The sequence below is a fragment of the Furipterus horrens genome, unplaced genomic scaffold, assembly GCF_987537825.1.
Source record: "Furipterus horrens unplaced genomic scaffold, mFurHor1.1.pri manual_scaffold_6, whole genome shotgun sequence".
NCBI classification, from domain to species: domain Eukaryota; kingdom Metazoa; phylum Chordata; class Mammalia; order Chiroptera; family Furipteridae; genus Furipterus; species Furipterus horrens.
In genome coordinates, this window is record NW_028327176.1 from 30,520,999 (window position 1) to 30,593,087 (window position 72,089).

General features: G+C 40.5%; 2 protein-coding genes across 2 annotated transcripts; both read right to left on the bottom strand.

Moving 5' to 3' along the window:
• Nucleotides 1–2,672: 2,672 nt before the first annotated feature.
• On the bottom strand, nucleotides 2,673–45,026 carry STPG4 (sperm-tail PG-rich repeat containing 4). The gene is made up of 6 exons (XM_090280243.1): nucleotides 44,946–45,026; nucleotides 42,466–42,525; nucleotides 41,123–41,380; nucleotides 24,492–24,556; nucleotides 23,998–24,052; nucleotides 2,673–2,936 (listed from the first exon to the last, which is right to left on the bottom strand). The coding sequence occupies exons 1-6, from the start codon at nucleotides 45,024–45,026 to the stop codon at nucleotides 2,820–2,822; spliced, it is 636 nt and encodes a 211-aa protein (XP_090136369.1). The 3' UTR covers nucleotides 2,673–2,819.
• A 4,305-nt stretch (nucleotides 45,027–49,331) lies between these two features.
• CALM2 (calmodulin 2) lies at nucleotides 49,332–63,792 on the bottom strand. The gene is made up of 6 exons (XM_090281259.1): nucleotides 63,710–63,792; nucleotides 57,896–57,926; nucleotides 51,369–51,512; nucleotides 51,179–51,285; nucleotides 50,697–50,832; nucleotides 49,332–49,966 (listed from the first exon to the last, which is right to left on the bottom strand). Exons 1-6 carry the CDS (start codon nucleotides 63,710–63,712, stop codon nucleotides 49,938–49,940), a joined length of 450 nt encoding a protein of 149 aa, XP_090137385.1. The 5' UTR covers nucleotides 63,713–63,792; the 3' UTR covers nucleotides 49,332–49,937.
• Nucleotides 63,793–72,089: the final 8,297 nt, after the last annotated feature.

Below are 72,089 nucleotides of genomic sequence, written 5' to 3' on the forward strand. Positions count from 1 at the left end.
TCTGGTCTCTTTGGGAAAGCCTCTCTCTGATGGTATAAAATACTATAAAAATATTAGAACATGCGAAAGAGAAGTAAAACATTCTCTTCTCACCACTTAGACTCTGCCAGCACCTGAGCTCATACCTAGGGCAGAGTCTCTGTCACATCCCCGAATCACAGACAAGGGTGAGGGCTGCATTATAACCAGATGGCAAGACTAATAAGGAAGACAGGGCCAAGGACCCCCTCCCCGCGCCCCCCAGCTCCAGAAAGACAGACGGTGTCATTGGAGCCAAAGGCAGAGCTTAGGAAATGGACCTCAAACACCAGGATGTCCAGACAGCCTACAGAGTTTTCTTCAGCAGTGTCACCTCCAGGTGAAGTCTCTGCAGGCCCTCAAGGCACCCTCCCCTCCTTAGTCTGCATGAGCCTTCATTCTCTCCTGGTGCACTGGGGAGTGGGGAGCTGCCCTCCACCCATTACACACACCGCACACAGCCGTACACAGCCGGGCTCCTGCAGCCTTGTCTGCATGGGGGTTCTAGGCCCTCCAGCCACAGCTTGAAGGGCCCAGCAGCGGAGTCCTGACCCAAGCTGGCCAACTGGATTCTCGCTCCCAGGAATCTGATGCTGGGACCAAGAGGGGCTGGTTGTATCCTTTTAGGATAAGGGCTCAGGAAGTGCCCCGAGGAGAGGCTGAGGTGGGTACATTAGACTCCACACATGAGAGAGGCCGCGAAGTCCGCCTGCTGCAGCAAGGGAAGCAAGCCTGAGAAACACACCGTATGCGGGCATTTTGTGCTGACACATCATGGGGGGGAGCGGGAGATTTTTTGAAACACTCGCGAATTTTGTCCTTACATAAAATCACTATAAATTGAAAACTACTTTGAATTTTCTTTATGAAACTTTGATTTTCTTACTTTAGAATGTATTTTTCATCATTATTATGAAAAGTAAAGGCAATCTATGCACAATTTGCAAAAAATGTAATTTTCCGTGTCCTGTGTACAATGTGGAAAGAGGCAGAGGGGAGACAGGGGAGAGAGAAGTGGTCCCTCCCAGCCCCTGGTTCACACTACCCTTCCCTACTGACGACACCACCTCCCTTCTCCCCGTGGTGTGTGAGGGCTCCTCCAAGACAGACAGGGTCGCCTCTCCCTAGAACCACTTTCCTGAGTACCAGGTGCAACCCAGAAAAAACACTCTCGGTCAGCTCTGCCAGCTGTACCTTTCTGATCCTGCAGGGGACTCTGGCCCACTTGGAAATGTCTACCTGCGGCCACCTTCTGATCAAAGCAGGACAAGAGCCACCGCCCACCCCACCCTCTCGAGACATCCCCCTGATCGTCACATGGCTGTTTTCAGCTCTGAAGGAATACAATGCAGGGAGTTCCTCCCACAAATGTGAAGCTTGAATGAGTTCAGTGAGAGGGGAGCCTTCCCCTCCTTGCCCCCAATACCCATTTTCTAAGGGCTTATGAGGCTAGCTTTTTTTTTTCTACTTTTAAAATATAACAACATATTATATAAGCATTTTAAAAAGTTCCTCCCAGTTATTTATTAGTGACTCTGGGGTCGCCCTCGCCTTTGTGAGACAGCGGCTATCACACATAGAATCTGTCCAGCTGGTGCTCCTTGAGCAGGACTGCAGGCCTGCATGGCTGCCTGTGGTCCCACCCCCTCCCATTCTCCCTCACACCCTCCACTCTAGCTGGCTTGGCCAGGCGAGGGCGAGGCTCCCTCTGTTCCCCTCCAGCAAATGTTTATTCTTGCCTTTTGTCCAAACAGGGCTCCTTGCTTTCCAACCTTCTTCCCTCTCCTCTCTCTGCCTCTCAGACTCTTGGTCCCTTGGGTGCCAGCCAGGCTTACCACCTGCATGCTGCCTTGTCCCCGCTCTGCCTGCCTGTGGTCTTCATTGTTGAAACTGTCACAGCTTTGAGACTAGGGCCTGTCTTGCCAGCGAGGACAGCCCTGAGCTCCCAACACCAGAAGGAGCTGCTTGGCACGGCTTTCAAAGCCTGCCTTGAGCCAAAGACTACCCCAAACCACCCTCCTGGCCTAGTCTCCCCTACCACCCGCCCCAGGCTCAGTCACATGCCTTATTCACCGTTCTTTTAAGCCCCCACTCTCCAGTGCCAACACTGCACCTGGCACAAGGCAGATACTCAAAATATTTTTGTTGACTTGAAACCACAAATACTCATCGGGTTGAATAAATATTGTCCTTTTCAAGGAACTGAGAGAGAGAAAGAGGTCCCTGTTGGGATCCTGTCAAGCTGTGCTATAGGCCTTGGTGGAACACACACACACACACACACACACACACACACACACACACACACACACACACACACACACCAAGGAAGTCTCCATGAGGCTGTGCGGTATGACAACGCTAGCGCACTTGGGACCCAGCTGGAGAGCCCAGGATGCACAGTGCACAGCGCACAGCACGCAGCCTGGTCACGTCAGGCCTTTTGGAGCTGCTGCAAGGGCAGCCCAGGGTACAGTCTCCAGGAAAACACCCTTTGACAATAAGCAGATTGATGGAGCTAGGTGGATGGGGCAAAGGGGGAAAAGGTGGGAAAAATTGTAATAGCATCAATAATAAAATATAACTTAAGAAATAAACAGATTAACATAAAATTTATTGTTCCAAATCAGGACACTCTTGAGAGTACACTGGAAATGATGCTGGAACTAGTCCAGATAAATAGGCTGGATGGTCACACTGGGCGATCTATTAGATTCTGTGCTCAAGAGTAGACAAAATAGTGTTTTCTGAACATAATAACTTGCTTAAAGAAAGTAGCTTAGGGCCAAGATGGCTTGATTTTAAAAGCCGATTGTGTTGTTGAAGAAGAGGCTATGTTCTCGCCCCATCTTGGCTATGGTCCGGGGCTGCCTGGGGAACTGTACTGAAGAGGTGTATGCTCCCGGGCCCGGGGTTTTCTGAAAACAGAACAAAAAAACAGGAACTGATGAGAGTGTGACGCCAAAACCCTGGAGCCTGGAGCCTGCTGGAGCCCGCTGGGCCTGGCCAGCAAATACCCATGGAGCGAGACAAGGGCCACACCTGCTGGGGCTGGGGCCTGAGGCACCCTTGCATTGGCATGTGTCCTTGGAGGCCAGACCAGCCTGTCAGCCGCTCTCCCCAAGGCTGCAGAGGCGCTGAGAGACAGCAGACAAGCAGTAATGGCCCAGACCCGTGGGGGAGGCAGCTCACATGCCACCTGCTCCCAAGGCACACTATCTCCCACAGGGCAACTTGTCCCTGGGAATGCCATCATTGTCCCCTCAGTCTAGTAGGAAGGGATTGGAGAGAATGTATTCTGAACTGGAGTGGTCGACCTCAAAAGCCCCAACTCATGTGTTTTCATAGCAGACCCAGAATGAGTAGTGGGGTACTTCTCTGCCACGGTCTGTGGACCTCAGGGTCAGAAGTATCTGCAAGGAATCTATGAGTTCTACTTTTTGAAAGTCATGTTTTCATTTTGATGAAATTCTTTAAAAAATTACCGCAACAATTGCTTAAACAAAGCTTCTCTTCTGTTGCAACAAAATGCAAATGACTGTCATTTTCACAGACTAAGACTCAGATTTCTAAGGTCAGTATTTTCCACGCTGGGGTGCATGCACATATTCTTGAAACCCAAAGCAACTTGACCTTCGGTTGTTGGAGAGACACCAGGGTCTCTGTGTGTGGTTAAGGGAAGAATGTTATTGTCAGATAGGCCTGGCTCAGTGTGACCTTGGCCCATGGGCTTCCCATGCCTCCCCCATCCAATGAGGCTCTGAGGCTCTGAGGCTCAAGGGAGGCCCTCCAGGAGAGATAGTGCCACACGGGGCTGGCCAGGTGCTCCACACACTAGCTCCCGCTGCTAGTATTATTCTCTGTTACCACCTTCTTGTCATTTTCTTCCTTCCTTGCAGCTTGTTATCTCTCCAGGAGACAGCGAGAGTAGAAATCGGATTACCCCTGTGAGTGGGACAGAGAGTCAGCCCAGCGTGGATAAGGTCAGCTGCCTGCAGAAGCTGCTTTAAATGACAGGATGTTTCCCTTGCCAAAAGCAGAGGAGCAGCCTGGAATCTCATCAGGTCCTGGCCGGATGTCAAAAAAGCTGAAGCCTTCGTTAGCGCTTTTCATGAGGAAGCGCCTGTGTGAGGAGTCCTGGAAGACGGGCCCGCAGGCAGGTTTGTGGGCCCGCCCCCACCTCCACAAGACCACCCCTCAGGAGGCTGCCGATGATGGTTCTCGGAGAACATCTGGCTCCATCCCCCGGCCCTGATTTCACTGTCACTAAGCAAACTTCTAGCTGTCCTCGGCTTCCATGAACAATTTCCACAGAGCAGCAGCCCCGAACACCAGCAGCCGCCTTGGTGGACACTTGAAAATTAATGCTACACTTTCTGGCTTCTCTATTAGTGTCCTGGAAATGTGGTTAGCATGACTCCAACTTCCTAAGGATGCTCAGCCCTGTGAGCTCCAACAAAAATCCCTGTCTGGGTCATGGTGATACACTAGGGGCTGAGGATCTGATTAAGGAAACCACCATCCTCCTGTTGGTGGTCTGTTTTTAATTTTACTAGCAGGGACTCCCCAGCATTCATACCTCCAGATAAAGACCACATTACCCCACACTGCAATTGGCAGCTCTGGAACAACATCCTGAAGGCAAGGGCCTGGCACAGCACAGGTGGGGGAGGGGAGGGGAGAGGACCTGCAGGCCAGAGAGCAACAGTACTAGCCTTCCCCTACCCCCTGCCCAGCTTCACCTCCCTTCCTTCATTCCCCAGGGTGGGCCCATTTCCTTACAGGCAGAATTTGTATTTCTGTCTCCCAACCATCTCAAATAAAGCTACACACCAGCAAATGTGATGGACTTGCAGACTGGGGAGCAGGCTGGAAACACCAAGGCCATGGGAATTAAAACTGTCTTATAGCACTTTTTTTTTTTAAGCCACTATTCATAAACTCCATGTTATGCTTTTGAGATCTTCCTTGGTCTCCCCTCAGCCTCTGAGGCTCTGGCACACTCCCAGATTCTACCTTCTTTATATCTCCAAGGACCTGAGACTCTTTCCTGTCTGTCCTGAGCCTTTAAGGGCAGGATAATTTGCTCATGCCTTACTGGTCTCCTTCAGTCCAATAATAATGTTTCTGCTCTCACTTTTTGCTCTCAGAAGCCACACACACAAAGAAAGGCAGTTCTGGATGGGTGGGGGCAGCCGCTGTCCACTGCCTGCCTCACTTCATAAAGGTGTTCCCCTACAAAGCGTCCAGGTCATTACACGGATGGCTGATCACTGCTGGCTGTTCTCAGCTGGACCCCTCATCCAGCTGCGTTCTCCAGGAGTCACTCTGTGCCTGAACCTGGCTGGAAGGCTTGCCAGGTATTTGAGCTCTAAACTCCTTGCTGCCTTGACAGCAATTATAGATATACTAGAATTGTATATAATACCCCCTATCCCACCTCCACTGCCCACTGACCCCCAGCACACAGCCACAAAACCTACAACCATAACCTACCTGTCTCTTAGAATACTTACTGAACAGGCGGGCAAGAATCGAGGTACTTTGGATTGAAAACAAGAAGTAATAGAACTTGCTGAAGGTTTTTTCAAGTTATAATGTCCTGGCCCTGGGCCTTCATGCTATAGAAAAAAAAATTTTAAGTGTTTCATAATTACTAATATTTGAGACATTTTAATGCCTTATTTGCCTCTACAAATGAACATATGAAGCAGTGTGATATGGTAGAAAACCTGGATTTGGGTTTGGAAGATCTTATTCATGTATGCCCTGGCCCAAGTCATAGTGAAGTGGGAAAAACACCTGCTTTATCTGCTTTACCTGCCTGGTGGATGGCTGTGAAGACTAAAGTTTAAGTAAGTGGAAGTTTCCCCTTGTCCCTACCTGGGCCCCCTTCCCACACTGGCATGCCTCACTCCATACTTGTCCCTCTGACTGTTAACAGTGATTTGCTGCTCCAAGCTGCTAGCTTTATAAAACGCATTTATTCTTTCATTAATTATCTAAGTCCAAACAAGTAGTCACAGCAATTCTTTGACATAAGTACAATGCTATGAAATTGGTATACATGGATGAAGACAATTTTAAGAAGACAAACATCCCAGAAAGAAAAACTAGCAAAAGGAAATTCACAAAGAGGAAATACAATTGTTCAGAGAAGAAATGATTGCGAGGCTTTAATCTTATTAATAAACAAATAAATTCTCATTAAAACAACAATGAGAGTCTTTTATGGGGAAGGTTAGAAAATAAATAAAGGTAAAAAGAAAGAAGGAAGAGAAGGGAGGGAGAGGGTGAGAGAGAGAGAAAGGAAGGAAAGAAAGAAAGAAGAAAGGAAGGGAGGGAGGGAGGGAAGGAGCCCTGATTGGGGTGACTCGGTAGGTTGGGCATCATCCCGCAAAGTGAAAGGTCACCAGTTCAATTTCCAGTCAGGACACATGCCTGGGTCGTGGGTTTGGTCCCCTGTCAGGGCACGTGTGAGAAGCAACCAATAGACGTTTCTCTCTCACATCGATGTTTCTCTTCCTCTCTTTCTCCCTCACTTCCCCTCTCTCTAAAGAATAAATAAAATTGGAAGAAAGAAAGAGAGAAAGAAAAAGAGAGAGAGAGAGAGAGAGAGAGAGAGAGAGAGAGAGAGAGAGAGAGAGAGAGAGAGAAAGAGAGAAAGAGAAAGAAAGAAAGAAAGAAAGAAAGAAAGAAAGAAAGAAAGAAAAAGAAAGAAAAAGAAAGAAAGAAAGAAAGAAAGAAAGAAAGAAAGAAAGAGAAAACAAAACTTCAACCACCAGCATGGGTACTCCTATTGATTCTGGTGGAAGTATAAATCTGATTTGCCTTTCTGGAGCACAATTTGGCGAACTATGAAATAGCTTAAAAACATATATACCTATCCAAAAGGAGAGAAAGTAGAAAGAGACTGGTTACAAGATTGTTGCAGAAATCCAGAAGACAAATGAGTCCTAAGCCCACAGATGGCAGGCAGGATGGAAACAGCTGAAACACCATAGTAGATAATGTAGACAAGATGTTAGCCTTTTATTTTATTTTCTAGTAATTCAAATACCTGTGCTATTAGACAAAAATGAGTCTTTCTGGCATGATGACATGGATCTGTTTCTCAGATATGCAGGAATGAGGGGAAGTGGGTGGAGGCAGAGATGTACCAGAAGCTGATCATTGCTGAATGTGCACGTGGGCTTTGATATAACATTCTGTCCACGTGGTATATATTTTTTTAAGTTTTTATAATACAAAGTTTAAAAATGTCTATTATTTTGACTCAGCAATTCCACTTTCAGGAATTCATCCTAAGGAACAACTGAGAATGTGTGCAAATATTTGGCCAGAAAGATATTCACTGTAACATCGTTTCTCAAAGTTGAAAATGAGAAATAAACTAAATGACCAATAATGTGTGCCTGGTTAAATATATTGTGATTCCTTCATCTAAGCATCCAGTGTTGATGAGTTTTTATGGACATAAAAGCTATTCCCAAATATTCTGAAGTGAAAAATAGAGGCTTAAAAAAATATGCTTGAAAAAAGCTGGGAAAGGAGTGTTCGCTGACAGTTTTCTCCAGGTGGTAGCATGTTGAGTAAAAAGAAACACTTTTACCTACCAGAATGGCCACCATCAATAAACCAACAAACAACAAGTGCTGGCGAGAATGTGGAAAAAGGGGCACCCTAGTCCACTGTTGGCGGGAATGCAGACTGGTGCAGCCAGTGTGGAAAACAGTATGGGATTTCCTCAAAAAATTAAAAATGGAACTGCTTTTTGTCCCAGTGATCCCACTTCTGGGGCTATACCCTAAGAATCCCAAAACACGAAGACAAAATATTAGATGCACCCCTATATTCACAACAGTGTTATTTACAATAGCCAAGATCTGGAAACAGCCCAAGTGCCCATCAGTGGATGAGTGGATTAAAAAGCTGTGGTACATTTACACAGTGGAACACTATGCAGCTATAAAAAAGGAGGAACTCTTACCCTTTGCAACAACATGGATGGACCTGGAGAACATTATGCTAAGTGAAATAAGCCAGTCAGAGAAAGATAAATACCATATAATCTCACTTCTATGTGGAATCTAATGAACAAAATAAACTAACAAACAAAATAGAACCAGAGGTATGGATACATGGAACAGACTGACAGATCTCAGAGGGTAGGGGGATTGGAGGGGACTAGATAAAAGGAGGTGAAGGGATTAGCCAAAGATCAAATATGCATAACCCATGGACACAAACAATAGTGTGGTAAAGGCCAGGGGAGGGGAAGGGCAGAGTTTGGTAGAGATGGGTAAATGTGGGGTGGAGAAGAAATGGGGGACATCTTTTTAAAAATGAAAACAAATGAAAAGCAAAATAAAGGTGTTCATCATCTGAAAAAAGAAGAAACCTTTTTTTTGTTGCTTACCAGCACTTTCTAATTTTTCTACACTGGCCTTGAGTGCTCTTAAAATATGAAAAACAACTTATACCTAATGTACAGATGAAAGAATATGGAAAAGGTGTAAAAGAGAAAAGAAGGTAATGAAAGAAAGATAAAATTAACAGAAAGTTAGGACAGAAAAATGTATCCCATGAGATCCTGGGCCACAAATCAGCCAATGGATTTGGCAGGACAGGCACCCAGCTGAGGCCCTCGGCAGGAGTCAGGAGCAGGGCTCCCCGTTCGCTCCCGCGGGTGGCACAGCAGTGTCATTAGGGCTCCATTCTCAATTACTCCACCATGAACAGAGTCTGTTATTAACAGCCGAGCACAAGTCTGATAATCAAGGGATGAATGTGCCACATAATTTTACACCTCGTGGCAGAGAGATGAAAACAGTAGTGTTTTCAACCCAGGGCACATGTGGAACGGAGACTGTTCTCTGTTAAGAGTGACCTCTGCACTCCCACTGGAGAAATCTGAGCCACCACAGAAAGGCATAGAAAGCCGAGGGATTCCAGACAGCAACAGTTGTGCCACGCCCCCCTGGACTGGCCGTAATAAGCACAGTACTCTCAAGCCAGAGTGGTAGCTGTGGTAAAAGATGTCATAGGATTCCATGCCTACGACAGCCCAGCTGTCTGCAGGATGGCCAAGAAATGCCACCACTTGCGCCCTTTCCCCCCACGCCTAACGTGGCTTTTGTTCCTAAGCTTCCAAGTAACGAGCTCCTTGGGAGTGCAGGTGCTGGGCCTAGCGAAACACTGATGTCTGCCTGTGTCACCCAGTAGCCTCCCTGCACGGTCTTAGTCAGCTGAAGCAAAAAGACTAAGACTTGGCCCTGGATCAATGACAGTCAGTTAGATGATCGTCCCGTGCACCAAGACGTTGCCAGCTCGATCCCTAGTTGGGGCACGTATGGGAGGCAGTAGGTTGATGTTTCTATCTCTCTCTCTCTCCCTCCCTTCTTCTCTCTCTAAAAATCTATAAAAACATATCCTCAGGTGAGGATTTTAAAAAATGACTAAGACTTGCGGCAGAAAGAAATGACTGAATGCTATTTGCCCCCCATGTGTCAAATAAGATCTTTTAAGTGGAACATTAGGGAAGTGGACACCAGCCCAAGTGCATATTCCAGCAGCCACAGGAATGCTGTTCTAAGTGGCAAGAAATGATTGGGCCAGGGTCCTGAGACGGGTGGGAAATAGCTCCAGCAGAGTCCTGGCTTCTGTCCCATCCAAGGACACGTAAGTGGGCAGAACAGGAATGGAGGGAAGAGGTCACTGGGTGGTCTTGAATGCATGCCAAGAAATGTACCTCATTCAGTAGAAGGGTGTTTAAAACAAGAAGAACTTTTGAACTGTGCCCTACTCTTCCTGGAGGTTGGGGACTCTGCTCCCTCATTTACTGGGGATCACTGGTCCACATTACGTGCGATGCATGGGTTGAAGGGCGGCACCCAGATTCAAGCAGAACTAAGCGCCTCTTGCACAAACCGAATGGGTCATTTCCTAAACCTTGCTATTGTCAGGGCCATGCTTTGGCAACTCTAAGTTTCCCAAAACTATAAACTTTTCAAAGGGCATTGATATTAGGTGCCAAGGGACAGCAGAATTGTCACCATCCTAGCATCTGCTGCCAAAAGAAATTACAGGAACCCTTTATAGTACCCATTCTTCTGCTTTGGGGCATGACTAAATCTCAACCCTCCTGGCAAGATGATAATCTCTCTCTCTCTCTCTCTCTCTCTCTCTCTCTCTCTCTTTCTCTCTTCCCTTTGAAAAAAAGCCTTATTTAATTGAGTTTCTATTTGAGGACCAACTTTAACCAACAGGAGCTGTAGGGATTACACAGCTGAATAAAATATTATCTTCAAGCTCAGAGTTTATAGGCCAGTGAGAGACACAGGCAAAACCAAAAAAAAACACCCCAAAAGAATAAACAAAGGTGTGAAGAGCTAGCTGCCTGGCTCCAAGATTCCAAACTAGGCCCTGTTTTAACTGGCCTGTGCCAGCCAGGTGTGACTTCAATGGGCCACAGGATATTATCAAGGACAGCAGCTTTCCACTCCTTGCAAAGGAATCGAATGCATAGGCCCCACTGACTTTTCCGGAGTGCTCCTGGGTTCCTGTCATAGCATGAAGAAACTTGACTTATTTGGTTACAACTACAATGGAAAATAATGCTCATTACCATTATAGGCCTATATGGTAAGCCCTGCCATCCCTGCCACTGAACACACTCCTTCAGGGCTGAGAGGAGGGAGCTGGCTTATCTACACAACACTGCTCAGGGATAAAAGGTACCAGGTGCCTCCGAAAGACTGTATGAGAGTAGATGAAATTAAGTTCGTATGTGTTGAATTATGTTCTTCCAAAATTCATCAATTCCATGAATTTTTGTTCTTTTGAATATTAGTGCCCCCTCCCCAAATTCCTAAGTCCTGTGACTTGTGAATTCCCAGTATCTCAGAATGGGACCTTTTTTGGAAATAGGGTTTTTCCAGATGCAATCGGTAAAGATGAGGTCATCAGGATGGGCCCTAATCCAGTATGAATGGTGTGATTTTAAAAAGGGGAAATTTTGGACACAGAGACACAGGGAAAAACCCCATGTGAAGATGAAGGCAGAGATCTTGCCAAAGGTTGCTAACAAACCACTAGGAGCTACGAGAAAGGGCGGGGAACAACTAGAAACCAACAGAACTGGCACCTTGATCTTGGACTTTTAGACTCTAGAATTGTGAAATAATACTTGTATATTTCTGTTGTTTAAGCCACTCAGTTGGTAGTACTTTGTTACAGAACCTCTAACAAATAAATACACACGTGTTCACCTCATTTCTTCATTCAACTGATAGTACAACATGCCACACAGTGTGCTGGGAGTTGGGAATGCAGCAGTATATAATTGCCCCCAATATCCTTTCTCTTATTCCTTGGTATTAAGACAATTTTTAACTGGGCACATGTCTATCCAGAATAAACACTAAGTTTCCGAACCTCCCTTGCAGGTAGGTGTGGCCACATGGCTAATTTCTGGCCAATAGGATGGAGGTGGAAGAGGTGCATGCACATTCTAAGGAGCCTCCTTAAGGAGAGGGCAGCTTGTCCATTTTCCCTGCCCTCCTGCCTGCCAGCTTGCCCCACGTTCTCGGCTCTCTGGGACCATGGACACAGAGGCCATGCTTAGCAGAGCAGCACACCCAAATCTGATGCTGTGGAATTGCCACACCAGCCCTAAACACCTACTGCAAGTCTTTTATACAAGAGAAACATATCTTCCTACCTTGTTTTTAATTGTTATTTGGAGTCTTTCTTACTGGCAGAACTCAGTCTTAATGGAAAAAGATATACATGTTTCCCACTCTCATGGGGCTTATATTTTAATAGGGAATACATACCTCACCAAAATATATACTGACAAATAGGTGGAGTATCACACAAAGAAACACATACGGCGCTATGGGAGAGAATATTAGAGGGTAAAGTGATCTGATCAGAGGGGCCTGAGAAGTTCCTGAAAAAAGTACGTACATTTGAGCAGAGAGCTAAAGAACAAGGAGGAGGAGGAGTTTGCAGGGGAAAAGGCTGAAGGAAGTTTGTGTGGGAAGCAGTAATAGGAAAGGTTAGGGAAGGCCGAAGTGGACAGGGCCTTCAGGACAGGCCTAGAGAGGAAGATGCTACTCATTTTAACCCTGTAGGGACAAATTCACTGCATCACAAAAAAACAAAATAAAATACCGTATCTTTCACACTATAAGACACACCTGACCATAAGATGCACCTAGGTTTAGAGGAGGAAAACAAGAAAAAAAAAATATTCTGAACCAAATGGAGTACTAAAATATTTAATAAAATATAACAGAATAATATTTCAACCATGTAAAGTGAACAGCAGTCAACAGCGGTGTTAAGAACCATCATCACTGTCATTAACAAGTGAGGAGAAACTTTAAGGTTCAAGTACTCTTCTAGTTTTCTGGGAACCCCAAGAACTCATCATTGCTAGCATCAGAATTTATGAAGCTGAGTTGTTCACAATCACTGATATCACTTTCTTCCTTATCTTCATACTGACCAGACGCCTTGAGATTCAGCAGTAAAGTGGGACATTAAGCGTCTCCAGGAGTTTCGCATGGGCCCACCACTTCCTCTTCTAATGGCTGTCGCCACTGCTGACAGGTCAGGTAATACACATCACAGTAATACACTTTTGGGGGGAAAAAAGTGCATCTTATGGAGCAAAAAATACGGTAAATAAAAGTGCATAGGCTCCTGTCAAAAATATAGTTAGGAATATGAAAGTCAGCTTTCTCTCCATAGTTAATCACTTTGTTGTCTTTTACATATGTATTAACACTAAGAATAGTTTTACAATTTAATTGCAGGTGTACATTGTTAAATGTCACCCTTGTATTTCCAATTGCTGTGTCGTCAGCATTCCGAAGCCTCCTCCCTTGCAGGCGGGTGGGCTGACTGTACAGGACGCCTCTCCCGCCTGCTCTGAAGCAGGCTCAGCAGACAGTCCCCACGGCTGGGCCCTGCCCGCTCCGCACCACTGCCCAACCCTGGGCACCACCGCAGAGCTGCCTGGTCCCTGCTGCCATTTCTCACCCACATTTGATCCTCACAATAGTGCATGGAAATACTATTATCTCCATTTAACAAATGAGAAAGCAAGGCTCAGCAGGGTTAGAAACTAAAGACAGTGCCTCAGCTGCGACAGCCAGAGCCAGTTACTGACGCCACTTCTCCAAAATGGGAGGTGTCAGTATTGGTCCTAAGCTATTTTTTTTAATCATAAAGCTGAAGAGAACCTAGAAGAAGCATATAGTCTGTCCCTATTGATCCTAGACACCAACAGCTTTCAAAGAATTATACTTGGCCCTAGCCAGATATCTCAGTTGGTTAGAGCATTGTCCACATGTGCCAAGGTTGAGGGTTTGATTCCCGTTAGGGCACACACAAGAGTCAACCAATGAATGCATACGTAAGTGGACAACACAGTGATATTTCTCTCTCTCCCTGCCTTCTTTCCCCCTCTCTCTAAAAATCAATAAATATAAAGTTGTTTTTTTTAAAGACAGACTTAAAGTAAGGGTCAGAAACAAAATTTACAGCCCATACTGTCAATATAGCCACAAAAAACGTAAGTAACATGCAGCACAAAATGAAATTACTATATGGGATAATAAAAGTTTTCCCCCAAAATTCACTGGGGTGGGTGTGAGAGGAGAATCATATATGTGCAGAAAAGAAAGCAGATGCCCCACAAGGAGGGCAGCATCCTGCATGGAGGTGGGCACAGAGAGAAGCCGGCAGCTTCTGGAAATTCAGGAGGAGGTAGGTGGCAGGGTGTAGCCGACTAAGAAAATTCAGGAACTCTGTAAACATTTGTCTACATCTTCAGAGGAAAAAGAAGAGAGGCATGCATGTTGGTGGGTGGGGTACAAGCAAATCTGTCAGGGGCCAAAAGTTATTCACATTTGTGAAATTAACAAGTGATGTACTTCTGAAGCCTAGCTTGGTCCTGCTGATTTCTGCTGAGAGAGAAGCTGGCCATCTGGGTTTCTAGGTATGGGGCTGTGTGGGTGGGGTCACACTGGGTGATCACAAACCTGCCCACCCTAAATATGTAGCTAGTTTACAAGTACATGTGCCAGGGACCTCCCCACCCCAGGCAATTTAGAATTGCTGCAGGTGTTTAATGGCCCATCCTCCCTTCTCTGCATGACCCTGGGAGCAGAAGGAAACCCACCATTGTTAGAAATATGTGGAACCTAATGAACAAAATAAACTGATGAACAAAATAAAACCAGAGGCATGGATACATGGAACAGACTGACAGATCTCAGGCTGGATGGAAGGAGTCAAAGGGGGGCGGAATGGGGGACATCTGAAATAGTATCAAAAATAAAATAAAAAGAAATTTAAAAAGAAATTTGAGGTGGTACTTCTGCTTGGGAACTTTCAGTCAAGCTGGCAACCTCCTACTCCTGATCACAGTGATTGGTCCAGAGTCAGGCACAGGACCATCGCGTAGCCAATCAGAAGAGCCTGCCTTTTCACACTCCTGGGGCTAAGCAAGCAGGTGTGCATCTGGGCTGCTGGGGGTGTCTTGTCTAGCTCATGGAGAGAACATGTCCAAAGGATGAAGAAAGGTAAATCAGTGGCCATCATGCCTGAGGCTATGTGCACCGATAAATTCCACGCCAGTTTTGTTTTTATTTTTTTTGCTTAAGCTAACTGGGATGGGTTTCTGTCACTTGCCACTGAATAAAATCCCAATATAGTCTTTCTCCTGTTCCCTGTTAAGATATTGTTGTAAGAAAGGAGCACAGGAAATTCCTCACATTCACAGCCAGGCAGGTATCTATGACTCTGCTGGTGTTAACAGCATTGGGAAAGTTGTGCAAATCTTTTTTTTTTAATTTCAGGATATCTTTTTCTTAAAAACCTTCCTTACTCTTCTTTACCTTAGCAGAAGTATTAAATAACAACACCATGGCCCCTATATGTTCAGAGAAGTTGTGCAGAACATCTGATGCCCTTCATACATGCATTTTGAAAGATATTCAGGAAGGAACAAAATGTATGCAATTTGCTGGTAGGTCAGGAGATTTATTTGGCTCATTTATAAAAGCAGTTAAATAAATTAAAGGGCGAAAGAAAGAATAACCACCAATGACAAGTTTTATTTTGTTCAATTTGCTTGTATAAGAATGACTAGGATTTGTTGCAGTTTGCTTTCTCATCTTTAAAAAAATCCTGCTATGAGGGAACTAGACCTTTGTGTCTTGGGATTTGTGGGACTTGGTCATTATCAAGGTGCTCAAAGGGAATAATGGCTGGTAGAAGTTTCCAATACAATTCTTTTTCTGTGGGTGCAAAAAAGCCCTTTTTCTTTATGGTAGAACATCTCTTCTGGCATCTAACCCCAAAACCTCATATAAATACTCTCCTCCTCAAGGCTTTCCTATGGGCGAAACAATTATGCTGACCCGTAATCAATTATTATGATTCCAATAAAACTGAAACAACCAATACATACACAACCTTACACTGGTAATTTGAAGATTAAAAACTGTTTTCCAACCAGACAAATCCCTCACCAACTACTTCTGCTGAGAGCCACCTACGCTTTGGGGATAAAATATAATTCACCAACTGATTTCTGACACAAACAAGAAGGCTGTGTTTCTTAACAAGTGAAAATCGCTCCTGAGAGGCACCTGAGATCCTAGAGGGTTTTTAAATTCTAAGTTAAAGTACTTTCGACCCAGCAATCCCACTTCTGGGAATAGATCTGAAGGAACCCAAAACACTAATTAGAAAGAACATAAGCACCCCTATGTTCATTGCAGCATTATTTACAATCACCAAGATATGGAAGCAACCCAGGTGTCCATCAGTAGATGAGTGGATAAAACAACTATGGGACATTTACACAATGGAATACTACTCAGCTATAAAAAAGAAATTTTTACCCTTTGCAACAGCATGGATAGACCTGGAAAACACTGTGCTGAGTGAAATAAGCCAGTCAGAGAAAGACAAATACCATATGATTTCACTCACATGTGGAATCTAATGAGCAAACTGAACTAATAAGGAAAATGGGGACAGACTCAGAGAAGGAAAGCAGGATGACAGCTAGTGATGGGATCATGGTGGGGAGGTGAAGGGGTGGAGGGATTGAGCAAAAAGGAAAAAGGTCTCATGGACGTGGACAACAGTGTGGTGACTGCTGGCAGTCAGGGGGTTGTAAGGGGACTAAATGGTAATGGCAAAAAATACAATGAAGATTAAATTTAAAAGAAAAACCAAAGTTAATGTACTTTTTACAACTAAAAAATCATGTAGTAATCTGCTATGCCTTCACATGTCATTTACTCCTTTTTTAATAGGCTGCTCCTGGAGACTTTATGCATAAATGATTAACGAATAAAAATGAGCTAGTTTTCGTGGATGATGGAAAGAAAGGAGGAAGAGATATGCGCCTGTATGTATCCATCTTTTATAACCTGCCTCATTCTGGAAAGGGTTTAAAGTGACTCAGTGAATATCTGTAGGTCGTACTATGTTGCACCAGATCCACAGGTCAGATTTCTGATGATTGTAGGTTTCGTGTGTACCAACAATGAGACAACCTGTCCTAAGTCAATAGGGCTCAAATGACACCACAACCTTACTATGCAACTATACACAAAACGCACCTTGGAACAATTAAAGAGTTGCAAGATTTTTAAAAAATCAAAATGCCAAATGGAAAAAAAATTAAAGTGAACATCATTTCTCCAGAGGGAGTCTTTTAAGTGGTGGGAGAAATTATAAAGGAAAAGATACATAGATTTTGCTGAACACATTTTTTGAGCCCTGTACTAGGGCCTGGGCATTGTTGAATAAGACAGTCTCTTTCTTCATAGAACTTACTCTCCAGAAGGTGATGACAAACTCTCTAATTTGACAACAGAAACATTGTACATTTTAAACTTCTGAATATATAAGAACACAAAAATAAAAAGCAAAATCCCCGAAACACTTCAGCAAACACAAGTGTTAATATGTCTTCACTATACAGTTTGTCCAAATCAACACAAAAGAATATTAAAACTCCACCCCATAGATACCTGGGTAAAGACTGACCAGAAAGCATGCAGGAAGGAACACTAATAGCAAATAATTAGAATGTGTACCCTCAGATCCTAGATCAAATTAAAATAATGAGATACTATTATTTTACTATCAAATAAACAAATTTTTTTTAAGTAACAATAAATAATAATTATACAGATTTCATGAAATGGACACTGTTTTGATTGGTGGTGGAGATGTAAATTAATGTAATACTTTTTTTAAAGCTTTGGCAACATAATCTCTATTCTCATAAATCCAATCTGTGATAATCCATAAAAAATGATATCCAAATTTAGAAAAAACTATGCATTGTCTTGTGATAGTATTAGTCCTTTGATGTGAGTATTCCGTATGTGTCCTTGCACAACAAAGTTGTGAATACAGACAAAAGTTGTCATAACACTAAAGAATTCTCCAATGAGCTGACCACTTATAAAATGATATCCTATCATATACCTCTCTCTCTCTGCTTAACACTGATGTCCACCGTTGTAGACAGGTCAGTGTCTCTGTGAGTCAATTTCTCTCCCTCATTTTAAATGATACTCAATAATAAGTTGAAAATAAAATGCAATCCACTTCAAAGTGAAAATGCAAATTTTACCAAAATATGCACTATTTCATGAAGTTGATAAAAGTGATAGAGAAGTGACCAAATCACGGGAAAAGTCTTTGATTTACCAATGAGAATCCAACAAAGTTAGATTAGTTAACAACAAAGAAGCAAAGATGGACAAGGACTGTGGCCCTGCTGGCACCTCAGTAAAGAATGACTTAAAATACCAGAGGAGATGATCTTGGGAAAACTGATGAAGCTTCAAATATTTTTTCTAATATTTGTCTTCTGTGATTTCATTAGAATAACAAACATGAAGTGAAGACTGCCACTGTATTACTATAAATAGTGTCACAAATAGACCTGACCAGAATGGCTCAGTTGGTTGGATGTCAGCCTGTAAAGCCAAAGGTCACGGGTTCAATTCCTGTTCAGGGCAATTGATCCAACTGGTTGATGTTTGTTTCTCAGATCATTGTTTCTCACCCTCCTTTTCTCCCTCCCTTCCCCTCTCTTTAAAAGTCAATAAATAAAATATTCTTAAAATAGTGTCAAAAATATACTAAAATCAACACAATTTCCTTTTTAATCTAAAAAGTCCTGGGCCTCCCTGTCATTCTAAGGGACAAACAGGTTTCCATCTCTTCTGTATCCTCCCTGCCTGGTTTTTAGCTTATGGCTCTTTCTACTCTCTATTATCCAAAAATTGTTGAAATCTCATTTACCAATTTTTTTTTTAATCCATGTACATTTACTTATTCTTTTACTATTATTTTATTGAGATGTGAGAGTGAGAGAAGATTGAGGCATGTGGCCAATTTGCCATATTGAGCAGGGAATCACGTATTACTTTTAAAATAGAAAATATAGACTTTAAATTCAAATAGCTATTATGACCATAATCACATAAAGCAATGATATTCAAGTTGCACAATATCAGTTTATTGCACATAAATAGGAACTCCATCAATTTAACTTGTAGATTTTCTCTTGAACTATTCTACTTCACATTTATGTCAAAACAGGATCTTCTCATAAGTACCAACAGACATCTATTTTACAAGAAAAACTCTGTGAAAATTCCCAATATAACACCTCTTTGTAAATTTTATTTTTCCTTATTTTGTAGATGCTTTTATGAAATTATCTTAAGACTTCTAAAATTACAGTATACATGTTTTGTGCACAGATGAACAGTTAATAATGATATAAATGTCTAAAAATTGAGACCCCTTCTCACATTTGTCCCTTTTCAGTTCCTTTCCTTTATCTCAGGTATCCAAATATGTCTCATCTATATTCCTGGGAATATGATGGAGGAGGAAAGAGAATCTAATAAGTCACTAATAGCTTAGTAATAAACTTGATCAATATATTTCTCCTTCAAGGAGCCTTTTCATTTAAAAGAAGACATGTGAAAAAGAGAACTCCCTCCAGAAGATTTTTCAACAATTAAATCAAGAGTAACACATGTCTCCTGTCCCAGCTCTTAGGCTCACATGTCAAAGTTCCTACTGTGGAGCCTGAGGCTTTGCTGCTGTGAGTAGGGAGATATAATATAAATACAAATTTCCTTCTGGGCCCCTCAAATACCCTGTGGGAAAGGCCTCAGATCCAAAAACTGAGAGGATGGTTCACACTTTGGTTTCTTTGACTTTTGCTCCCATACGGGCTCTGCAGGAACAGGTATGGGTATCTCCTTCCTCATTTAAGGCTTTTCCTCACTCCTGTCCTATCGCCTTCCCCCACCTGGAGCCGGCACTTGCTGGAAGGCTTACAAGTGAATGTGTCAGGAAGTTTGGAAGGTGGCTATTGGAAGGGAGAAGGTACGGGTGCTTCTATCAACAGATAACATTAAACTTGAGTCACCAGTGTCTAACATTGGGTGCTTTGTTTCAAGTTGTGCATGCTAAGCCACTTGGTCCCACACCAGTCAGATGCATTCATCATGAATCATAGACTCTTGTTTAATATGTGTTGAGTCTGTGTGTCCTGGAATGTGTACTTGTCGGTTGGGTTACTGCCTTCTGAGTGCCCCTGCCTTGTGGGAAGGCAGAGAACACTGATACTATGTCTCATTTTCCTTTGACTGTTTAACGGTGCTCCCCGTGGGTCCCACACACATGACTATCAAAAAAAGATTTGTAGCCCTGGCTGCTGTGGCTCAGTGGATTGAGTGCTGGCCTGTGAACCAAAGGGTTGCTGATTAGATTCCCAGTCAGGGCACGTGCCTGGGTTGCGGGCCAGGTCTCCAGTTGGGCGTGCTCAAGAGACAACCACAGATTGATTTTTCTCTCCCCCACCCCTCTCTCTCCCTTCCTTGCTCTCTAAAAATAAATAAATAAAATCTTTAAAAAAAATTTTTTTAAGTATTTGTAGAGGGGAATGAGAGAATTTCTGTTGGAGTCAGCTAGACTCAGTTGAGTCCAGCTTTTTACCAAAAGGCTTTGCTGAGAAAGGACTGGATATGGGAAAAAATATGACAAGTTAAGAAAAGTCAGTGTACAAGGTTCTCAGCAGGAACATAAGCCACATTCATCCGTCATAAGAATCTTAGATGATCAGGGCGTAACAGACAGGCTGGCAGATGGACCTTCCAGGAGAGAGAAGCTGCCCTCATACGAACTCATCCTACTGCAAAGAGGGTCAAGCAGGCCATTCTGGCCCCATGAAGAGAGCCTCGGGCATCAGTGGGGAGCTGTGACTCCAGAGACAACACAACGTCTGCCACGTGGCTTTGACCCCAGATCAGCTCTACACTTCCAAAGGCATTAAACAAGTCACTTGATCATGCTCACTTACTAGGAAGCACAGCTTAGAGCCCAGGTTTTGAGGTCACCATAGACTGGGTTGAAGTCCCAGTTATACCTCTTAATAACTGTGTGACCTCAGACAATTAACTCATTTCCTGATCTATCAAACAGAGACAATAAATATTACCCCACCAAGTTGCTGTGAGGGTTAAATGAAACATGTATGTCTCATCAAGCACTGTGCCGAGCACCAGAAAACACTCAATGCATTGTCATTAAAGCTGACCCTAATAGTAGTAGATTTATAAAGTTTCTTCCAGTTCTAATAATCCCTAACAGTTCTGTGACTATAATTTTAATTTTGAGGATCATTAAACTAACTGATAAAATCAATCAAATGAGTTTTTCAGATAAAGGCTTATCATGGCCTAAGGATTCATGTATTTATGTCATGACAGTTTGAGATAATGTTCTAGCAAGCATCATTTCTTTACCATACTCACAGGGCACGCCACCATCTCCCACTGCGGGGATCAAAGAAGTTTGCCCTCTGCAGTTTATAAATTGGTGGATCTAAATCAAACCCCTAAATCTGCTCTGGGAATGCATGTTTAGGACAGACGTGAATCACAGCCCTGGGCTATTTCTTTGTCTTGGAACATTTTAGAATTCTTTTCACTTTGCTGAAGGACAGGATGTTCCAAATCAGTGAATCACTTTTATATATAAAATGGAATGGATGAGGTGACATCAATGAAAATGGCAGAATAAGGATCTTCAAAACCTTTTCCTCTGTAAAAGCCATGAGAACAAAGGCAAAATTTATCATAATCAACTACCTTGTGCTATTTCCCATACCAGGCTGCTTATCTTGCAGGAAGCCTAGCCTAAACTAACAGTAAATTTACTTATAATTGAATCTGCCTTTACTAAGAGTAAACAAATCCTTATTAACTCATGGCATTCATTTAAAGCATGTATTTCAAAAGAAATACAATATCACCCAGTGGAGAAAAAACTGGTGTCTTGACTGCTTGCTGCCAAAGCCAACTGTACAAAAAATGTTTAACTATCTACTCCCCCACACACATACACACCTGTACATACACACATGTACACACATACACACAGAGAGAGAGCCAAGAAAGAGACATTGGCCAACAGAGATAACATGCTTTTGGAAGATGTGAAGCAGTTGGGAGGAATGAAACCTGACATGGCAGGGTGGAGAAAGCTGAAGGCTACGTGCCCGGAGAAGGTCTGCCAAGGAGAAGCAGGCTGGTTTGCTCCACAGAACCCAAGAAAAGCTCAGGAATTTTAGGCATCATTGAACATCTTCTCTCCTAATCCCTACTCACCTCACCCTCAGCAGTCAGGTAGCTACTTATCCCACATCCCTGCAGAAAACAGGGGGCTTAGTTTCTGGGGAGACTGCACCAGAGATCTGGATTCAGGAGTCAGAGGCACTGCGAGAACAGGGCCTTTACTGAAGATAGCAATTAATGAGCTTCTTTCTACCTTACAAATGTGATATCTCCAGCCCCTCCCCCCACTCAGTTCACAGAACACTGGCCACTGACCTATATCCCAGGCAGGAGGCTGAGGAGTCATATTGCAGCAAATAATGGGTCCAAGAGAGAATACCTACAGATAAAAACATTTATGGTCCTCATCCCATCCATCTGTGAAATCCAACTGGAAATAATCACCACCTTATTGGTTTCCTGACTACTGTAACAAATTACCATATATTTGGTGGCTTGAAACAACAGAATTTTATTCTCTCAAAGTTCTGGAAGCCAGAAGTTCAAAATCAATTTCACTGGGCTGAAATCAAGGTGCTGGCAGGGCCATGTTTCGTCTGGAGACCCCAGGGGAGAATCCATTCCCTACCTCTTCCAGCTTCTGGTGGGGGCTGCATTCCTTGGCTTGTGGCAACGTCACTCTTATCTCTGCCTCCACGGTCACATTGCTTTCTCCTCCATTATCAAATCTCCCTTTACCTACCTTTTATAGTGACATGTGATCACATTTAGGGCCCACTAGATAATCCAGGATAATTTCTCCATCTCAAGATCCTTAACATAATCACATTTGCAAAGTTTCTCCCATATAAGGTAACATTCATAGGTTCTGGCAGTTCAGATGTGGATATCTTTGGGAGCAATTATCTAGTACACCTCACCACCACATACAGAAAGTTTTCAACCAGACTTTTGGTTTCTCACACTTAAGTGTTAGTGGCATCAAAACTTTTTCACCTTTGTTGGATATCTGAATTTCTTGTTTTATTAATTATCCATTAATGGCCTTTATCTGTTTTTCTTTTTACTGATGTTTTTCATATAAAGAGAATTTTAGATAAGGCCACTAATCCTTTATCTGCTATGTATGTTGAAAATACTTTTCCTAATTTGCAGTTTCCTACTTACTTGTTTACAGTTTGCTTTCTAATATATACAACAATTTTTAATGTTATGTAATCAAATCTAATACTTCTTTTCCTTTGTAATTCATCCATTGCTATTACATCAGAAAATCTGCCTTATCCTAAAATTAGATATATGCTAATATATTTTTTCATGGTTTTATGGTTTGAAAGTATTTAATTCTTTAATCAATATAAAATTTATTTTGATACATGGCATAAAGAATCTAACTTAATTTTTCCAAGTTATTTAACAATGTCTAACACAAACTATCTCTTCCTCTCCCTGTGGATTTGTCATATCATCTTTCTCAAATATATAAATCGTATATATTCTAGTGTCTGTTTCTGAGCTCAGTTCGGTATCTTAATTCCTCTTTCAGATGTTTGCTGTATCTCTCCTCCCCCTACTCCAGAGGTTTCAGTTACAAATAAATAACTATAGTCCATCAAACCATCCCAAAATAATTTCACATTTTTCTTTCTTTCCAATTGTTTATATAATTATTTATTTTTTTGGCATTCTACTGGTCACTTAACTAAAAGAGTTCATTTTTATCATAATACATGTACATGTATTTGGGAATTTTTAGAAATAGGAAAGCATGTTCACATTTTTGAAAGAAAAGAACCTAGAGATACTTCTCCTTTTTGTTGTTAATACAATGATCTCTCTGATGATTTTATTAATTAGTTAATTCAACAAATACTATGTGTCAGCCATTTTTCTAGGTGCTAGATATACAGGACAAAAACAGACAATTATTCCCACCTGCATGAAACTTACTTTCTAATAGGGAGATGGATAAAAACAGGATAGACAGATATGTAAATGTACTAAGTGTATCAGACAGTGATGAGTTTTATGGGGAAAAATAAATAAATAAATTGGAGGACAGCAAATTCTGAACAGGTAACTGAGGATGCCCTCACGGAGATTATATGAGTTAAGACCTTTACTTTTTTTCCTGTAAATTAACACAAATGGTTAACTTATATTGATATGCCTGTTATAGCTTCAGATATATTTAAGTACACGTTAAATCAATTACATAATCATTCATTGATGATCTACTCCAATGAGCAAAATGTTAATCTTGATATAGCAAAAAGAATCATTGTACATTTTAAATATCCAATTCACCATGAGTTAAGGGTAACATACTTACAGGAGTAAAGCAGGCTGTTGGAAATCTTTGAACTGCAGAACGAAATACAAAGCTCCTATATTTAAAAAAACAAAAAAGATATGATTTTCTATATCTATTTTTTTAATTTTGTTTGTTTATTTATTTGTAGAGAGAGGGGAAAGCAGAAAGAGAGGGAGAGAAACATCACTGTGTGGTTGCCTCTCATGCGCCCCCAACCAGGGACCTGACATGCAACCCAGTCATGTGCCCTGACTGGGAATCGAACCAGCGACACTTGGTTTGCACGCCGAAGCTCAGTCCACTGAGCCACAGCAGCCAGGGCTCTATATCTGTTTTTAATGTGAGAATATTTGTTAATTTATTTCCTATCTCTCACTAAATATTTTAAAGTGCTAATCTGGATATAATGGGCATATAAATGAGGTATAAAGTCATTAGCATTGATTTTTAAGTATCTATACAGAAAGGCATAAATGAAATTATTAAAAGCAACTTAATAAGTATATAATTACCTGGAAGCGTACTTGGGTACTGGTGCAGGAAGTAGATTGTATTGTCCTGGTGAAAGCTTAACTGACTACACAAAATGGACAAGGATATCAATAATAAATTATTGTAGGTATTAAATTCACTTTACCTTATTATCTATCATTCATAATCCTTTATTTTATTACCATGCCACATCATATAATTTATTCTCTATTTTTAATGGTGGAAATAGCACACTTTCAAAGGTAGAGCTTCAAAACATTCCACAGATGTTCATATTTCATGGTGAGTTTTATGACTGTATACCTGAGATGATGTGCTGAAAAATGCTATACAATTGATCATAATTTAAATGTACTAGATTCAACGAATCAATTCAACTGTCATTTAGTGAGTTTGCTCTGTGGGTAAAGAACCCCACTAGATGTTATAGGGAATACAATGGTAAGAGAGCTATGATCTCTGACCAGTAGGAGTGAGAAGTCATGTACATAAACAATTCTAACATAAAACAATACAATCACTGCTGAAAGACAGATTGAAGGTTTAGGAGGTAGGGAGAGATTAAATCTAACTGGATAACCCATATAGCTAACATCACAAACAAATAGTGATAAAGTAAAAGCTTTTCTTCTAAGATCAGGAACAGGAGAAGGGTGCCCACTCTCTCCATTTCTGTTCAGCATAGTACCAGAAGTCCTAGCCAGAGTAATTAGGTAAGAAAAAGAAATAAAAGACATCCAAATTGGAAAGCAAGAAGTAAAATAGTCCCTGTTTGCAGACTCCACCCAAAAAATGCTGTTAAAACTAATCAACAAATTCAGTAAAGTTACAAGATACAAAAACAACATACAAAAATCAGTTGAGTTTCTATATATTAACCATGAAGTACTTAAATAAGAAATTAAGAAAACAATCTCATTTACTATAGAATCAAACACAATAAAAATACTTAGGAATAAATTTAACTATAGCAGTGAAAGATCTGTACAATGAAAACTGTTAGAAAGAAATGGAAGAGACTTCTGGCCAAGATGGAGGCGTAGACAGACACACTGCATCTCCCTCCACGGCTAGGAGGGAATACAGCTGCCTCAAAACTAGAAACAACCAGAAGTTCCAGAGGGTCAAGCTGCATGGATGTCCAGCGGACAAGGATGTGGGGAGGAGGTGCTCATCCAGACGGGTAGGTGGGGTGGAGCTGGGGCAGAGAGGATGCAGTGTGGTGGTGGCAGCAGTGGCAGCAGCAGGCCAGCAGAAAGTGCAGTCACACATTTTAAAAGGTCAGGAGGGATGCCTAGGGAGTGTTCCCAGCTCCTCACCAGACCTCGCAGCTCACAGTCCCAGCAACAGGGAAGATCGAGCCTCATTGCTTCTGACTATGCGAACCAGTGGGGGTTGGGGTGGAGGCAAAGACTGCAGTCTCAGTGGAGTCCGCTTGTTTGGGGGGCCCCCACGGTCCTGGAGCATCCGCGGACCCACCCACTCTGGGGATGATGGCCAGGGCGGCAGCTAGAGGGGTGCTGGTCTGGTGCAGAGGTGGGAGAGGTGCCTGGAGGAGGGGCAAGTGCTGGGCAGGCAGTGTTGTTCCCTCTCAGACCCCTCTCCCACATGCAGCACCACAGCATGGTGAAGCAGGTCGCCCTGTACTGACGAATCCCTAAGGTTCCGCCGCTTACAATGTAACAGGAGTGACAGCTCTCCCTGGGACGTGGAGGCAAACAAACACAGGAGCCTGTCAGAATGAGGAGACAGAGAAGTATGACCCAAAAGGGGAAACGGATCAAGGTTCCAGTGGGAGAACTAAGCAAGGAGGAGATAGCCAACCTAACAGATGAGGAGCTAGCCAACCTAACAGATGCAGAATTCAAAACACTGGTGATAAAGATGCTCACAGGCTTGACAGATATGCTTGAGTATGGCAGACGCATAAGGGAAGAAGTGAAGGCTATGCTAAGTGAAAAGAAGGAAAATCCACACAAAACCAATGGTGAAGGGAAGGAAACTGGGGTTCAAATCAATGATTTGGAACATAAGGAAGAAAAAAACAGTCAACCAGTGCAGAATGAGGAAGCAAGAATTGAAAAAAATGAGGAAAACTTCCCAAATTTTGTGAAGGAGATGGATATATAGGTCCCGGAAGTGTGGAGGGTCCTGTGTGAGCTGAACCCAAAGGGGACCATACCAGGACACATCATGATTGAGATGCCAAAGGTGAAAGATAAAGAGAGAGTCCTGGGGGCAGCAAGAGAGAGGTGGAGAGTTGCCTATAAGGGGGTACCTATATGACTACCAGCTGATTTCTCAGCAGACATTTTGCAGGCAGGAAGGGACTGGTAAGCAGTATTCAATGTGATGAAAAGCAACCTACAACCAAGATTACTCTATCCAGCAAAGCTACCATTTGGAATGGAAGGGCAGATGAAGTGCTAAAGGAGTTCATCATCACCAAGCCGTTATTATATGAAATGTCAAAGGGGCTTACTTAAGAAAAAGAAGATCAAAACTATGAACACTAAAATGACAACAAACTCACAACTATCAACAACTGAATTTAAAAAATAAAAACAAAATCCAACTAAGCAAACCAGAATAGGAATAGAATCATAGGTATGGGGATCATTTGGAGGGTTATCAGCTGGGAGAGGGGAGGGGGAGAAATGGGAAAATGGTGCAGGGACTAATTAAGAAGCATAATGGGTCGGTACAAAATAGACAGGGGGATGTTAAGAATAATATAGGAAAGGGTGAAGCCAAAGAACTTATATGCACAACCCATGAACATGAACTAAGGGGGGTAAGATTGCTGGAGGGAAGGGGGGTACTGGACAGAGGGGAGCAAAGGGGAAAAAAATTGGAATTACTGTAACAACATAATCAATAAAATATACTTTTTAAAAAAAGAAATGGAAGAAATTGAAGATACAAATAAGTGGAAAGATATCCCACTTTCATGGATTAGAAGAATTAACATTGTTAAAATATCCATACTGTACAAGGCAGCCAAAAGACTCAATGAAATCCCTATCAAAATTCCAACAGCATTTTTCACAGATACAGAAAAACAATCCTAAAATCTATATGGAACCACAAAACACCCTAAAGTCAAGGCAATCTTGAGAAAGAATAAAGAAGCTGAAGGCATTACGCGTCCTGATTTCAAACTATATTACAAAATTATAGTCATAAAAAGAGTATGGTACTAGCACAAAAACAGACACATAGACCACTGGAACAGAATGGAGAGCCCAAAAATAAACCAATGAATATGATCAACTTATTTTGGCAAGGGTAACCAAGAATACACATGGGGAAAGGATAGTCCTGTCAATAAACAGTATTGGGAGAACAAGATATCCACATGCAAAAGAATAAAACTAGACACTTATCTTATACCACTCATAAAAATTAACTCAAAATGGAAAGTATATTTAAATATGATACTTGAAACCATAAAACCCCTAGAATAAAACATACAGAAAGCTCCTTAACATTGGTCTTAGCAAATTTTTTGGATATGACACCCCAAAAAAAGCAAAATAAGGCAACAAAAGCAAAAATAAACAAGTGGAAAGACAGCAAACTAAATATTCTTCTACATAGCCAAGGAAACAATCCACAAAATAAAAAGGCAACCTAAGGAATGAGAGAAAGTATTTATAAACTGTATTTCTGGTAAGGTGTTAATATCTAAAATATATAATGAACTCATATAACTCATTAGCCAAAAAATAATCCAATTGAATTGAACAAAAAACCTGAATAGATATTTTTCCATAGAAGACATATAATGGCCAACAGGTACATGAAAAGGTGCTGAACACCACTAATCATTAAGGAAATGTAAATCAAAACCACAATGTGATGCCACCTCTCAACTGTTAGGATGGCTATTATTAAAAAGAAATAACAATGATTGGTGAGAATATGGAGAATAGGGAATCCTTGTGCACTGCTGGTGGAAATGTAAAATGATACAGCCAATATTAAAAATAGGTTCCTCAAAATATTAAAAATAGGGAACAAAATCAGTATCTGGAAGAGATACCTGCACTCCCATGTTCACTGCGGCATTATTCACAATAGCCAAGCTATGGAAACAACCTGAGTGCCCACTGATGGGAGAATGGATGATGAAGAAGTGATATATAACCAACTGAAATATACATATCGGTAATTCATACATAAAAGAGAAGAAAGTTTTGTCTTTTGCAACAACATGGATGTACCAGGAGGGCATAATGCTAAATGAAATAAGCCAGGTAGAGAAAGACAAGTACTGTTTTGTATCATTTATATGTGGAATCTAGAAAGTTTGCACTCGTGAAATAGAGTAAAATGGTGTTTTCCAAGAAAAAAAAAGAAGAAGAAGAATGGGGTGGGGATGGGGGGGTTGGTCAAAGGGAACAAAATTTCAGTTATAAGATGAATAAATTCTGGGGATACACTGTAGAGCATGGGGACAATAGTTAATACTGTATTTGTATACTTGAAATTTGCTAAGAGAACAGACCTTATGTGTTCTTGTCCACATACACAATAGTAATAACTATGTGAGGTTATGGATATGTTAATTAACTTGATTGTGGTAATCACTTCACAATGTGTATATATATCAAATCATCACCTTGCACACCTTAAATATATACAATTATATTTGTCAATTATACCTCCATAAAGCTGGGGGGAAATAATTAAATAAATCCAACTAGGTGGTCTCAAGATGGTAAAGACAATGAGGTTTGAGTGGTGTTTTAAGGAAGACAGAACTTCCTCCAGGGGAGCAAAGGAGGGTGGAGAAACACTGCAGAAGAGACTGTCTCTCGGCCCACTGTCAACTTGCTGCAAACTACTTGGGTGGCTCCATATTCCCTGGGATTATGGATATTAGCTCAGAGGCACATGAAATAAGGGAGTGGAAGATCTGGTGGGCACAGGCATTGGGATATGTAAAGGAAGGGAGGGAGAGGAGGAAGCCAAATGAGAAGCCAGGGAAGACTGACAGGACCTCCAGAAATTTTTCTGACAGAGCTGGTAGGAAGGGATTATATTACTAAGTCTTAGGGAGAATCCTTCCCAAAGTGGACAATCTACTCCCTACCCTCTATACTATTTTATAATATTTTATTTATTTATTTTTAGAGAGAGGGGAAGGAAGGGAAAAAGAGAGGGCGAGAAACAACAATCAGTGGTTGCCTCTTGCACACCCCCAACTGGTAACCTGGCTCGCAACCCAGGCATGTGCCCTAACTGGGAATCAAACCACGACCCTTTGGGTTTGCAGGCCAGCACTCAGTCCACTGAGCCACACCAGCCAGGCCAGCCCTCTATTATTTTAAAAATCAGATTTAAAAATGCAATAGTTCCTTTGTTGAAAACGAGGCATCCATATCCTGGCATTTTATACCACATTCAAGTTCAGCTATTATATTTCACCCTGCTGCTTTCATTCACATATTAATACACAATTTTGATTCCACAGGCAGATTTTTGTAGATACAGTGATAACAACAGTAAATACAAATTTTATGATGAAATACACACAGTGTCCTGATGCCCCTGTGCCTAGTTAATTGTTCACTTGACATAATAAACACCCAGGAAACACTGGTATTTTTTATCCTACTGTGGAAGCACAAACATGTATTTTAAGCAGGTGGCTTTTGGGGGCTGCAACATCCTGTCTCTTGATTTTGATGATGGTTACATGGGTGTTTGCTTTCTATTTACTTTAAATAGTGCTTTATGCTTTATATGCTTGCTCTTGCATGCTCGTTGACTCTTGTGTACATACACCCACATATACAGGAGGAAAAAGAAAGAGAACTGAGAAATGAAAAAATAAACCTTAAAGTAGCTGTTTACCCATCTATACTCAGCAATCACATAGAGTTTTTATTTTAAAAGGACTTATGGAATAACTCTTAGAGAGCATTAGTCTAGAAAGAAACATTGGTTCCCCATAGCTTCTGTTATTTGTCCTACTTTACTTGGCATTGGCCATTCTTTGCTATTTAACACAACTGAGAGAGGGCTGACTTTTTTCCATAAAGTCGTGACTAGTCAGCTGCCTTATGCAAGAAACTACTTCTCTGCACATTGCTGAACTTGTTGCAAATTATCTGGGTGGCTCCACTGTCCTTGGAGATTTTATATATATATACATTAATTTGCTAACTCCTACATATGCATCTCAGTTCTTCATTTGTAAAGAGGCTTGGAGGATCTAGACAATGTACCCATAAAATTACCTCAGTCTAGTTAATGTTTCAATCCATGTTGATTAGGCACTCAGAAATCTTGTAATAGCTTGGAGTCATACAATATAACAGGATGATATTTAGTGTGAATACTTAATTCAGTTCTGTTGTACCAACACCATTAATGTCAGAAAACTGGACAAAGTGAAAAAATCCAACCCTACTTATTAGGCTCTTCACATGACAACATTTTGAGAACCCAGATCCACAAATAGATGGAAAAGAGGGAAATATTTTCACTGCGTAGAAGCCCTATCAGAATGATCATAAGGAGAATGCAGCCAAGGGGGTGGCAGGTGCAATATTTTTAGGTACTACTGATAGAAATTTCAAGTATATCTTCTTTCTGGGAAGTAAAGTATTTTGTGTCATATGGAAGTATCACCGAGTCACTGCTCAGAATTTTTCATGGAATGAGAAATAGACAACACAGGACTTTCTCAAAAGGAAGCCTGCCTGATGATATTGTTCTTAATTATAAAGTACCCTGTAATTTTCATTAGTTCCAAATGAACTAAGAATTACAAGTGGTTCCAATCCTGAGATAAGTTCTCTGCATTTTTCAAAATCCATTTTCATTTGCCACTCTCTCGACATATTTGCATGTGACTTTAGTGTTTTGCCTTGCATTTGCTCTTTGAGAAGTCAGCCTCAAAAATATCTGCTAAACGAGCCAATTTTTAGGGCCATTTTCTCATTTAAATGATGTTGGTGTTGGTACAATGAAATGCTCCATCTTATCTATGTTTTGCTCTTCATTACCCCAACATTTAAGTCTTGAGTTGCCTACAGTATTACTTGCCAGCCTGGTCTTGGGCACCAGGTTTCTCTCTGTTGCTACCTTGCTCAATGAAAAACCATCCTGTTGAAAATCCCTTCAGTTGTTATTTTACTGTGGAGCACTTTCAAATTATCCTGTCTTCAGAGGTATCATCATCAACACAGCTATAAACACTAACAAAGATCAGTGAACTGGCCAGACCCAGTGCAAAGACCTTGAGGTGGGAGTGGGGGCAGCAATTCAGGAAGCTTCCAGGAGGCAGTGGGGCAGAGGGCGAAGGGGGAACTGTGTAGTAAAAAGTGAGGTCTGGAATGAAGCCAGTTCACAATAGAACTGTTAATGTTAACCCTGGGAACAACCACTCAGAGATCACACCCACTATCACAAAGATTTAAAACCCAGTGGTTTTCAATCAGAGGACATTTGGCAATGTCTGGAGACAGTTTTGGTTGTTACGACCTGGGGGGGGGGGGGGGGAGCTAATGGTATCTAATTGTCCAGGAATGCTGCTAAACATGCTTCAAAGCACAGAACAGTCCCCCACAACAAAGAATTATCCTATCCAAGATGTCAGTAGTGCCAAGGTTGAGAAATCCTGAATTAGACATGTAAGTGGAGAAGTCAAAAAAGCAGTTAGAGTATACAAGTCTGGAATTCAAGAGAGCAGTCTGGGCGGGAGATCTAATTAGGAAATCACAAAAAGATGGTCTTCAAAGCTGAGACTGAATGAGGTCACCAAGGGTGGGAGTGTAGATGGGGAGAAGGTCTTGGTGCCTAGGGCACTCTCACAAGAAGTCAGGGAGAAGGGGCTGAACAGGCAAAAGGGCTGAGAAGAAAAAAAAAGAATGAGGATTGAGGAGGAGGTGTCTGGGATTTGGAAAGAGGAGAGAGGTGAGGTAAAGCCACCCAGAGAGTGGGAGAAGAGACAGACTAGGGAAGTCCATTCAGTGCCCACGTGAGGTGAAGACTATAAAATGAGGCCAGTCACTCAGCTACGTGGATTCAGGTACAAAGTTCCCAGAGAGTTAGATTTAACCACGCTTTGCCAAACAAGTAACATGTACAATCAGGGGCAAGGGTGTATGCGGGGAGTAACTGCGGTGACTAACTATGGGATTTAAGCTTTGCAAGGAAGAAAACACCAGAAAGTTGAGAGGCGGTGAAAAGGTAGTAGGATCGACATGTTATAGATTGGAGGTAACAGGAAAATTTGGAGGGTTGGGATACTAGAGTGAGTGAGGCTGAACATTAGGAATGACCAGAGTAGGGTGCATGCAGTTGAGACTATGCATGGTTGAAATAACTGGTCTTGAAAAAAATCTAAGAAGTGAGTGGCTAAGGTAGAGGAGAATTGAAGAAACTGAGAAGCGAGATTGGTAGAAGATCATCTACATGTGTACTGAAATTACGGCAGGAGTAGTGGAAAGAATGACGGGGAGCAAAGGGAGCTAAAATCATCCAGAAAGAAGGGGGCTTAACCCTGGGGTTGGTGGATGACTGCAACATTGGGGAAAAGCAGGTCGCAGCACTATACACGAGGTCTGTCCAGAAAAAGTTTGGCCATTGTTAATATAATGAGAACAGTTTGTGCAACATTGATGTAACCTGGCAGCCCAGGAGAGTGGACTGGAATGTACATGTGTGAACAATGATGACTTCACTGTACTAGTCAGCATGTGTGCCGTGTGGCCATTGCATTCAAAATGACTGAGTAGAGCAACGAATAAGCATGAAATTTTGCATGAAACTTGCACATTCCTCCACGGAAACTATTCAGATGATTCAGAAGGCTTTTGGGGACGATGCAATGAGTACAGTGCAAATAAAAGTGTGGCACAAATGCTTCAGATAATCAAGAATCTGTTGAAGGTGGTCCACGTTCCAGAAGGCCTGCAACAAGCAGAACACCTGAGAATGTTGCACGTGTATGGGCTGCAGTCAACGAAGATCAGCGACTGGCAGTGTGAGGACTGGAAGCTGATCTGAGGATTCCAAACAATATTGTGTCCCAAGATTTTGACGCAGGATCTTGACATGAAATGTATTGTGGAAAAATTCGTTCTGTGGCTTCTGCCAATGAACCAGATTTCCTCAGGATGGTCATAACTGGAGATGAATTGTGGGTCTACAGCTCTGATCTGGAAACGAAGGTTCGGTCATCCCCATGGAAGTCGCCTGATTCTCCACACCCGAAGAAGGCACAGCAAAGTCACAGTAAGATCAAGACTACACCAACTATGTTTTTTGATTAGGAAGGTGTTGTCCATCACAAGTATGTCCCTCCAGGCCAAACAATTAATAAGGAGAACTACCTAAATGTTTTCTGTCAGTTGAGAGATGTAATACCACAAAAACGACCGCAGCCGTGGGCAACCAGTGATTGGCAGCTTCATCATAACATGCCCACTCATACATCACATCTCATGCAGTTTTTTTAGCATAACATCAAATCACTCAGGTGACTCAGCCCCACTACCACTCAGATTTGGTGCCCTGTGACTTCTGGCTTTCCCCAAACTAAAGTCATCTTTGAAGAGATTCAGACTGTCAATGAGATTCAGGAAAATACGATGAGGCAGCTGATGCTGATTCCAGCAAAGGATTTTGGAGAGCGTTTTGAACAGTGGAAGAGATGCTGGGAGAACTGTGTGAGGTCCCAAAGCACCTCCTTTGAAGGAGACTGAGTTTGTACAAAGTTTCTTATCTCTTGTGTCTTCTTCAATAAATGTCTCTCTTTTTCACAGTACATGGCTGGATACCTTCTGGACAGACCTCATTGTATATTCCCACTTTTGTACATACGCATATCCGTCGTCGGCAGCCGTCCGTCTCGAGAGACGATGGTGTAGCTTCTTAAGAGTCTATCTGCACCGCCGAGAATGGCTGTGCAGTCCGACTCGGGAGTGACATGGTATCTGTCTCCTCCCGTGTTGAATCGACATCTTGTGATGACGCTGAAGCTACAGAGCCTGGGCAGGGTAATATGGAGGGTCTGCTGTTGCCCATGCAGCAGACCCCCCCTCTCTTCGCAGCTGAAGGGTCCAAGGGAAAGACGGAGTCAATACAGCTTGGCTTCAGGTGCGCCGCAGGAGTTGCCGGTGTTGACTACAACGTCAAACCGCCTTAGGGACTCCGGCTCCGGATTTTCTGTCGGGGTTTACTCCCTTAGCCTTTCCCCTGAAGAGGTATGCCGCAAGGCAGCGGAGGTTTTTTGGAGTCAAAGTTTTCCTTCTCTGATGTACCCTGACTGGAAGATCGAACCAGCGACACTTAGCTCGCAGGCCGACGCTCAATCCACTGAGCTAAACCAGCCAGGGCAAACATACGCATATATACTACAATAAAAGTGTATTATTTCTCTGATAAGAAAAAAATTATTGTAAAAATTGTAGGGCCATCTCAAATATGCTTTGTAAAAATTAAATTTATTGGGGTGACATTGGTTAATAAGATTATATAGGTTTCAAGTGTAGATTTTTATTAATATATGATCTGTATATTGCATTATGTGCCCACAACCCAAAGTCAAATTAACCTCAATCACCATATTTTTGGCCCCCTTTATCTACCCCCCCCACACCCCTACATTCAAATATATATATATGGTAAGATTCTTTGATACGGATTCTCTAGTTGAGTTACAGGCTTCAAAATAAAGGTGATAAAAATAGTAAAAACTTTCTTACAAATAATAAACAGCCCTAATAAGGGATAAAGTGAATATTCTATTAAAAATTATGAAGCTTGAGAGAATGTCATTTTTTTTTCTTCCCAATCCTTACCTGAGGATGTGGTAATTGATTTTAGAGAAAGAATAAAGGTGGGGGGGAAACATTGATGTGAGAGAAAAACATCAATCAGTTGCCTCCCATATATTCTTCAAGCGGAGATTGAATCCTCAACCCAGGTATGTGCCCTGACCAGGAATTGAACCCACAACCTCTTGGTGTATGGGACAACACTCCACCCGTACCAGAGCCACTGTGCTAGGGCTAATTTTATCTTTTTTTTTTTTTTTCAGATTTAATGTGTTTTATTGATTAAAATATTACATTTGTGCCAATTTCCCTTCCCTCTGCTCCCCTCCACCCGGTGGCCCCCCTCCCTCCAGTTGTCCCCCCCTTTTAGATTATGTCCTTTAGTTGTGCATACAGTTCCTTCCAACCTCTCTCCGTCTATTCCATTCCCTCCTACCTTGATCCCCATTTCCTATATCATCTCCCTCCCTTTCCCCATTCCCCCTCCCTGTTGACCTCCCCCCAATATGCTTCCCGTACCCACAGTTCCTTTTCCACTCTCGTTGCCTGTTTAGTTTGCCTTTGTTTCATCTCCTTAACTTCTGTTTTTTAAACCAGTCCCTTTAACATCTCATATAACAGTGGTTTGGATCTAATGAACTCTTTGAGTTTTATTTTGTCCTGGAAACACTTTCTCTGTCCTTCTATTCTGAATGATAATTTCGCTGGATAGAGTATTCGTGGTTGTAGGTTTTGGATTTTCATTACTTTGAATATTTCTTGCCAGTCCCTTCTTGCCTGTAGGGTTTCCCTTGAGAAGTCTGCTGATAGTCTAATTGGGACCCCTTTGTACATAATTCTTTTCTTCTCTCTTGCTGCTTTTAAGATTCTCTCTTTATCTTTAATTTTTGACATTTTGATTATAATGTGTCTTGGTGTGGTTCTCCCTGGGTCCAGTCTCTTGGGAACTCTCCTTGCTTCCTGGACCTGCAAGTCTATTCCCTTCCCCAAGTCTGGGAAGTTCTCCTTTATTATATTTTCACTCAATTTTTCAAGTTCTAGTTCATCTTCCTCATTCTCTGGCAAACCAATGATTCTTATGTTGGGCCTTTTATAGCTGTCCCAGAGGTTTCTGATCCTCTCATTGTTGCTTCCCATTTCCTCTTGCTGCATTGGTTGACTGCTTGTTCCTTCTCCATATTCCAGTTTGTTGAAATGAACTCTGGATTTTATTTCCTCACCATCTGTCTCGTATGTGGTTTTGTTCCTTTCGTTATGAAAGTTTTTCGCTTCTTTCTTATCTTTTTCCTGCTCTTTTGTGAATTCTGTAAGCCACCTGATAACAATGGCCCAGAACTGAGCCTCTGACAGGTTTCTTATCTGTTCATCTGTCAGGTTCTCTATCTGCTGCCTGGTGAGCTGTGTCACCGGTATTTCTATAGTTGTCTGCCTCATTTTGACAGATGCGTTTTGTTTTCTTGGGCCGGCTGTTGGGGGCAGTGCCTGTGTACTCGTAATGACCCAGCGACCGGCGCCGTTTGGCGTCACAAGTCAGCGATCGGCGCCTGTCTGCCACCTATTTCGCAGCCCTGTGGTGCTTTCTTTCTTTGGGGGCGGGGGTCCAAAATGGATTCACACAGTTATTCAGCTAGGAGACCGGGATCCGTCCTCCCGCCCCCCTGGGCCTCACTGTTCAAGGCGATGCGGTGGCTGCTCTCCCCAGCGCTGGGGTCGCGCACTGCCAGGGGCTTGACTGCAGCCGGGATTTTTCGCCGCCCCGCCGCTGTCCCAGGTGCGACCGCAAACAGCGCTGCCCTCTTTAACTCTTACCTGCCCGAATGGCACCGCTGGTTTATAACTTCATATGTTGGGCTTCCGTGTAGTTTTATTTTCTGGAATTTCTAGTTATCCTTTGTTTTGAAGTAGTTGTATTCCTCTCTAGTTGTAGAGGGAGACTTAGCGTGTCCGTCTAAGCCTCCATCTTGGCCGGAAGTCTAATTTTATCTTAATAAATAATAATAATGTATACTATATCTATCTCAAATTCAAATTATTATTTTACTGAGTTCTTCCATTATTAAAAAAGGAACAGTTATGAGGTTTTCTTTTTGTTGTTTGTTATTTAAGTATATTTTCTTGATTATGTTGTTACCGTAGTTTCAACTTTTTTCCCCTTTGCTCCCCTCTGCCCAGTACCCCCCTTCCCTCCAGCAACCCCAACCCCCTTAGTTCATGTCCATGGGTCATGCATATACATTCTTTGGCTTCACCCTTTCCTATATTATTCATAACTTCCCTATGTCTATTTTGTACCAACTGATTATGCTTCTTAATCCCTGCACCATTTTCCCATTTTTTCCCTTTTCCCCCTCCCAGCTGATAACCCTCCAAATGATCCCCATACCTATGATTCTGTTCCTATTCTGGTTTGCTTAGTTGGATTTTGTTCTTATTTTTTAAATTCAGTTGTTGATAGTTGTGTTTGTTGTCATTTTAATGTTCATAATTTTGATCTTCTTTTTCTTAAGTAAGTCCCTTTGACATTTCATATAATAAAAGCTTGGTGATGATGAGCTCCTTTAGCTTCACCTTGTCTGGGAAGCACTTTATCTGTCCTTCCATTCTAAATGAAAGCTTTGCTGGATAGAGTAATCTTGGTTGTAAGTCCTTGCTTTTCATCCCCTTGAATACTTCTTGCCAGACCCTTCTTGCCTGCAAAGTTTCTTTTGAGAAATCAGCCGATAGTTTTATAGGCACCCTTTGTAGGTAACTCTCTGCTTTTCTCTTGCTGCTTTTAAGGTTCTCTCTTTATCTTGAAACTTTGGCACTTAAATTATGATATTCTCTGTGTGGTCCTTTTTGGGTCTAGCTTGTTTGGGACTCTCTGTGCTTCCTAGAATTGTATGTTTATTTCCTTCTTCAAATTGGGGAGTTCTCCTTCATTATTTTCTCACATAAGCTTTCAATTTCTTGCTCTTCCTCTTCTCCTTCTGGCACCCCTGTGGTTTGAACATTTGCACATTAAAAGTTGTCCCAGAGGTTCCTAAGCCTCTCCTCATTTTTTTCAATTCCTGTTTCCTCAGTCTGTACTGGTTGACTGTTTTTTTCTTCCTTATATTCCAAATCGTTGATTTTAACCCCAGTTTCTTTCCCTTCACCATTGGTTTTGTGTGGATTTTCCTGTTTCATTTAGCATAGCTTTCACTTCTTCCCTTATGCATTTGCCGTACTTAAGCATATCTGTCAAGTCTGTGAGCATCTTTATCACCAGTGTTTTGAACTCTTCATCTGTTAGGTTAGCTATCTCCTCGTTTGTTAGGCTGGCTAACTCCCCATTGCTTAGTTCTCCCATTGGAACTTTGATTTGTTCCCCCTTTTCATCTATGCTTCTCTGTCTCCTCATCTTGACAGGCTCCTATGTTTGTTTGCCTCTGTGTCTTAGGTAGAGCTGCTGCACTTGTTATGTTGCAAGGGTCAGAGTCTTAGGTATTTGTCAGTAGAGGGCAACCCATTTCAACACGTTGTGGCACTGTGTGTGTGTGTGGGAGGGGTCCGAAAGGGAACAATGCTGTCTGCTCAGCACCTGCCCCTTTTCCAGGCACCCCCACCCCCACCTCCATACAGGACCAGCACCTCTCCAGCTGTTGCCCTGGCCGTTGTTCCCAGAGTGCGTGGGTCTGCGGACGTTCCAGGACCATGCGGGCCCACCAAACAAGCAGACTCTGCTGAGAGACCAGCAGTCTCTTCCTCCGCCCCAATCCCCACTGCTTTGCACAGTCAGAAGCAATGAGGTTGTATTTTCCTGGCGCTGGGACCATGAGTTCTGCGGTCTGGTCTGGTGCTGGGAGCACTCCCCAGGTGTCCTTCCCGACCCTTTAAAATGTGTGACTGCACTTTCTGGCAGCCTGCTGCTGCCACCACCACACCATGTCCTCTCCGCACTGGCTCCACCCCTCCTACCTGTCTGGATGAGCATTTCTTCTTTATATCTTTGTTTGTTGGACTTCCATGCAGCTCACTTTTCTGGAACTTCTGGTTGTCTCTAGTTTTGAGGTAGTTGTATTCCTTCTTAGTTGTGGAGGGAGATACAGCATGTCTGTATAGGCCTCCGTCTTGGCCAGAAACCCCAGAGTTATGAGTTTCATTGGTGAGTAAACAATGTTACATCTGGATATCTTTCCTCTTGTGAACATTTTACTTTAAAACAGAAAATTAGGAAAACATTTAATTTTCCCAGTTTCTGGAGCTCAATCCTTTGTGGAGGTGGAGAGAGACAGGAGCAATAAAAGAAACAGAAAAAAGATGTTTTCAAAAGGTTTTTATACATTTCTCTGGGTAAGCCTAATTCTTTTGGTTTTTTAAAGCTTTAAATTTTGCCTAATACCAACCTTCTGTGTTTTCTCCTTTCAACAATGAACCTTGGCCTACTCTCTGAAGCCCCTAAAAGCAAGATGAAATGAAGTAGAAAGAAAGTAAATGATGGTGGAGAATGAGGAAGAATGATTTTGCACTGGACGTGGCCAGAATGATTTCACATGAAGCATGGTGACCTCATACCAAGCCATAAAATCCAAGTCAATTTAATGCTTGTATTCATCCACTGCAGTGAACAGGATAAGATTTACCCAGTGAACTTTAATCATTCTGTCCTGCTTCAAAGCTATAATTTGCAAAGCAATAAAATGGATACAACATGCACTCATCCCATGGAAAAGTTCTTGTCCATCCTAATAACCACAACCACTTGTATTTAACTCAGCTTTCAATTGCAATGGATTTCTTCTCAGATTACTAGCTTCCTTATAAATGGGAGATATTAAGGCCCCAAAGTCCTAAGTAACAAAGTCCAATTCACAACCCTGTCCCTTGAACAGGCACTTGATGGCTATGCCCCTCTCTTGAGACACAGCTCTTGGATTTCACCCATCCAAACCCTGCCCCTCATTCATGGCCAGAGCCACAGGGTAGGTTGGAAAGAGCACTGAATTTGGTCTCAGAAGCCCTCAGTTAAAAGTACTTACCTCCCCTACTTATTCACCTCAGTTTATTTGCATGTAAAATGGGGATAACATCTGTTCCGCCTACTTCAGAATGCTTGGGAAGAACTGCTAAGAGAATATACATAGAAGCTCACAGTAAACGATTAAGATCACGTAAATGTGACATATTACTCAAGGTCTAGCTTGAGTTCTACTTCATCCAGGGAAACTTTCAACCTTTCAATCCAGCCTACACAGAACTCCTCTCCTGGAATCTCCTGCTACACTCTTTATCTCAGCATTTGCTGTATTTGCTCTCACATTGTTACTTAAATATTTCCGAGTCAGGAACAACTCCCCTCCACAGAGCCTAGCACAGGGCTGTAAGCATAGCAGCACTCTGTATCAATGCTATGAATGAACTGGTGGAACTGAGAGAAGAATCTTACATTCCTGGTACTAAGGTGCTCATTTCTACAAGAAATTTTGGACAAAGCTTTCCTGTGGTATATAGTTATATTCATGCTCTAAAAAGGCTGCTTACTGAAGGCAGCGTTTTCTTTTTAATATAAGAGAGTACATTGTGTAAACTGTTTGAAGAGACCAGAAGCATGACCCAATCCCACAGATAAGATCCCAGAGGCTCCCCCAGTTGAAGGAATCCTGCCAAAGTTCCCTCCAGAGGGAACATCTTCCCTCTGGAAGGCCTGACAGGGGAAAATCTTGCTGGACACATTTGCAAACTAGGCAGCCCTTGTCTGGCTTGTGTAGAAAACAAGGCAACCTAATGGTTGTTCATTTCTCCTGGGGAAGACACACTCTAAGTTATATAAAATAATTTCCTCAGGGCTCTTGGTAGCATTCCCACCAAAAACCCAGTTGTTAGTAGTGCTTTACCTGATCTCTGTAATCCAGTGTGCTGGGGCTTGATCGTGGTTTGTCTTTAAATGAGTAAGTGGCCACTCGCTCCTTCAACAAGTCCAAGAAGTCGGGAGGCATATACGGAGGAAGGTCATTTACTACTGGATTGTTTCTGTGCACAAGAGGCAGTTTTCTTCTTCCTTCATTTTTAAAATTATAGGTTGCTACCACTGGATTTAATAGGGATTCTTCAATAAAAGTTTTCAAGTGGTAAGTGCCAGGGATAGGAGTATTCTGTGGAAAATTGACATCATTTTTCAGATCGGTGTGTAAACCAGCAACATGTCCAAAATCAGCATCCTTGAAAGGGTCACTCTGAAGCAGCATTTCTCTTTGTTTTAAAGTTTAATAAAATCCTACTGAAATATATAGTAAGTGCTCTGGATAGAACCATATTTCAAGAGAATCATGATTATTTCCTTTCTGAGACAACTGCTGAGTTATTACAGTAAATGGATTATGACCATAGTTGAAATTTTAACTTTGCAGAAAGTAGCTTCACAGATACTTAAACTGAGGTTTAATTTGACTATAAATCTCAGACCTCTAGTGAGACCACTCAGGATATTTCTTGACTAAACAAAAGTTATTCTGCCTCTGTTTTGTAGAAGCTACATGTTTCTCTCTAGCCCTCAAGTGGGAAGCCACAGAATAATAACATGAAGCAGAGGATGAATTGGCAGAATATATTGTCTAATTAGTCCAATAAGGGATTTGGTACTTTCAAATCCCAACCACAATGCAGCTAAATGGCCAAACCTGAACATTTAGTCACTGCTGCTTTTGTGGCCATCTTTCCACTGAGTACTCAGCTCACTTGCACTGTTAAAAAGAGTTCAATTCCAAGAAGCCTTTGGCCCATGAGACTGCTCTTGTTATTGAAGGGTGTGGATAGGAAATATTTCTGCAATATAGAAACAATGTCTCTTGAGAAGGGGATCTTCTGGTCATTTTGCTTTCATATATTACCATCTTGCTTTCACATGCTGACCATGTTAATTAATAAAAGTTATCACAGGCTCTATGCCATCTAAGTAAGATAAAAACTGAAACCCAAAAACCTCTCCAGAATGTATGCTTTTTTCCTTTCTTGTGTAATATTACCAAGGTCATCTTATCCAGATATTCTGTAAAGCAACTAGATTTCTAGAGTTGTTTTACTTTTCCAAGCTTCTAAATTAAAATTTTAGTTTCTCATTCACTTGCTAATACTAAAATTAAAAGTATGAAGGTCCACTGTTTTCTTAAGAATTAAATGTTAGTGACTTAAAAGGCTGATTAAAATATTAATGAAGAGAAAAGAATAAAAATGTACCTACTGTTAATGCTGATCTCCACCATCCTTCTCTTTCAAAAGATGATGTCTTCCGGGTTGGTTTCTATTAACAAACATAAAATATGTTTATTCATTTGAGAGGCAATTCCCTGCAAGTTAAATATAATTCATAAACGATTTATTTGAATTAATTAATATCTGCACCAAATTGGTCAGTCTGAATTAAAATCAAAGCTACATTAAGACCAATTTTGCCTGTTATATTTCTTTAAATTGCTACTTTTATGATTTCAAGTGCTTTTTAAATATCTAAATTTTCTTTCGGGAAATTAGAGCATTAAACATTCCCATCTGACAGAGAGGCCATAAGGATAATCAGATGTGACAAAATGTGGTGTTCTTGGGACAAGCGAGTTGTGTAAACCCAAAATTGTATTATCATAATTGTTATTAAGATTTATGGCTCAGTCCTTTTGTCCACTTTAGTAGGTGAAGACAGCTTGTTCTCGGATGAGAGTGAACTGGGGGACATGGCAGATTTTGGTGCCGAGGACTATGTAGATATTATGCCCTTAGATGTTTTAGGTGCTTTAGAAAACCTAAATTTAAAAGAGAACAATAAAGGAAATGAGCCTCTACCTCCTCCTCTTTGATGACATTCCATTGGCAGACAATGTCCTGTGCTGCCTTTGCCAATGAAAGTGAAGAACTATCTTGGGTTTGTTTGGTGATTGTAATTTCAGGTCTGTTGCTATTTGTGTGTATTCAAAAGGAAGAGAAAAAATATATATGATAATCATTTTCACTTAACTAATATTTACTTCTAGCAAGTAAATGTAGGTAGCTGTGAAAGTGATCACTGCTTCCTATACCTTGACAAGCAAAAGGCTCTCCACATTCAAACTGAAATCTCTAATGAAGCTGCTGTGTGCATTTATGAATATTAATGAATAAAAAATGCTTGGATGGTTTACCCTAAAAAAAAAAAAAAAAGATTTATGGTTCAGTTGATTGTGTTGGGAACTCAAGGTCAAAGTGTATAGTCATCAGTTTAATACGATATTGGGATAAAAATTCCTGGAGATAAAGCAAACATCGCCAACTGCCATTTCTAGGTTTATATACATTATTCATATAAATATGATACAGCCAGTTATCTCAGCGTGTCCAACTAGCTGGGACACTGAAGAGTCAAAATGATAGAGGAGCCAGACAGACGCGGGCTTGAACTTCAGCTCTGCCACTTACTAGTTAAGAGAACTAGGCAAATTACTTACCACTTAGGAGCCTTTGTTTTCTCTTAAGAGCATAAAATAAGGCATATTAGGGTTGGCACGAAAATAAGGCACTGTACACATAAATACTTACACCCAAAACTGGTGCTCAATAATAAATGGTAAGTTTTATATCTAACATCTCATCTGCCAAGTTAAGAAACAGATTATTTTGGTATACTTCAGTTTCCAAGGACACTTTTGTCTTCCCTAATAAGTACTCTATGCTCTTTTATTATTTTTCCACATCCGATTCAGCCTCACTGTTAACAGAACACAGTTGTTCAGTTTTTTTCCTTTTGTGCTATTCCTACGAGGTAAATCATTAAAATCTATTTTCATTTATGTTTTTGTTATTAGTACAAAATTTGGGTTACCTCAAGCAACAATGCATTAAAAATAAACAATTGACTCGACAAAGCCGATATAATTCATTGTTCTTGTCTAGCAACTTATATACACTCTACTTATGAGTACCCTAGCTTTAGTGTTACTATAAAATACATGCATTTCTCTAAAAAATTGTTTCATACACAGTAACTTCCATTTCTTGATATATTCCCTTTATAAGGTTTATATTGAATGTTCTCTGTTGAACATTTTTAGTTACAGAAATCGAATTTTCCCAGGCATGTCAAGACAGGCCTCCCACCTCTTCGTGGGCCAGGAAAATGATTGGGAAGGACAAGGGAGAAGTAAACATGATATATCCAAAGGAAGGTACCTGGCAGCTGCTATTTTGTTTTGCCCAAGGCAAGTGATATCAACTCCACCCATCTATCACTTCAAATTCACTTTAGGGGTGAATCACTTTACAAAAGATAGGCTAAACATCCCTCACCCACTAAAAACTAAACAAACGTAGTTTAAAGTATTTTATAAATACTAAACTCAAAAATGTGTCCCTAGACCACAGAAAAATAAAATTACCTCGACAAACAGGAAAAACGGAAAGAAATCTAATCACCCTATTAAAGCAGTTGTCCCGGGCATTAGCAGTAGGGAAGAAGGGGATAAGTACAGAAAACGAAGGGCGAATCGGAAGGATAAGGGAGAAGCAAGGGCAGAGGAAATAAAATGAAGTAGAGCTCAGATAAAGATCAGAAAAAAGGACCACAAGGTGGTAAAAACAGATCGAGAGGAGAGAACAGGAAGGGTGCAAAAGGCCCCGATTACAGAGGGGAAATTTGGGGCGAAAGAGCCCCAAAGGGAAACGGTAGTTGGGAGCGCCAGGGAAGGGCGGCGGTACCGAGGCCATGACCACTGAACCGCCCAGCCTCAAGTCTTCTCTTACTGCGGTGGAGGTGATGGCGATGGCTGGCTGGTCCATTGCGACCTCCTCAGTCTTTAGGCTTAGACTGGCGTCTGGTTGCCAGAGGCACCTCCGGCCACCCGCCCCCCGCCCCCAAGCGTGCGCAGGGGACCAGCCAAGTCTTTCTCCAGTGGTGGGGGAAGGGAGGTGGGCAGAGACTTTGAAGTCCCGCGCGCTTAGCCTCGCGCAGAGAGCCTCGCGCAGAGACACACGCACACTGTTGGGAGTCGTCAGAAAGCCCTCAGGTAAGTATCTGCCCCAAGACTTTTAAAGGCGTTTTGTAAAGTCTTGAGCATACCATCATCTCCATCAGCCCTTTCGTAAATCACCCTCAATCCCATACCCCCAGGAAGGGGGGCATAATTCTTGGTAGGCAAGTCAGCCCCAGCGCTCACTTTCTAAGATTGTTTCTAAACTCCTTCAAATGAAAATTCTGTAGATGCTTCTTCTCTTGCCTTAAGTGCAATGAGCGCTAAACCCAAGACGCTTCACTGTGAAACCAGACCACCCTTTCCTATAGGTACAGACCTTTTCACTTTCCACCTCCTGTGATGTAGCATCTCAACCTATAAACATTCCTATCTTTCCAAACAAACCCTCCCCTTAACCTTAGATACTTTCCATGCATTAATTCTCACAACGCTGTGAAGGAGGTAGTAATCCCATTCTATGAATGAGGAAAGACACTTCCTTTGACAATTTACTCAGCATTGGAAGAGTTCAAATCCAGGTCCAGCTTCAGTGCCCCACTGTCCAAACTGCCATGAAATTTCTGCTCCTTTTCACAAACTTTCAAGAGTAGACTCAATTCTCTCACCTCACATACTTTCCTAAAACCATAATCTGACATGTGCATACACCTTTCCATTAACATTGCACTTACTAACCAGTGATCCATCCAATGGCTAAATCCAACGGGCATTTTTCAGCCCTTAACTTGGCCTCCATTTGTCATTGCCACATGGATTACCCCGCTCCCTTGTTCCTGAACCCCTCTCCCTTGACAACCAGAATTTTAAGGTTTGCTGCCATTTGCTGTGATTTGTGCTTCTTTGTCTACATCCTCATGAGGTGATTATGATTAACTTGAGTGGAATGTTTGAAATCAGGCACATGTTCAGGAAGTACAGGCTATCATTGCCCTTAGGATTAATGCAAATTTACAATCTAATCTCTTCTTACCCTCATTGGAAGCTCATGCTTTGATATATGGAGTTGACCCTTGAATCCTGGATTAGGGGTACAGACACCAAGCAGTTGAAAATCAACGCATTAACTTTTGACTCCCCAAAATTTTAACTATAGTCCCTTGGTATCCACAAATTGGTTCCAGGACACCCCTGGATAACAAAATCCTCAGATGCTTATGGCCTTATATAAAATGGCTAGAACAACGCATAGAATTGGCTTTCTGCATCCATAGATGTGAAACCAAGGATATGGAGGACCAAATACAAATTTATTGACAAAAATCTTGTGTTAAGTGGACCCACACAATTCAAAGCCAGGTTGTTCCAGGATCAACTGTACCTGCGAACCCAAAACATGGTATCTTCACATTTCTATGTTCTCCCCATTCGGTAGCCCTTCTTTGACAGCCTGATACATCTTAAAGATCAACTCCTCTGGAGAGTCCTTAGGCCTAATCCCTCGTAGCCCAAAGGGTCCCTGTGCTCTCTTTATTGAAAGGCTCACTTTGATAAATTGTTCCAAATTTTTAACATCCAAAACACAAGTTTTTGTCTCTTAATTCTGAGCCCTTTTAATGCAGGATTAAATTATTGAATAAATGACCAGTTTTCCTCTCTATAGAGGGTGAACTATATAGAAGTGCTTTTCAAAAATTAATGTGCACACAAACACCTGGGGATTTTGTTAAACTACAGATTGGTTCAAGTGATTCTGTGGGCAACTTTTTGCATAGCAAGAGACTAGAGGACTTTATTTCTTTTAAAATACTGGGATTCTAAATTCATTTAACATAGCCTTAAAAATATAGAAGGAAAAAATATAACCAGGCACCAGGTTTCAAATCAAGAATTATAAGGCCAAGAGACAATTAAAAACCAGAATTTTCAAAAATGTAAGGTAAGAGATTAATGAAGTCCATTATTGTGTCACATTTCATTTTCCTTAAGAAAACTGGCTCAGCAGACTGGGGACTGGTACCCTAGAGACTAAAATAATATGATGAAAAGTACAGAGAAATCCAGAAACCCATACAAAGGGTGAAAGAGAAAGGAATATCTAGGTGAGAAAATAGCTTGAGTATCTCAAAAATAGAAACAGCATGGGTCAATGATTTCAAGGACTTCACCAATAAAATAGATTAAGCGTGTAGGATAAACAAAATGTCCTCATAAGAAAACACTGTATTATATAATACCACTAAGAAAAGGTTGAAATATTTTTTCAGGTTAGCATGCATTTTTCTTTAATACAAGATACAGAGTAGAATTTAACAGTGCTTCTGCTATGCATCAGATCTTTAATGAAAATTACATTCTAGGATCATTTTTATTTTTTTAAAGATTTGATTATTTTTAGAGAGGGAGAGAAACATCTCTGTGTGGTTGCCTCTCGCGTGCCCCCAACTGAGGGGACCTGGCCTGCAACCCAGGCATGTGCCCTGACTGGGAATAGAACCAGCGAACCTCAGGTTCGCAGGCCAGCACTCAATCCACTGAGCCACATCAGCCAGGGCTGGGATCATTTTTAACTATAATAGTGATGGTTTTATTAGAATTATCTGAGAGCAAACATGCTACAGGTAGTATTGAGTAAAGAATTATCAATTACTATGGCCTTGCTAATATATAAAACAGGTAACATGGTAAAGATTTGAAGGTTTTAAAATTAGTCCTGGGTTTGAAGATTATGTTGTATGAAGTAGAACAGATATAAACCCAGTCCAGTTGATGCTCAATGACCAGTTAAAATATAAAACTGCTCTATGCTTCAATTTCCTGTAAAATCAAAGTAAAGCTTACTGTGTGACTTTTGTGAATATTACAAGAATATAAAAATCAGCCATTCATGATACTCGAAAATACTCAAAAAGCATGTTTCCCCTTCCACCTTAACAGTTTAAACTCCAAACTACTGGCTGTTGAAACTGGAAAAACACCAAGTTTAACTTTGCCAAATTCCCTCATTCTATAGGGTCGTAACTTACTGGTTTAACAGGACAGTAACACATCAAGGAACACTTACTCCAAATGGTAAGGCCTATCCTAATTACTTTTTACCTTAATGTAGAAGTGAGAAACCAGTTGGGTAAATTATACCTATTTTACATGTAAGATAACTGAGGCTTGATTAATATTGACCTCTTCAAGCTTACACATAGCAATAAAATGAAGCGTTGCAATAAAATATCAAAGCCCAGATGCCTCAAAGAGTCAGACAATTGCATCTTCCTCCACCAAATACCTTCACTGGCCTTTCTTTCGACTAAACTTTTACCTCTAATGAAGATCTTCCTACTTAATTGATTTGCCTGCCTAATATGCAATAATATAACACACCATTAGGATCATCAAGTCTTGTAACTTCCCTTGTCCCACCTGAAGCATACTTATCACTGTTTTCCTTCACTAACCATCTAGTTTTCTATTTTCTGGCAAACAGTGGTATTAAAATAGTCAAAGAAGGGTAGTAACCTGCCAAATGAATTACCCTCTAGCAAACCGAAAACCTGTGGCTATAATAATCAACTAACAATTATACCCTGGCTTGCTATGAAATTTGTCATTAAGTATTTTTTTTAAACCCTAATTATCCACCTTCTGAGTAGCTTCAATTACAGAGAAAGCACTGGCTTAAAAACAAAAACTACAGTAAGGTTACTGCCAATACACTCCTAAAGACTTTCTTTTTTGGTAAAATGTATTACAGATAGGGAAACACAACTGATTAAGTCCTCTTTGCCTTGTGGTAGAAAAATTAAAAAGCACAGGAAGTAAAACATTAGGAAATAGAGGTTAAAACACAATGATCCTCCCCACCTCCCTAGATTTAGTGTGTTGTGTTTTTAATACATTTTTTAAAAGCATTGCATGGCAGAGGTCAATATGGACAAACAGATGGCAAAGTTGTATGAAACATTAAAACATCTACCTTATGCCAGTTTCCATTCTAGGCACATTTACAAAAGGTTTTTAATCTTTCACTTAAATTTTCTGAAGGAGGTTTAATTTAAAAACCAAACACAATCTTGACTAGTCAAAAAATAAACATATCTAAATTATACCAAGTAACCACCTGCCCATTTGATTCTCAAAATTATTTGACCTCAAATGACTCAGAGACTCAAAGCAACAGTTGGGTAAAATTTTTTTTATTGGAAAACAAATATACAACTTGGAATGGATTTGAGGCAAATTGTGCCATAAGCAGATTTTCTTTAAGTGGCTAAACAAAGTTTAAAAAGCAAGTAACAATAAAAGAAAATGTTTCTGGTACAGGACCAGCAGTACAAAAAAATAGTGTACGAGTACCTGGATAATACACCCGTTTTGCAATAGTGCAACTTTTAAGTACATATTGTTGACTGTCCATAGTCCACGCAGAGTTACAACTCCACACTTCAACAACAACATGCTGACAGTTCCTAAAGAAAACTACTTAAAAAAAAGGCATAACCCAGATGTTCCCTCATTTGACCAACTCCATCTAAGTTTAGATGTGCAGAAGGGCTTAGATATATCCAGAGTAAGCCACATGCAACATGTTACTTGATCAATTTTCTAAAATAAGGTTTCAGGACAATGACAATAAGGGAAGAAAACATGGAGGAATGAAGTCCTAATTACTATACATGCATATTTTTTTGACAGTAGGGGAAACCTTTTACAGATAAGTTACAAACAAAGAAAAGGCAAATAAACAATTTTGTACAAGAAATTTAACACATTCTGTACAATGTCTTCACTTTGCTGTCATCATTTGTACAAACTCTGAAAAAGAATACACAAAAAGTTAAGTCAATGGCAAAAGACTGACAAAACAAAACCAATCACATTTATTCAATTACTGAGCCATCTCTATTCCCCTTTCTTTCCTAGAAATTATAAAGTATGAAGGAAAACTAGTTTATTGCCAAGGCTGGAACTTCATAAACCAGTTATTAACAAATATACCCAATTAATGCTTTAGATAGCTATTATAAATAAGCATTCTTGCTTATTAGTTCAGTATCATATTACAAATGACACTTTTGAATCTGAAGCATATGTAAACAGTTTCAGACAAAAGCTAAGTACAGGAAGGGAATTCAATGAAGAAAAGAAAATTACCTTAATTTCATTTTAAGGATCCTGAAATTAAAATCTGAAGCTTTTCAAATTGTCTGACAAATGTTATACAAAAATTGTTTTTAGCACAGTTTGGAATACAGTACTTCTCAAAACTTTAGTGCTATGAAATCACCCACAGGAATCCTGTTAAAATACAGTTCCTAGGTATATGGGTAAGACCTGATAATAAATAGTTCCAAAATGTTCTCAGGTGACAGGGATGTTGCCTAGTCTATACACAACATTCTGAATAGCAAAAAGGTTAGAAAATACAGTTTTAGCACCTTCATGGGGTACAGGGGTTACTAATTTTGACCCACCAGGCACCTAACTAGTACCTCTAAACTTAAAATCAAAGCATAGAATGAAGTGGTGACAGCAAAAGACTTACCTTCATAGTTTACTTGACCATCACCATCAATATCTGCTTCCCTGATCATTTCATCAACCTCTTCATCTGTTAACTTCTCTCCAAGGTTTGTCATCACATGGCGAAGCTCTGCTGCACTAATGTAGCCATTGCCATCCTAGGGAAAAAGTCAGTAAAATATCTAAGTAAAATTACAGAGTTGGAATTGAAGTTTAATAAGCTTACTAAGCTTTACATTAGGGAGAAAAACATGCTTTAGAAATCCATACAAACTGAAGAGCATCTACAAATAACTGACCTATAAATTAAACATCACTGAGAGCCAAGTAGGGTATCCTATATTATAATCACCATTTCTTAACTCCAAAGTCAAGTGATACCTCCTTTGCCACAAGACTGATGCAATACATACACAAGTTACTAGGAAATGAGCTTATACTGAACTGATATCTTCACTCTATCCTCAAATTAAAATTTAAGAAATTCAGCCTTTGAAACCCTACCTTATCAAACACACGGAATGCTTCTCTAATTTCTTCTTCACTGTCTGTATCTTTCATTTTTCTTGCCATCATTGTCAGAAATTCCGGGAAGTCAATTGTGCCATTACCTGAAATGATTTGTTTAGTTGAACCATTACAAGAGAATTTAATAGCCACTTCAATTTCCCCCCAAACTAATAATAAGACTTACCATCAGCATCCACTTCATTAATCATGTCCTGTAACTCTGCTTCTGTGGGATTCTGCCCAAGAGACCTCATTACAGTTCCCAATTCCTTTGTTGTAATAGTTCCATCACCATCCTTGTCAAATAGTGAAAAAGCTTCTTTGAATTCTGTTTGAGAGATCACAATCCAAATACACAGGTTAACAATAAAGAGTAAACCTCCTAAGTGAAATTAATCAACTCTTAAAGATATATCTGAAGATAGCACCCGAAAACAAATTTTGATTTCTGAAAGATTAGATGAGAAAGCCTTGTGGCATTTCTAACATCTTTAGCTGATCATACCAATATATGCTCTAGTGGTGAGATTTTTTCATCTAAAATCTTAAAGAGAACTGCAATATTTACACCATTATTATTCTGAGTTTAAAAAAGAAAAAAATCAAAACCAAGTGACAGGCTTCTCTGTTTTCTGTTAAAGCTCCTCTGGGAACACAATTCAAAATTACAGATCTAACCTTCACTCAGAACTGAAAAAGTAAGACTTTTGATTCCAAATACATTTCTATAGAGCAAATACACTATCTGCATTATGTTTAGTGTACTTCTCAAAAATTAAAATTAAGTCTATTTTATCACCTACTAAATGAATAACCAAAACTTTAAACTTCAGAACAATGTGCCAGTAGGCTAGTTTCCTTTTCTAGAATAAAGAAGAGATTATCACCAAATTATACTGATATTAACAGATAGATGGTCGAGACCTGAATGGCCAGTTTTAGCTGTATTATTGAGAACAATAATTTAGACCTTTCTTTACTGATTATAAAGTCCCCAAACTTGTAAGAGTTGAATATATTATTGTCTAAGATCTTTTACAAAATTATGTTGCTTTTATTTCACCACTAGATTACATGGGAAGCTGTTGCCTTTACCATTTATTTTACAGAAAGAGAAACTAAAGCAGAGATTAAATCTGGTAGCACAAGGTCATATAAATGAATTAGTAAGAAAATCTAGTACTTTCCAAGTATTAGGCCCTAACAGCAAGCAAATACAAAAGCAGTTCATAACCCCCCCCCCAACTTATCTAGAACATTTGAAATTATATACCTGATACATGTTTAGGAAATGGTGTATCCTTTCTTACGTCCACATCTATTAGGCCCTACCTGTCTATCCTTCTTCCAATTCATATACCTCCCAGTTTCATTTATCATTATCTCTTCCCTGGACTCAACCATTCTTCTACTGATTCTACTATTAATTTATGTAATTGTCTTCATGTTTCTTAGCCTAAAACTAAACTCAAACCTTAATTACACTTGCTTTTAAGTGCCAAATTCTGGAAGGCACCAAATACTCATATCCATTTCTTCTTGATCAATCAACTATTAAAATTGCTTCCAGCTCCAACTCATCAGCTGAAATGCTAGGTTCACCAAGACCTAAGTGCCCATTCCAGCAAGTATGTTTCAGTATGTAAGGCCATAAAGCACAGAACTCGAACCAGACTTTGGTTTTCAAAACAGCATAAATCCCAGCTCTGCTACTCACTAGAAATGTAACCTCAGGCAAATTAGGTTACTAAATCATTTTTTCTGCCTCAGGTTGCTCATTTTTGTTAAACAGGGATAACTGTGCCTACTTTCTAATTTTAAGAACTTAATCACTACATGTAAAACACTCAGAACTATGGCAAGTAAATAATGAATGTTAAGAAAAAGGTGATCTCATTTTCCTGCAGTATCAAACTACACTAAAAAAACTCTAAACTTCTCTGGGCCTCCACAACAGAACTTTAATTTACATCCTACCTTAACAATGTCAAAGGCTCTTGGTTCCTATTTCTCTCTCTTACAAGTAGCTACAACCAACTCTGTCATCCCTTCTTCTCTCCTTGGCCATTTCATCCACGCCCACTTGTAATGAAGATTTCATTTCCTACCTTAGTATACTCATCTCTCTATAACATAATACCCTTTATTTGACTTCCTACAGCAGACATCTCTCATGGCTGACCTCCAGAAAGACTTAAGAAAATAACTTCTATGCTTCCCAGCTACCCTAGGAACACAAGACAAGCCATTTAAACTCTTTCCCCCTAAAATCCATCAACAAATCCTGTAGAACTCTGCTATTTAAATACCACTAGATTCTTTTCCATCACTACAACCAATAATTTGGTTTATGGCCCCATCGTCTTTTGTCTGGACAGTTATGGACAGCCTGTTATCTGGGTTTCTTTATTAAAAATTACCCACCCAACTACTTGGGTCCTATTTTCCTTTTTGAATTACCATGTTACTTTCTTCTGCTTAAAATCTTTATATTGCTTAGTTTTAGATCAGCTATCACTGAATAGTTGCAGTTTGCTAGATTCAGTAGTAACACAGTTCCATTCTGTTTAATATCATACTTGTTTTCAAAGGAACTCATTTGATACCAGAAGCTTGGTACCAAATCTAATATAGATCAATACAATGACAAAAATAGATCAATAAATCCCACAAATAGCAGAATTTGATAAAAAACATTTGTCTTCATTTCTTTTAAACAGGATGTAGAAATAATGTCTAAAGCATACAAACCATTAGGGTTTGACCCATAGTATCTATCACCTTATAACTTAGGCTACAAGAAAATTAAAGAGTACTTAGGGAGTTTTTGTTTACATTGCATTCTCTGTTGTAATACTTAGCTGCAAGCATCATTTAACACCACCATTATGTGCAAAATTCCGAATTCGTAACTAGCTATAATCATTTTACTATATGATTTAACTTAAAACCAAATTCTAGAAGATGCATGGTGTTAATTTATGTGTCCTAAGTTTCAATAAGTTTTAAAATCTAGTAACTCTTAAAATGTTTGCCAAAATAAGTTAAAAGCAGAAAATATTTTATCTGCTATAACAATGCATTTGATGGATACAAGAAAGGAACAAATAAAAATATTTTAAAGGCCAAGGTTTACTCCAAATTTCTATTTGTATTTTTACACTAAAGAGTCAGAGATACCTATAAATATCCCTTTAAAAGTAATAAAACTCAAAAGTACAATTTAAATTCAACTGCATTTACAGCTCACCACCTGTACTTCAGAACTAGTACAATCTTCATGTACAGGAGCTTGTCATTCTAAACAGTAATTCCCAGGAATGACTTCAAATATAAACCCAGGAGTCAAAACCTAAATACACAGTTAAGAAAACAACAGGTCCTGAATGTCACACAGAATAGCTATCTCCAACAAATTGACAGGACCTCCTCCAAATTCATTCTAGTTGTGCCTAAATTGAAACTTTGAGAAAAGTCACACTATTACTCAAGTTTTGTGTTTATCAGCAACCCCAGGACCTTTTTCTAATTATTTATATTACATAAATTTACAATTTTATTAAAATAGGTTATCTGATACAATTACAACACAAGAAAAATCAAATGCCTATTTACTAATTTCTATGTATTTAGAAAGCCAAACGCAATCCCTTAAAGGGATTAATTGTTGCTATTAACTGGGTACAGTTAATTTTCTTTTTAAAAAGTTCTTGAAGTCCTGGCTGCTGTGGCTCAGTGGACTGAGTGTCGGCCTGTGAACCAAGTGTCGCTGGTTCGATTCCCAGTCAGGGTACATTACTTAGGTTGCATGTCAGGTCCCCAGCTGGGGGCGTGAGTGAGAGACAACAACACAGTGATGTTTCTCTCCCTCTATTTCTCCTTTCCCCTCTCTCTAAAAATAAAATAAAAAGTTCTTGTGTATTTTTAAAATTAGTCCTCTAAATGTCAACGATTAATGAAATCATGGCAGAGTCGATTTTAACTTGTTAGTGGTATCAAACTAGACTGTTCTGGTTTGTTCTTTAAGACCAGGTAATGTAAAGAATTCTAGTAACTCCACCTAAACAACAAGCATGCTTTTTTTCTAGACCAAGTTATTTGCTATTAGAATTTCTAAACAAATCTGTAGTAGTGATTACCACATAAAGATAAAAATAGCTTTAAAAAGTACCTTAGTATATGCAATGTTGCATTACATGTATGAAGCCTGTTAACATTTTAATAAGTGGGTCTTGGACACTAGAATGCTACTGGTTGCCAGTGTTAACAATTCATCAGATGAAGATAAAATTTGTGTTTATCTCAAAGGTGGACATTGAAACATACAAAATTTAGGGAGGGGCTTTGGGAGGGGGCACAGTAATTCTTAGGATAGGGTAGGTAGTGTTCTAGGACTTCTGTGTGACACTCCTCTTTGAAAATAAAATTTACTCATTCAAGAAATATTTACTCAATCCTTACTATGTGGTAGGCACTGGGAATACAAGAAACAAAAAAGGTCCCTGTTCTCACAGTTTTTATTCTGTTAGCATAAAAGCTTTGGTTCCTCTAACCTAAAAGTTCACTAAAGCCTGGGATCCAAGGAACATCTTTAAAAGCCTAGGAAAAGACAGAGTAGGGAGAGAAATCTACAATAGATTTTTCTTTCCACTCCCACTTGAAATTTAATTGTATGACATAAGTCACTGAAATGACAGAATTTATCTTAAAGACAAATGTTCAAATGAACTACAACTATTCTTGATAAAAATGCTGCATCAGTCACTGAAGACTGATTCTCATTTCACAAACTTTTTTTAAAGAGGCGTGTGTGTTTGGGAAGGCAATAATGGGCATCAACTCTGTGACAAGCACCTTGAATGATACATTTTCTACCTTAAAGTGAAAATTTTGTGCTATGTACAGTAGATCCAACTACCTGATTGGGAATACCAAGAAACGAAAGGCAGAGAGGAAGAGAGATGTATAAAAAATTATTTTGAAATGAGTTTACATTGAACTGACACATTTAACAATAGTATAAACCAACAAAAATTATTTCTAAGGCTCTGCTTGATTACTTTAACAAATTCAAAAGTATGCAATTTACCAAACCCAGAAAGCAAATTCCAGATTTAAATAAAATTCATACAGTAAGTAAAAATAAAACCTGCTAATTACCCTTGGTCCTCAATGCTAATAGCTTTCTCCTTTATGCAGTCCTATCAAATGACATTTGTGATAAATATTAGAGATTAGTGATCTCTGGCTCCTCCAAATTTGAGTTTATAGGGGATGGGGAAGGGCTTACTTTAAATGGGCTATATAACAGAGTCCTATCTGGGTTACTCAGTTTTCACTAACATTAAAAAAAAATAAAGTGTTGGGTTGGGCATCGTGCCAGACCCAAAATGTCACCAGTTCAACTCCTCGTCCAGGCACATGCCTAGGTTGCAGACCAGGTTCCCACGCTGGGAGTACAGTAGTCCCTCTCTATATCGCAGTTCACTTATCGTGGCCTCACTGTATCACAGGATTTTAAAAAATATTATATTTAATTATCGCGGATTTTACAGTACTGTATACGTATGTTGTTAAAGTTACATAGGTTTAAGAGTGTAGAATATGTTTAAGAACATAAGTAGTGTTTATAAAAGTGCAGAAAAGGTTAATAAGGGACTGGGAACGGTTTTATAAGTGTGTGGGAAGTTTATAAAGCCTTAAAATATATATAAATACTAAAATAAATATAAGGTTCCTAACTTTGCAGATTTTCACCTCTCGTGGGTGGGTCTAGAATGCAATACCAGCGATAAGTGAGGTAATACTGTATGCTGTATTTCTCCCCCTCCCTTCTCTCTCTAAAAATAAATAAAATCTTAAAAAATAAGTAAAAAATTAAAAGCTTTAGTGTTTTGAGTACTTTAAAATCCCTGCCTACCAGGAAAATGGTGGCAGTTAAAACTGCCTGATGCTTGTGTTAATAAGGCTCTACTGAAAGTAAAGGAATAGAGTTTGAAAGACATTTCAATATGGCATTAAAAAACCCCAGAAAACCTTTAACAAGTTTCTCCAACATTCTGATGTTAACCAGACACCTCAAAGTTATTAGAATAAAATCAAAAGTACTAATGTTTACTGGTATGTCATAAAGGCAACATAACATGAGGTTTTAAGAAGCTCACTTCAATAGCTATCACTGCTTTCTAACACAAAATTATAGATGTAAAATAGAATGCTCACTTTTGGATCTGTTTTTCATTGGAGAAATGTTTTCTTCCTGACTATACATGCAATTCTAAGGTTAAAATATTAGCTACTTTAACGAGTAAATTCAACGTTCATTTTCTAATTCTACATTTCAAGTTACTCATTAGCCCTCATATTTTGTAGTGATCTGGAGTTGCAGTGTTTAAAACTACCCAGAATTCATGTTTTAGAGAGCCTTCAACAATAACAACGAAGAAAAAAAAAATCAATAAATAAACCAAAAAGCAAAGACAACCACTGGGCCTCAAAACATGCTTCAATTACAGTTAGCCCCACACATCTTTCTCAGGCAAGATTACCTTCTCATTTGCCAAAGCACATTCAAGTATTAAAGTACATTATGCCCATTTGCTATCGTCTCCTACATGGATCAAAGTCAATTCCTTCATACAATTATCTTGAGATTGGCTACTCAATTCACAATAAAAGCCAATGGGTACAATCAGGCAAAGTATTCCTCACCTGCAATCTGCTCTTCAGTCAGTTGGTCAGCCTACAAAGAAATCAAAGAAATAGGTAAGTGACTTGAGACTATGTAGATTAGCAGCTACAAAAACAAGTTTTAAAATTTTCAAGGGTCAACCCTGACTGGTGTGGTGGCTCAGTGGGTTGGATAGTGTCCTGCAAACCCAGAGGAAAGGCCTCCGGTTTGATTCCCAGTCAGGGCACATGCCTGGGCTGCGGGCCGTATCACTGGTTGGGGGTGTGTGTGAGAGGCAAATGATCAATGTTTTTCTTCCACATTGATGTTTCTCTACTTCTTTCTCCCTCCCTTCCCCTCTCTCTAAAAATAAATAAAATCTTAAAAAATAAATAAAAATCTCAAGGTTCAGCATGTACCATAAACTTCATTTAGTTCACCATTCCTTCGTACCAGCAACAAGCACACAGTGGGTAGAAAATGCTACATCTGGGTTACCTTCAGCGCTAACCTGTCTTGACCCCAAATTTAAGAAAAAATATTTCAGAATATGCCACCTCAAAGTCTAAATTTTACAAAAATTGGAAAAAAGCAAACCTGGCATACTAAAAAGTTTAATTAGTTATCCTTGTAAAGATAGGATTCAATAGATACATTGTTTCCTTTTTTCAAAGTTGGCTCACCTCCTCTAGTAGATATAAATTATTACCAGAAATCTCCACTGAACAGAAAATAATGCCCAAGGACTACATTCAAAATTGCTCCTATAAACAGTTAAACACATCATTTGGACATGAAAGTGATGCTCCAAACCTCAAAATTAAGCAAAACTCCATTAAAAAGATCAAAATCCACAATGTCTTAAAATGGAGCAACAGGAAAGCTACCATGTTTTACCACTTTCCACCTGCAGGGCAAATGCAAATAGTTCAGGATTCCAAACATTTAAACTATTTTCCAAATGTTAAGTAAGTCCAGCTACCCATTTTCTCTTGACTTTTGAAATCCCAAAGTGAGCCTAAGGTTTGTGATGGCTTTAACACATGGAGAAGTTACTGGGTTTTTTGCTTTTAAAAAAACATGTTCAGCGATTTGCCAAAACCCATTATATGTTGTTCTTATTCAGTCTTCACAGTAACCCTATAATGGTATTATTATCCCCATTAACAAATTGGGAAAGAGGGGCTCATATTAAATTTCAGGGAGGAGTACAAAATTAGTTACCTACTAAAGTCAGGATTAAACGCTAAGGTGTTAGACATAATCAATGCCTCTAAGTTTAAAATTCAGAGCACCATAATATATAATATATAAAGATACACGCAAAATATCAAGGTTCTTGTTCTTTGTGTGTCCTTCATCTTTGGACATTTCACTGCTTATCAGTATACATTACCCATGAAGCTTATGCAGTTCTGGGTGGCACTGACCAAATGTAGCCTCCTATCTAATATGCCTACCTACATGAAGTCAAACATACTATTAATCCATTCACTTTTTGGTATGAAATGAATAAACACTGCCTGGTTTCGTTCTTTTTAAATGAACACACCTCTGGAGAGGATAACATCTTAATGTAGAATAGCATCACATTTTCTCTAGGAGACAGCATAAGAAAATGTGAGAAACAACAAAGCAGAAGTTTCTTTCCCTGCTCAACAATTCTGATTTGACCTCAATGCAAAATCAACTTGTTTCTACTAGAAAAATTAAAAAGGAAAATAAAAAGCCAAAAGCTTGGTACCTTAAAATTGAAGAGCCAGTAATTTAAGTTCAAATGCAAAAGTTTATAAAATAAAAAATTACCTCCAGTAAGTATTTAGTATAAAATCAGCCACAGATTATTTTCCCTAAGAATAAGCCCAATAAATGCACTCCGTTACTTATTTTATTAGAGGCTATAGAGGATTTACTCCTAGTCTAATTTCATTTTGCAAGATTTCTATGATTTCTGAAGAAAGGGTAACACGGTGCAGGAAAAAGCAGTTTTTGAGCTATCACTGGGCTAGTGTCCCAACTCTGCAACTTAATAGCTGTGTGACCTTGGACATGTTACTCAACCTCTCATAGTCAAGTTCATCTGTAACACAATAATATCTACCTTACAGGGACATTGTGCAGAGTAAATGAGAAGCTATGTAAAGGGCTGGCCCAAAAAATTCAGGGATAATTATTTTATATAAATTAATCAAAGAACCTATAATGTTAATTATTAACCTAACTAGTTCAACTTCCACAAAGAAGGTAAACATGCAGGGCATTATCAAGTCCTTTAACAACAAACCTACCCTGTTCCATGTTAACTTTAAGCTGAGAAAATGTATTTCCACAAACTGAAACCAAGAGTTGCATGCAGCCCAGGGACAGATGTGGAAGGCACTGCAGCCTATGTGGAAGCTGAAGGACTGACTGGCTATGTGCAGAAAGGGAGACCCTGGGTTTGTTCTCAAAACATGGGGTGTGGGTAAAATTTTGGGAAAAGTCATTTATATGAAAGCTGAAAAGGTCTTAAGAAAAGAAACAAGGATGTTGGCTGTAAAAGAAAACAAAAATTTTTCAATTTTTCTTAGAAAGTCCAATTTTAATGACCTCACACCATCTTGTCCAGCTCCTTACCTCCAGGCAAATGCAATCTTAGAAAAGGTGACAAATGAGCTTCAAGGAACAAACTAAGCATACATGGAAGCCTGTGTTACTCACATAGCCTAAACGCACTGTGTGATTTTTGCTTTGGAGTGTTTCAAGAAACTGAAAAAAAATTTCATATTCACTACTAATCCAGAGTTCAAGGTTTTATAATAAACTTCGTACCAGCAATATTCAGACCAAAGCCTACTAAAAAGCAGAACACAATACTCCTAGCATTCTTACTTTATAAACCTTTTCCAACTACATGAATATATTTAGTTATTTCTGTTTATGGAGAAGTGACATTTTCTTACTTAGAAGAACTAGAATTATACTTTTGGGAAAACTCAAGCTCATTAACATGTGTGTTTATCTCAGTGAAGTGAAGAATAATTCACTAGAGAGCTGACTAGTTCTCACTCCCTTTATTTCTACAATTCATATAACTCTTCCTACTGCTTTTATCATGCCAGAGAAATCTTCCAGGCATTAGTATACTCAGGTTCAAAACCACAGGTGAGTTGTAAACACTGAGAAACACTAATCTAGACTACATGTGTCTTTGAAGTGAATGCATTATGTGCCTATTAAATATTTCCTAAATGGCATTCAAAAGTAGGTATGAATACTCTTGGAGCTTATCTAGTGAAAGGCAGTACACAAATCATCCAAAATTCTTATCTAAATAAATGGATGAATCCATAGCCTTGAAATGGAACACAAATTTCTATCCTTCATTCGTTCCTGTTTCTCCCAAATGCTACACAGACACAACCTAGGCTTCATAAGTAAAATTTTCCTACAATTTCAGAAATTAAGGTATTTGTTTTACCTGTATCAAAAGCAGTCTCTAAATTAGTTCAGTAATTATATCAGTAAGTACTGACAAAACAGTACTTAGCTACATATAGCATCTTGGACTAAAAGAAAAACCTACAAATTACTTGCTCAAAATCAGAACCTTTACCAAAGGCATGATTTAATCATTCTAGCTTAATCCAGAACTTCCTGTATTTTAATAGCGCCATGGTTAATTTCCTTAGTCTAACAAAAACAGATGTCCTTGCAGTTTGATGGAATGATGATTATTTAGCAAGTGACAAAATTTTCTACCCCTTCACATCTTTTATTTATCTAAAGACCTCAGACTCAAGTCTCCTTAAAGCAATCCCCTTTCAAAAAGCATGTATCAACTACAGTACATGTAAACCCAAAAGCTATGAGAGCAATCTTAATCTACTTTCCTATAAACTTTTTTATTCTTTAATTTGACGGAGTTCTAATTTTAAATATCCAAGTCTTATAATTATTACGTTACCGGAAGACAATTTCCCAATTAAATAATTAATGACTGTCAATTTAGCAAACAAAACAAAGAACTTCAAAGCACCAATGATGCAAACAGTAACTACAAAAGTTTATCACTGGGGCAAAGAGCCACGAAAAGCAGAGGTAAACTACCCATTACCAAGAAAAAAACTCATTCAAGTTTTTAATTCAGTCAGACTGAAAAAACCTTACCCTTCATTTAAAAACATTTTAAAGTTTACCTCATAATTTAGAATTTTGATTACATGCCTATAATGCAGTTTCACCTGAGTAAATTCAACCACCATATTCAAACTCAGAATAGAAATATCAATATGGAACGAGTGTATCAAACTTAAATGAACACTAGTTTAACCAAGGTGAAGTCCTCTCCCCACACCCATACAGGCTGGAGGTTTCAGTTGGCAAGGACTTCCAACTCTTAAGATGTCACCTTACCTCCTGGACACACCCATAGCCGTAATTACTTGGCAGAAGGAACCACAAAATAAGTATTGCAAATTACCGCCCTCATTAATTTTTTTTTTTTCAACAGAAAGTAGTTCTGGTCTCAAGTGACAGGGAAGGAAAATGTTTTTAAAATTCCCTACCCCCCCAAATACTCTTCTCCCACACTACAGTACTTGGCAACCGTTACTATACTAATGAATTGGACTGCGTGTTTAGATGATCTGGTAACTTCTGTACGGAAATACGAACAATTTCCAAGGGGAGTGGAGCACGGGGGAGGGGGGCGCAACGCTGTGTGTGGTCGTGGTTCCTTGACATTAGGAGTGCACGTGAATACTCAAAAATAGGATATACTCAGTGGTCCTTTACAAAAGCATCCTCCAGTTGTTACATGAGAAGCAAGACCGACTTCTCAACAGTCACCCGGGAGAGCTTGCTTGCTTTCCATAGGTGGCGGAGACGAAGCGCCTTTCAGACCCTAACAGGAGCCGACGGTTTTCTCTAAGATGCGTACTGCGGAAACCCGCCCGACTTCAGATACAAAGCTCATTTCCTCAAACGACAAGGCCACTTAAAAATTTTTTTTAATGTCCAGCCTGGATAGTGAGGAAAAGGCCCCAGGACCCAGATGGACGGGAAAGATCGTCATTCACCGAGCTTCCTTCTCACCACTGGAGGGGGAGGGGAAGTTCGAAGCCACCCTCCCCCACCCATCCCCAACTGGCTAGCCCCGCAGCGCCGCGGCCGAGGGAACCTCCGCAACCCTGCAGGTGCCAGCGCAGCAGCTGGGGCGCGAGCCGAGCGGGCTACGGCTCCCGCCCTGCGCCCGCCGCCCCGCCCCCCGGCCGCTCCCCGCGCCCCGCGGGCATGGCCCACACTGTGCTCTGCACCCGTTCGCGCGCCCCCCCACCTCCGGCAACGGGGGCTAGGGGTTAACGGCGGCGCCGACGCTCGCCCGGGTCTCGCGCGCTCCCTCCCGCCCCCTCGGCGCATGGCGGCCACAAGCGGACAAAGGCGCTTCCTGGCGCCCCTACTAACCGTCCGTTGGGCTTTTGAATCCGGCCCCGGAGCTGACCTTTAGAGATGCCTGACCCAAGGTTTTGGCGCTCCCGCTCCCCCCGCCCTTACAGTCGCTCGCCTCCCTCATGTGCTGGGCTGCCCCCGCCCCGGATCCATCCTCATCCAACCAAGCCCCTATGGAGTTTGCGGCCTCAGGGGCAGGGTACCTGGCCTTCAATGCCCTAGAGGACACCTCCCTGAGGAAAATGGGGGTGGTGGGGACACCTGCGACACAACAGCCGCGGGCGCCTCCAGCCTCTTTCGCGCCATCCCGCCGGCGAAGACCACTCCTGGAGGATTTAAGAGAGGCGAGTTCCCTTTCTTTGGTCGATCTGCTTCAGCCTACTTCCCCAACAGGCCAAGAGCCGGCAGCCTAGCGACGCACTCACCATGCTGGAAGTGCTACCGGTCTTCGAGACGCGACCACACAACCACACTCCTCGCTAGCTCCACTCGAACTAATTCTCCCCCCTCCGCCCCCAGCGCCTCATAAACACCTCCCCCCTCCAGATCCCTCCGCCGCACGTCAGATAACGGAATATCACAAACGAGTCCCGGCCACCACCTCCCCCACTCTTCTCGAGACCCCTTTATCACCCACAGTCATTTGATCAACGATGCAAGAGATACAGGGAAGTGGACAGACAGATGACGTAAGTCAGTTTCATTTCCCGGCGATCCGTTAAAAAGCCGGTGGAGTCGTGCCTTAGAGGCACTACTTTGCGGCGCGGAGGAACATTGACGTAGCGACGTGTAGCGTTATTCGTGAAACCGGCCTCTGATTGGCTGGTTTGTACCTGCAATGCGTCACTCGGACTCTCCGCAGCCGCCGCCGCCGCCGCCGCCGAGACGTGGTGCGGCTTCTGCTGTTGCTTCTCTAGCCGCGGTGTCCTGACAACTGCGCCAGGCGGCAGAGTCGCTTCCCTTGCGCTTGTCTGAAAACCTTCCTCCACCCATTCTTCTCTGTCACACACACACAGTTTGCCGCTCCTTGTATCGGGGGAGACAAAACCACTTAAGCCTATGCAGGATGAAGCTGAAAGATCACAGGAAGCCCCAACCCGGCGCTCAGAGTCTCAGCTTCGTATTTCAGCCTCGTGGGGGCCACACATTTTACATTTTTCTCCCTCACGAAACACATGAAAATCTGACAAACGCAGCTGCTCAGTTGACTAATCTGAAAAGGTCTTCCGTTTATACTTACCCTTCACCTTTCTTGCCAGGGGTAATTTACCAGGGAAAAAAGTCAAAACTCAGTCTCCGAGATTCTGTAGATTCTGGCTTGGCGTCAGACCTGGGTGTGAGTTTTGGTTGGGCCGCTTCCTTAGATGTATATGACCATGGATGAATGACTTAATTTTAAAGCCTCATTTGCAAAATGGAGGTAATAATACTTCTCAAAAGATTATTGTAAAAGTTAAATTTATGTGAAGATTAGAGTAAAACGTTGAAGCACCTGGCAAGAGGTAGGGCACCAAACAAGTGGTCACCATACTATAGGTTGCCCTCAAAATGAATTTGTCCTTTTGGGTTTCTATAATCTCTCAGATTTAAAGGGACATTTCTTTCTTTCTTTTTTTTCCCTAGGGACAGGCCTGGAGAGGGTCTGCCTCCCACTAGCCTGTAGTTGTAGGTTCTTGACTTGGTGCAGGAAAGATTTCACCAGGCCAGTCCAGGTTATTTTGAGAGTACGTTCATTAAACCTGGGACAGTGAAACAAGGAAGGGCTTAGGATAGAAGAAGCAACAAAGGGGGGGGGGGGCTTGGAGGCAGGTCCAGGAGGAGCTGTCACTTCCCGTTGCTCCCATGGTTGCAAGTCTGTGTGGGTTCTCTTAGAGTTTAGGACATGCACACCTGTGGGAGAAGGGAAAGGCACGGGTTCCTAAACAGACATTTTAAAAACCACAAAAAACTTAGCTCCTTGGAACGGAAACCCTTGTGTACTGTTGGTTGAAGTGTAAAATGGTTCAGCCACTGTGGAAATCAGTGTGGTAGTTCCTTTAAATATTAAAAACAGAATTATTACCACATTGATCCAGCAATTCCACTTCTAGGTGTGTACCCAAAAGAACTAAAAGCAGAACCTTGAAGAGATATTGGTATGATCATATTTACAACAGTATTATTCAGGATAGCTAAAACCCGGAAGCAACCCAAATTTCCATCATTGGATACATGGATAGGGAAAATATGGTTATAATAGAATAGTATTCAGCCTTAAAAATGGAGGAAGTTTTACAATATGCTACATGAAATAAGCCACCCACAAAAAGAGCAAATATTATTTGATTCCATTTACATGAGGTACTGAGAGTCATCAGAATCATAAAGAGAGAAAGTAAAATGGCGGTTTCGAGGAGCTGGGGCAAGGAGAAATGGGGAATTATTGTTTAACAGGCATAGCATTTCAGTTCTACAGAATGAAAAGAGTTAGGCGATGAATGGTAGTGACGGTTGCACAACATTACAAACGTTTTAATGCCACTGAACTGTATAGTTAAGAATGGTTAAGATGGTAAATTTTATGTGTATTTTATCACACAAATTTTTTTTTAATTAGCTCCTTGGTCGCACCCAAAATAAGCAAGGGTGTCCATAACCTGGAATATTTGACAAGCAGATAGTGAACACCTACTGTGAGAAACTCAATTTGAACACAATGTAATTTTTACCATAGAGGGGACTTACAAGGCACAGGGAAGACCTTAGCTTACCACAGAGGTTCCAAAAAAGATTCCTAAAGATGGCTCCTAAATTAAATCTGACATGGTAAATGGGCAGGAAAAAGTGGAAAGATGTGGAGGAAGAGGAAAGAAAATTCTAGATGAAAGAAAAAAATAGAGCCAAGGCCCAGAGGCATGCAATTGCATGGCCTGAAGGAGGAGCTGCCAGTGGTTAGGAGTTACTGAAGACAGCTGAGCAAGGGAGAGGGCGCTGGGAAGGTAGAAAGGAAATGGGGTTTTATGCTCGAACTGCAGTTCTTCAAGAAGACTGTTTGTAGCACCACTGTCCAGAAAAATCATCTTAGGCCACATCAAGTCTTTAGAATTTCCCAGTAAAAATCACAGGCATGTAGACACTTGAAACCTAGTAAGCGGCATTCTTAGCATATCAAGATGAAATCATTCTTTTCTGAGCATCCTCCTGCCCAGCAAAACCAAGACCTTCTCTAGTGGCTATCTGCACCCATTTGTAAAACTTCAGTGGAATTCAAGCTCTTTTAACCAAGTTGGACATTTTCAAGTGCCTTCAAAAGTATTTCCTTTACTAGACCAGAGATGGATTTTCTTTCTGTCAGTCATGCAAATCAGACATAAAATAAGTGCTTTTAAAATTAGTATTGGCAATCCCGTGACCTTCCTTTCAGATGAATAAGTGTTCAATGAAAACTCAGGACCCTGTGCTTCTATTGTCCTTGCTAATATGGTGATGTAATGAAGTGGGGGAGGAAGGAGAAGAGGGAGGTTAATTAACATTATCCCACAAATGAAATATCATTAAGAATGTTATTTAAAAGTACATACCTCTGCTTGAGAATCTGAGCTGAAAACAGAGCTCTAAAGCCACCATTACATACTCTGCATTCCAGTAGTTCCCAAGTCTTTCCAAAGTATTACTCAAAGATTTGTCTCTGATGCCTTCTCAGATGGAAGAGCCAACAACAATCTTTCCTTCAGCTTAGTCACTAAAAATATTCCCCCTTTACACATTACTCCATCAGTATCCAGTGATGTTACACATGAAATTTTTAATGATGGGAAATTGAATGACAAAATGAATAATCCCCTTCTCTAGAAAATGAATTTTTTAAAGAACTGACGCGTAACAACGAGCAGAAGCTTAAGTCTAATATACAGGTGCATGCCTAGAGATGTATGTATTGAATGAAGGAGCTTTTAAACAAATATTTGGTAGTGAAATATGTCTGTTAAAGAGAATACAGAAAACGTCTTCCTGGTTTCTTAGATTGAATTTCAGTAAGGTCTCTCTTGCAGAATCTTCCTTGCTGACCTCTTCGAGAAGAGACAGAAAATGAGGGCGGGGGAGTCAAGACATATTTAAAGTCATCGGGGTTTATGTGCATTTGAGACTGTTCCAAGTCAATTTATTTACAGCTCACTTGTCTTCCACAAGATGAGATACACTGTAGCCAGACCTTGGCAATTGCCAGCTGAGAAGACAAGTTGGCCATAACCATTACATCAAAGCATAGGAGGTAACTGGTTGTCTTTCTACTTTCCACTCCCAACCAGTAAGATCTTACAGCTTTCTTTGCCTTAGACCTTCATAGGAAAATGAGAATGCACTTCCTTTCCAAGCCTCAGTTCCTCAATTTTCAGAACAGAGATAATACAAGTCCCCTCTTTTGACACTTCCTTCCCATAGTTTTTCTCCCCCAGCCAGTTGTGCTAATGAACAAGAGCAGAGGACAATCACAGTGGCATTCTTGATTGTAAGGCCTGTGTGATTTTCAACAGGTGAAAGAATTAAGCCCTAAATGCCCTGCGGCATTGATAGTATTGCATCGGCTTCTTTCCTGTGCATCCAGAATGATACTTGTTATGTGTCAGCTTTGAGAGAATTGAGAAAATAGTACTCAAATCATTTTCTTATTCTTCGGTTTGAATAAAAAGCCTTGGTTGAGAAAGTTAAGCTGTCCTCTTCCAGGATTATGGGGTAAAACAGAGCTGGAACAGGAAGCCAACCAGGTCATGAGAATGTCTTGCCCACAGCATCATCAGTTCAGTGAGAGGTGATACATACATAAGAAAATAACTGAATCCTCCAGACATCATAAGTGGGCTTGTGCTCACATACACATAGGAAATGTTGAGGGTCATTAACTTTGATATTGACAATCTGCCATTTGCTTATTCAAAAAAATTGAGATGTCAATTTAGGGTGACCATTTATCTAGAATTGCCTAGGATAAGGGATTTCCTGGGACACAGGACTCGGTGCTAAAACCAGACAGTTGCAGGAAAATTAGGGTCACCACAGAAGCAATGACAATTCATTAAATAAATACCAGCACCCTATTATGTGCTATAAATGTGCTATGATAAGAACGAGCACAGGAGACTCTGGGACCATGTAGGAGGGCAACGTAACAGACAAGAGGAAGACTTCCTAGAGAATGTGATCCACAAGAATTTGAGTAGAGGTGAAGGAAGAGAAAAACGAATAGATGCATAAAGGAAAGGAAATGTCATTACCACATCCATCAACAACATCATCATCACCACAATTTACAGCCACTGGTTATTGGGTGCTTACCATGAGCCAGGCACTATGCTGATCCCATTATATACATTATTCACATTGTTGACCATTCCATCCCTGTTGAAACACTCTTTTTGCTTGGCTTCTGAAGCGCCCCTCTGCTAGTATTTCTCCTACCTCTCTGAAAGTTTTTGTTTTTGTTTTTAAGGTTCTTTAACTGACTCCTTCACCTGTTGCTTAAAAAACAGTGTGCCTCCAGGTTTAAGCCATGGCTCTCATCGCTTGTGACTTTCAGCACCTGCTCTGGACACCCTTCCCATTCCCACAGCATTAGCTCTGTGCTAATGACCCCCAAATATGGACGACCAGATGTATAGTCTCTCCTAAACTCCTGATCACTATTTTCAGGTGCTTAGGCCAACCCTAACATTATGGCCTCAGTTAAGAGTACAAACAGAGGCTTACATAGCATATATTAAATGTGGTAAAGTTATAAATCAAGGTAACAAACAAATCTAATATATTCTATCCTCCTACCTTGACAAACTTTCATAACAACCTGGAAGGTCATGGTCAATTTTAGAACCTTGGATTTCCACGCCAGATCATGGGAGTGTCAGGAAGCCATTCTCTCACCCACAACCCACTCATTTCTCTCCTCAGTCCCACTCCCCCACTCTATCCACAATGCAAGGGGTCTCACCTTCACATGTGTGGACACTAGACCTCATAACCTAGCTTCATCAGTAGTCCCACAAATAACTGCCTCTCAACCATCCCTAAAGGCCTGCATCTAGGGATGTGCACCCTAGAGATGTGGTCTGTTCTCTAGAGAATGGACCTAAGGAAGAAGTCTATAAAAGCCCTGGAAGTAGGCTCGATGCTATTTGAGCAAAAAAATTTGTGGCCTGGGTACCTAGAGTAGTCTTAAGTAGGGAGAGTATGGAATCTAGGTAGGGAGGGCTCCTTGGCCCTCTGTGGAGGCATGCATCTGGAGGTGGGCCATAGCAAGGACCTGTAAAGTGAAGCTAGGGCAGGATCCTCTCTTTCAGCCCTGAAAATGTCTACCGGCAACTACTCCTGGAGGTCCTCAGGCCCTGAAACATCACATCCAAAACTGAACCCCATCATCCTTTCACCCAGACCTGCTATCTTCTATTCTGGTCTCATTGAAAAGGGCCTCCCACCACATACACTGTCTCCCAAGCCATGTTGAACTACTTGCAGATATCTGGATGCACTACACAGTTTCCCACTTCCATGTTTTTGCTCCAGCTGCTCCTGCTGCCTGGAACATCCTTCCTCCCTTTCCCACTGCCTGCTGCTCATAGCTCATACCTGGCCCAAGCGTCATAGTCTCTCTGATGTCTTCCTAACTCCACCAGTTCCCAAAGAGCACTAATCACTCTCAAAATATCCTTACATTTTAATGTACTATTTCCTTACAGGCTGTTGTCCCAACTAGGCCAAGTTCCTTCAGGGATTTGAATATGTTTTTACCCTTGCCACCTTGCATGGTGCCAGGACATAGTTGATGCTCAGTAAATTTCCTTGAATGAATAGATGGGTGAATGGACAAAGATATTTATAACTTTGTACATGCCTTTTCCATATGGCCTTTAATAATCACTCAGAAGATTTTTACGAGGTATGAATTGTTTTATAAATACTGCAATATTTTTTGTCAGAGAAAGTAACCAGCAAGTCATTCTGATCTACTTACATAACTTATTATTTGTCAATTTGAAAATAATAAATATGTACTTAATCAAATATAATTTTCATTTTCCTTGGGATTAGTTTGAATGTCATTGTACAATAATTGTTTATACAATTTTAAATTGCTTTTTTCCCAAGTTATTTAGAGAATTTATGGTTCAGACTATATTAGCTTGATGAAATTAAGAATTAAAGCAATTAGCACCACATAATTAAGCTAAAATAATTGTGCTTTCAACTCTGAATGGTTTCACAGAAAAGGTGATTGCTATTGTGTTGGTACTTCGTTGGCAGTGTGGGGCCTACATGGTGGTGTGAACTCTCTGCAATGGACCTCACACTTTAACTTCGTTTTCTTCGTACTAGTTTGGTTTTTGATTATTCTTTGGCTGCTTCAACAGGGAAAAAATAGCATTCTCATTCTCAAGACTGGGAAGTAGGCATCACTGGGAGTCCTCTCTTCCCCTCTCATTGTTTTCCAATATTTCTAGGTTCTGCTCATGGAACATGGAGTAAATCATTTTCTGCTTTGCAAAAATATTTTTAAGTGTTCTAAACTAAAATCAGTTCCCCCTCTGGATGAGAAAACAGGAGTCACTTAGTGAAAACATCTTTGTCTTACTGTCACATTCTTACTTTTACTGTGTCCATGGTGAAATAAGTCACAGCCTCTGCCATTCATGTGGCAGCTCAGAGAGCTGTGCCCATATTACAGGAATAGGATTGATTAGGCATGAAAGAGTTTGTTTTTTCCAGATGTAAGCTTTTTATTTTTAACTTCCAAATATTTTCTCAGAAATTTAGTTCTCAATTTATTTCTAGAAATTTCAAATGTGTAGAAAAGTTGAAAGAATGGTGCAATAAACCACTCATATACTGTCCACTTAGATTCAACAATGGCTAACATTTGCTTTTTCTTTTTGTATCTATATGTATGTCTCTCTCTCTCTCTCTCTCTCTCTCTCCCACGCACACATATATATCTGTCTAGATATGCATTTTTTCTGATAAATCATTTGAAAGAAAACTGCAGACATCATACATCAGCCCTAAATTTCAGTGTAATTCTCCTAAGAATAAAGATATTTTCTTACAAAAGCAAAGTACTGTTATTTTGTTTTCAAAAAATCCCTTAATTATCTTAGATCCAATCTATACTTAAATTTCTTTAATTATCCCCAAAATATTCTTTTGTTCTAGACAGGATCTGATAAATCTTGCAGTTTATAAGATTATAGCTCTGTAGACTCTAGATCAGTTTCCCACCTTTCTTTGTTCATGACAATTATATTTTGAAGAATCCAGAGCAGTTTTCTCTTTATAATGGCCAGACTCTAAATTTGTCTGATTGTTTTTATTTTCCTCAAAATTGGAAGGGGTATTAAGATTGGATAGGCAGGTAGATTTGTCTATTTCCTCATAGTGTCATTTAACTTGTTGCTCTATCCTATGTATATCCTTCCTATAAACCAGAATTTAGTTCTTAAAGGCTTGTCAAGACTCACCTTGAAGACTTTAGGCAAAAGCATTTTACAGATAATATTATATATTTCACACTGCATCATATCAAGAACACATAGTTGCCATTGTTCCATTCTTAATTATGATAAATTTGATCACTCAGTTAAGATGACTTCTACCAGACCTCACAACTGTAAGGGTACATTTTTCACTTTTAGTTAATAAGTAATCTGTGGGACAATACTCTGCCTCCATGTAAATACCATTTTTTTCCCAACAACTCTCACCCTAGTGATTTTATCATCCACTGATGATTCTCATGGTATAATTACATAGCAAGTTACAAAATGGTGGTTTTTCGAATTC

What these genes read in the sequence shown, in the direction of transcription:
- CALM2 (XM_090281259.1), bottom strand. An exon ending in GACTGAAGAGCAGATTGCAG is followed by an intron (nt 51,513 to 57,895) that starts GTGAGGAATACT and finishes TCTCTCAAACAG; the next exon opens with AATTCAAAGAAGCTTTTTCA. An exon ending in TGGTCAAGTAAACTATGAAG is followed by an intron (nt 49,967 to 50,696) that starts GTAAGTCTTTTG and finishes ATTCTTTTTCAG; the next exon opens with AGTTTGTACAAATGATGACA.
- STPG4 (XM_090280243.1), bottom strand. Translation starts at nt 45,026, where the DNA reads ATGGACCAGCCAGCCATCGCCATCACCTCCACCGCAGTAAGAGAAGAC. An exon ending in GTTCAGTGGTCATGGCCTCG is followed by an intron (nt 42,526 to 44,945) that starts GTACCGCCGCCC and finishes GTTTGTTAATAG; the next exon opens with AAACCAACCCGGAAGACATC. An exon ending in CAACAGCCTGCTTTACTCCT is followed by an intron (nt 2,937 to 23,997) that starts GTAAGTATGTTA and finishes TTCTGTTTTCAG; the next exon opens with AAAACCCCGGGCCCGGGAGC.